Consider the following 72089-nt stretch of genomic DNA (forward strand, 5'->3'; position numbering starts at 1 on the left):
CCATATCGTAAATCAAGGAATGTATGCCTGAAGCAGGATATTTTGTATTTAAGGAGAAGCCAGTTTCTGTGATTTTTAGCAGTCTCCTGAGAACATACACGCTGTTGTACTTCTAGGATACCTGTAATTGGTCTGCAGCCAATAAATTGGTCTTTGACTTCACCCAGAAGACTCTGTGTTTCTGTAGGTCTGAAACAGGAAGAACCCGAAGTCATAGGGTGTGTTCCCCTGCACCGCTGGGCTTAAAATTCCCAGTACTTCATATTAGTGCAGTATGTCGATGACTTCCTTGTTGTTTCTGATGTGGAACAAGGTTGCAAAGGTAGTACTGCTAAATTATTGTTGCATTTAGCTCTTCATGGCCATAAAGTGTCTCTTTCTAAATTTCACTATTTGGGTCACCTACTGCTGAAGGAGGGTAGGAGGTTGATTCCTGAGCGTATTAGTACCATTGTTAAAATACCCATTCCACTAACTGAAAAAGATGTGCGTGCTTTTATAAGTATCACTTCTTAATGTCGCCAGTGGATACCTAATTACTTCCTTTAATAAAACCTTTGCTTGCATTAACAACAAAAGAAGTGTATGAGCCTTTGCCCTGGACACCTGAATGTCAGCAGTCTTTTGAGCAATTGAAAACTGCGCTTTCTTCAGCACCCGTGCTCGGTACACCTAACTATGGCAAGCCGTTTGTGCTGTATGTTCAAGAGATGGCTGGCTCCACGCTTTCTGTCCTAACACAAAGATTTGGGTATAAGCAACAACTGTGTGCTTATTTCTCTGCTATGCTTGATCCAGTTGCGAAAGCCCTCTCGAGTTGTCTAAGAGCGGTTGCTGCTGTGGCTTCTTCAATCAGACAATCGGCTGGAATCATGCTTGATACTGACCTCACAGTCATGGTACCCCATGCTGTGGACACGCTATTGAATAAGACAAAGACATTGCACCTCACCAGTGCATGGCTTACTGGCTATGACATTGTTTGCTAAACACATCATGATCAAAAGATGTGCCACTTTGAATCCAGCCACGTTACTACCTCTCCCTTCTGAGAGTGATAAAGTTGATAAACATTACTGCATCTTCCGAACAGAAGAAGAGACGAAGGGACGGGTAGACTTGACTGATGTTCCCTTATCTGACCCACATGGGGAACTATATGTTGATGGCTCTTGCTTTAAATTACCAGACGGTACCACCACTGCAGCCTACGCTATTACCACACTGCGCACAGTAGTAAAGACATCATGGATCCCTTATCAGTAGGCTCAAGCTGCTGAGTTACCTGCCCGTATTCGAGCTTGTGAATTAAGTGAGGGGCTGGTTGTCAACATCTGTACTGACAGACAATATGCCTATGGGGTCGCACATCATTTTGGCCGACTCTGGGCTGAGAGAGGGTTTCTTACTTACCATGGCACCAGAATCCAGCATGGACACCTCATATCGAGGCTTTTGTCAGCTCTGACACTTCCCAACAAATGGGCAATAGTAAAGTGTAGTGCCCTAAGAAAGGTCACTGATGATGTAGGTAGGGGAAATGCTTTTGCTGATCAGACAGCTAAGGAAGCGGCCGAGACAAAAATAACAAGCATTGGCATAGCTAATAGGTCTCGCCTTTGGGAACTTATAAGTATTTAGTTATGCATCAGGTCCCAAAGACGAGACCTATTGGCTATGCCAATGCTTGTTGTTATATCTGGGCATGTTGAGAGGCTACTGGATGGAAATCCCATACTTTCCCCCTTCTGCCAAGATGAAAACTTCATTAGTGGTCCAAAAGGCAAGTCAGTTGTCTAGTGCCTCCTTTACCAAGCCTTAATTACTGTTATACCAGGAGCAACAAAACTGTGAGTTGTTCATGCTGTGTGCATCGCGTGAACTGAATTACTTCAAGATGCACTCAAAAGAGACGGTCACTGAAAGAAACACAGTAAGGAAAAATATTTCACCGAATTTGGTGAAGTTGAAGCCTGGGTGAATTCTCTGAGTCAGCCCCTGTAGCTAGTATTTGCCCGAGGCCCTTTAAAAGTTTGCAAATGCTCTGCTAACATGCCCACATCTTTTTTTACATTATGCACTCAGCTCTCCCTTATACATCAATGCACCCACGTGTCGTCCCTCCATTCTTCAAGCCATTAGATAGTTGTAGTCACCAACCTACCCATCCACACACAAAAACTCGTAGTTAGTTGGTGAAGAAGCATGTTAAACATATGGGTAAAAAAACCTCTGTCTTATTTGCTTTACCAAGCTTGCATTTTTTTGTTAACTATGACCCCCAGGTGATCTCATCTAAAGACTATTGTGACTTATAAATAGCTGCAGTACAATAAATATTTTAATTTTGCAGTTTATTGCGCGAACTCGCCCAGAAGGTATTGGAGCACCAGTGCCATTCCAGAAGGACACAATCATGTTTTATTGAAGGCGATGGGAGATTGGCCCAGAATCACAGGATGTTGAGACGAAGCAGAGACTTGAACCTGGTTCCCCACCGGCACTTCTTCACCCCTTATTTATTGTTGTTTCTTGTGCACTGAAAGTGAGGGGAGGAGGAGAAGTTGGGTTTGGTGATGCACACCCTTCTTCTTTGTGTACCCAAGAGTAAAACTAACTTCAATCAATTTAGGTAAAATCAGAGCCTATGACGCAGATATTTAACTGTAATGACATCTGTATGGTAACGAAACGTCGTCTCGTTCGCTCACCTCCAGTAAGGTCAGGTAAGGTCTCTTCAGGTTGAGGATGTGCAGGTTACCGATGATTGGCAGCGGCCTCGGTCCGGGAGGAAAGTTGCTGTATTTGTCGGTCTTCTGCTCATTTTATAATTTTTAAAACAACAATCACGCCCAAAACACAGGCAACAAGGGCAGCAACTGGATCTGGAAAATACATGTCCTTTTCAAATGGCAAGGAAGCAGTCCGAAGCTGCGGGAGCTGAAACGAATCGCGCTTAACTGTGGAACCGCGATCTGTATATGAAATGGCTTTTTAAATGCCTGTCTTTCTGCTTCACTGCACAGAAGGCAGAGTGGGTGGGGCATTTGGTAAGGGACGTGGCCACGTTTTTCATTCCAATGTAGACAAACAGCAGGGGGAGAGAGCAGGGGGCCTGCGCGATTCACTTGCGGGTGCGAGCGGCTGGTACCGCGATAATTGATAACATATGGCACCAGCTGCTCGCTCCCGCAAGTGAATTGCCAGACGTGCACGCATTGTCATTGAAGACGATGGAACGCGTGCACGTTTTTGGCCACACAGCTGTGCCGATGACTAAAGGTCTCTCCTATGCAGCGCATGCGTGCTGCATAGGCGAGACCTAAAAAGGATGTTTGTACCAGTTCCAGCTAGGTGGGTTCCTGAGGTTGTCATATTTAAAGACACCCTTGAAAGTGTAAAGGAGATACAAAGTGAAGCTACGATGGAAGAATTAGCGGTGTGGTAGGAAAGTACAGCACAGTTGAATGAGGAGGGACGTTGGATTGATAAATCAGGAAAACAGAGATGGATGTTACCAGATGCATATGTTCTTCCTGTGGTTACTATGTCTCCCAGTCCAGCTCAAATTAGTGCCAAAGGCATTTGTAAATTGTTATACCTAGTATGGCAGAATGATGACATCTCTAAGACAGCTGCACACTTAGTAAAGTACTGCATGGTGTGCATGATGGATTATCCTGGGAAGAGTACCCCTACACCACCAGGTAACTTTGCACCAGCTACCTTCCCTTTTGAAGCCCTTCAAATGGAATACATTGAATTAGAGAGATGCAATAATCTTAAGTATGTTTTGGTGGTTGTATGTACATTCAGTAAATGGGTTGAGGCTTACCCCACTAAAGCTAATACAGCTATTACGAATGCAAAGGTACTCCTGAAGGAGTTTTGCCTTGCCCCGAGTCATCTGGAGTAACAACGGAACTAATTGTAATGCAAAAGTGATTCAATTGATTTGTGAGGGTCTTCATGTGAAGCAGAAATTTCATGCTGCCAATCACTTGCACTCAGAGAGTTTGTTTGATAAGTACAATGGTACTCGCAAACTGAAATTGGCAAAAATGTAGGAGACAACAGGGTTACAGTGGCCAGATGCTTTACCATTAGCACTTTTGTCAATAAGACGACAGCTCATTCTAGAACAGGACTGTCACCGTATGAGGTCGTGTTTGGACGCCCACCAAATGTCTGTGGCGTACCGCGTGCTTGTCGATTCTCTGAAATTGAGTACCAAGTGTTGTTGGATTATCTTGGCCAGTTAACAGAAAGTTTACATTCTATTCACCAACAGGTGTGGGAGTCCTTGCCTTCTACACCAGAGGGACCCAGCCACGACATTCAGCCTGGTGATTTTGTGCGTCTCTGGAACTTTCAGCGAAAGGAAAGTTTGGAGCCACGTTGGAAGGGGCCTGAACAGGTCCTGTTGGTGACACGTACTGCTGTGAAGGTTGCTGGCAGTAAGGACTGGGTGCATGCCACCCATTGTCGGAGGGTTCCTTTAGCAATACCCTATGATCAGTGGGTCAAAGACGGCATAGGGGACTCCGAGTGTGAGCTGGTGCCTCGGTTTGACCCATTCAGACGGATAAGGAAAATGAAGACGTGTTGAATGCGGCTGTTCCTCCAGAAATACGAGCTATCTGAGAACCGTTGTTCACTGATCCTACAGTGGCTGTGGCTACCAGGTACAATTTGTGCCCTCGGCTGAGGGAAACTGCATCTAAGGAGAAAAGAGATTAGAGATGGACTGCGTAAGATAGGCTGTACTGAGTTATAGTACCAACAGAGATTTATTAAGCTTGGTGAAGGATTTTTGCTTACTTTAGTTAGTTGTTTGAACATTAGTTAGAGAAGACCAAAGTATACTGTGGAGGTATACCATCGTGATTGACGTGGGATACAAGCTTAGGACCGAGCAAGCTCCACCGCCGGTGCTCAAGAGCGCCAATGTATTGAAGGAACAATAGGAGCCTGTACCAGTGAGGCTCTGACGGACACTGGGAACTTGTATATTTCCTTCGCATTTTGCCCCCATTTCATCATTAGTTATGCATCCCTTCGGTAGACTGGTTGCTGAGGAAGAGCAGCCAGTGATTCTTGTTGTCCAGCATAATATGATGTGGACTCGTAAACAGAAAATGACATGTGTTGCTCTTGTGGTTTTATTGCTGATAATATTGTGTGGGGTGTCATGGGTTTTGTGAAATGATCAGGATGTGCCGTTACGTGCTAAGGTTAAAGTTATATCCCCACCAAGAAAGAAAAGAACAGCTCGAGCCATGTGTTTCTAGATACACACAAGAGATTCTTTGGAGAAGGGACCACTTGTTACCCCACTGAGGCCGTCACTAGTTTATGGACTGCATACCCATTATCTCTTGATCGTCCACCGCAATTCAGAGAAGTGAAGGGAGTATTTGGTTGTGGCTATCCAGGTCCTTGTTTATATTATAGAAAGCTAATGGGAATGGGTTATCCAGGGAGTGAAAACAATACATATTGCGATAACATTTACATGGAAGAACAGAATGTCACACTGGTGGGTTGGCATTATAAGGAATTGATAGTCACCCGGGAGGCTGGTTATTATACTGCTTGTTGCCCTATCGTGAATAGTACAGACACTTCTTTGTATATCAGTTGTTCTGGAATAGTGCTGTACAAAAATAAAATGCCCCTTGTGAATGACAAAGATCTGAGTACCTTTGGAATAAACACTAGATATGCTGTAGTAGATTATGAAGGACCGATTTATGCAAACCCGGGGTTTTACTTTTTGTCTAAGGGTATCTATTCTAATGTGCATAATGGTACCAACGATGTAGCTCTTTGGATGGTGTTGTCCTTAGGTGTCCCTTGTAAATATGCTAAGCCTAATGTCCGTTGGGTCAAGAGGACCTTGACCAAATAATTGTGTGAGGGAGTGACCGATATAGAGGTCAATAAATATAGTAATGGGATTACTTTTGGATACGTCCTTTCTACCATTTTTACTTTGGGTGGTACCTCTATGGCCAGGGGTTAGAAAGTTAGAGAATATTTCAGGTGCAAGGTACACATTATATCTACCTTGGCTGCTTTACATGATATCACTACTCAGTTGGAGAGTATGAGAATATATTCTGAACAGACTAGATACACAGTGGATTTCATTTTAGCTAACAGTGGTGGTGTATGCGCGGTAGAGGGACACCAGTGTGTAGTCAGGATCAAAAATATGGAAAAAAATATTTCTAAACACATATTAGACATTCTCGAGAACGTCAAGGGAATGGAAAGTGGAAATTGGAGTTGGTCTCCTTTTGGTGGCTGGGGTTGGATTCTTGAAAAGGTGATTTACTTGATTGAGATATTGGTGTTTTGCTGAGTCCTTATTCAGTGCTTCTCTTTCTGTTGCTCTTATTGAACCACCCTTCTCACTCATAAGAGGAAGATATCGATTCATGATACTGTAAGAAACTGGCTTTATATATACTGCACCAAAGTGAGGTAGAGTGTGTATAGAGTCCAAGAGTCCCCAAAGGTAGGCAGAGGTTAAAGTTAGATAGAACCTTACTCTCTAAAGTGGTAGCTTGGTCGAGCAGTAAGGCAGTATCAGAGGATAGTGTTAAGCATTTGATGTACACACTCAGTCAGCAAATGAATTCACACACTCAAGAACTGAACTCTAGGCCAATTGTTGTCATATAAAAATATACACTGTTGTTTTATTTTTCTAGAACCAAGCAAGCCTGGCACAGGTAAGCATATAAATACTTTGCAGTAATATGATACTTTGTTTGTAATACAGTTCAAAAATGCAGTAGAAATTATACTGGTTTTGGTTTACAGATAATGTAGCAGATTGCAACACTTAGCAGGTATAGTACATTGGAATGAATGGACAATAATTTGCAGGTATGTTACTTTTTCGTTACTTTTTCTAACTCAGTGCTGCATGCCTAGATTAAGTACAGGGACATTTCCTGAAAACAGCTGAGAAAATGTGTTTTTGTTATATGTGTGATTTTTAAAGAATATTTTCAGATTTCAAAACTTCACACTTAGAAACATTTTGGAGCAGTACATTGAAATGAATGGGCTTTTACCATAAATTGCAGGTAAGTAACTTTTACGATACTTTTTCTAACTCAGTGTTGTATGCCTAGATTCAGCACTGGGACATTTCCTAAAACTAGTTGAGAAAATGCGTTTTGATTATTATTTTGATTTTTAAGGAATATTTCAAGTTTTCAAAACTCCACACAGTCGTTTTTTCGAAGAAAATTGTCAATGTTATTCTAAGGAAGAAAAACAGGTTATCGGTTTGCAGGTAAGTAAACAACTGTGGGAGTTAAGGTTCTGGGATTAGACTCAGGGGTCCAGGGTCAGTGATGCACTGTGATTGCACCCTCAGTGGCACTAGGGCGGCCGGATGCAGAGTGTTGAGGCCCAATGTTATCCTATGGAGGATAGGGGGCTTTCAGTTGGTGGCTGCTGGCTAGCAGGCCACACAGCTGTGGGAGCAAAGCTCCTAGGGTTTAACTCAGGGCAAGTTGGGGACCAAAGCAGCACCAAAGGTGCACCCTCAGAGGCACTAGGGCGGCCGGGTGCAGGGTGCTGTTTTGAGGTCGGGTGCCCTGTTGTTTCCAATGGAGAACCTCCGGGACAAAGAAACACTGCAGGTTTGGGGGCGAGGATCTTCTGGGTGTGACCATCACTTCGAGGGGTAAGTTGGGATCTCGTGGGTTGGTTAGGCACCGTTGGTTTGGACACACAAGACCGTGGGGCGTCGGGTGCAGGGGTGACTTGGGACGTCAGATTTTCTTACCCGCTCTGGTCGTGGTAGGGGGGGTCCTCTGGATTGAGGCTGCAGGCGTGGTCTGGAGGCTTGAGGCAAGTCAGGGGTTGCTGGATCTCAGGTCAGGATCGCCAGGGGGACCTCCTCTGGTGTTGGTTCACTCGAGCTCAGGCCGGGGTCGGTGGGTGCAGAGTGTGCTGGATTCGCGGTCTCTGGCTGGCACCAGAAGCTGCAGTTTAAACACCTACGGTGTTCTCGGGGGATAGAGTCCTGGAAGTGGAGTCAGGCAGGTCCTCCCGGGTTTGTGAGTTTTCTGGCTGCAGGACATGCCGGGATTTTGCAAAAGCAGGGGAGACAGACCTTTAGGGCTGGGGCCAAGTCAGAGGGCGTCGTCCTCTTGTTAGCTCTGCACGGCCCTTCAGTCCTTCTTCTTATCTTCTTTTCTTGTGGTTTCTAATCTGAGGAAGCAAGGTTCAGTGTGCCCCCTAAATACTAAATTTAGGGGCATTACAGGTAGGTAAAGGGCAGGGACCAATGGGTCCCTTCCCTGGAATGGGCACACCCCCTATTCTGCCACTCTCCTGTGGGAGGGGGCAGGAGCCTGTCCCTGGTTGGTGGGTTCCCCCATCCTCAAGATGGCGGGGACTCAAGGTTGTGCTTCACCTCGCCACCCCCACATGAGGGGTAGAGTTGGCAGAGGTGGGCAGACCTCCCTTCCTCACTTGGTTTTCCCGCCGGTTCCCCCACCCAAAGTGGAGGGTAGAACCAGTGGGGAGCAGTAGCTGAAAGCAGCAAATGGTCTGGAGAGGCTCACAAAGGCAGCATGCCTTTGAAGCTTCTCCTTCGTGAACCCTGCCCATCCTGGGAGAGGAGCGTTGGCACCTCATCCCAGGATGTGCATTGTTTCAGGCCCCCGAGAGCAGCAGGTTCTTGACCCAGGGGTCCAGAAACATGTCTGGTGGTGGCAGCCTACGCAGCCACTCAGTCAGGTCACTAGAAGTTGGACGAATTTCAGGGGGCATCTCTAAGATGCCCTCTGTCGTGCATTTTACATTAAATCCCACACTGGCATCAGTGTGGGTTTAATGTGCTGAAAAGTTTGATACCAAACTTCCCAGTCTTCAGTGTAGCCATCATGGTGCTGTGGAGTTCGTAATGACAAACTCCCAGCACCATATACTCTTAATGGCAACACTGCACTTACAGGGCCCAGGAATGGACTTGGGCACTGTAGGGGTACAGGGCTCATGCACCTGTACACTCACCGCTGGCATAGGGCACCCAGCTAGAGGGGTGACTGATGTATGCCAGGGCAGTGGTTTGTGGGCATGGCACACAGGGATGTGGGCCATGTCGACTCTCTGTTGTGTTCTGCACCAAGACACGCAGCCTGCAAAGGCAGTGTGTGAGTGTCAGGGTATAGGACCTCTAAGGGTGGCAAAATAAGTGCTGCAGCCCTTAGAGGCCTCCTCTGGTCACAGTGCCCTGGGTACCTGTGGTACCATTTAACAGAGGCAGACATGTGGCCAGAGATGCCAATTAGGTTTAGGCTTCTGAAGAACTAGGATTTTAATCCCAGCGGCGCAGGGGACACGCCCTCAGTCTTCGGGTTCACCTGTCCTAGAGTACAGAGACACAGGATTCTTCTGGTGACATCAAAGATCATATTTATTAGCTGCATATTTATTAGCTGCAGCCAGTAACAGAGATCCTAGAAGTACAACACGGTGTATGTTCTCAGGAGACTGCTCAACATAATAGAGCGGAGCGTCGTCTTTTATGCCAAAAACCACATTCCTGGCTAGCATCCATTACTCACAAACTTGACCAATCAGAGGATGATATTTACAGAGGCATCACATAACGACAAACCCACTTTCAGTTATCCAACCCACCGCCAATGACAAGGCATAAATCCAGCATTCTTACTCAAACAGGCCGGACGGGCCCATCATAAAAGACCTCAACCCAAATCAATAATTAGGCCATAAGGCCATAAAAGTAGGGAGCAGAAACAGATGAGGAGAAAGATAGAGGGGTGTTTGCGTGTGCCATAGAATCAATAATGTCCTGCTCTTTGATCTCTATCTGACCAGCTGCTTAACAAGGTACTGGCTCAACAAGTTTAGCCTCGGGCAACAGGGTCAGTTGACTCAGGTCAAACTGAAGTCAACACGAGCTAAAACTAAGGTGTATGCGTCCCTAGAGGCTCGCTTGGCCAGAGTCATCCTGTAGTCGTTAGCCTATGTGAGGGCAACCACAAAATGGCGGTTATAAACAAAATGGAACCCACGGGTGCAGACTAGATCGTTAAATACACAGTGAATCCATCGGTGTAGCATGACGAAAATGCTTACGCGTACCGCACTTGTCAGTCGCGGTTCGCTGATACCAAAATCATCACGATACGACAACCTTCATTAAATGGGTTCAGAATTCACGGAACCACAGACCCTCCTTTTGCCCTTACATAGGCAATAACCTAAACTCACGTCAATCTGAATCCAGGTCTATGTTCATCAGATCATTGAGATGTTGCTGTAGCATCATCCTGGTACTAACACGAGGTAGCAAAAAGGTCACATATTACGGGAGCACACTGTACACAAAGACAGAACAGGAAGAGGGTAGCTAATACCATCCCAATGACCATCAGGATCTTCCATCCCCAAGTGGATAACAATCCCCAGAACCATTCCATAAACGACCAATCTCCTTCGTCCACATGTATGTACTCGGAGATCTTATGTAACTTGGAGATGGCTTGGAAAATTGTTGGAGCGTCATCTGGGATGAAAACACAACAGCTCGATTGGATCAATTTACAGACCCCCCCTCTATCTGCAAGTATGACATCCAACGCAACTCTGTTCTGTCATAAGGCGATCCGACTGGAGCTCAGCAGTCAAGTTACTAAGGGCGCCGGCAGTTTCGACTATGGTGGACTCAACCACTCTCGTCAATTGCCGTATGTTCCTGCTGTTAACCATAGGTCCCCAAAATGGCAGAAAACCCTTCACGGAATCTCCCAATTCTTGTCCTGCGGTATCTTCCTTACTGAAGACGCCTCTAACGACTCTCGTTTTGTGGTAATCTGCCGCAGCTGTAAATGTAGGAGGCAACAAGAACGAGACAAAACATGTGCCCGAGAAATCAGGGGGCAACCATGTACATGCTCTGTCATGGCAAATGAAGTAGGTGCCCATAGCTGCTAAAAACGATGGGGAAGTCTGGGACGCAAAAACATATGTCTCAGTGCAAACACTCTTCCCTAGCTGAGCTCTAGGATTCGTGCCATTTCCTTGCAGACAGTAATGACCCCGATGGGGTACTATCCAGATCGGGGAGGATCTCTTCGCTCGCTGGTTCCCACTCAGACTAACTCCATATCCAGTGACGTTCCATCCAATATACGCTAGTGTCTCATCTCTCGGGATAGCCTCATAAGAGCTCATTCCTCTAATCATGTCGACTATTCCCTTGACCAGAGCACTATTCTTCGGGCTATCTTTCAGAGAACGTAGGGGGTTAACTTCACGGGCATAAATAAACATTGTTCTGTATGCCCACACAGAACCATTGTAGCTAAATGGCAGGACCAGGTAAGGAATACCTTTCCCTGCAGTATGGGGCATAAAGCCACACACGCAACAATTAGTTGTGTTCACTACTAGCTGGTGTTGGTGCAGAAGCTGAACAAAGGAATTATTAGCGAATTCCATTCTCCTAATGGACTCTTGTTCAGGCAGAGGGTGAAAAGAATGTGAAGAAACAGTAGGAGGAGGCATAGGTTGTATAGTGGGCATGAATGTCGCTTGAATAGAGAATGTCACATATCCAATTAAAAACATTATTAAACTCAACAGTATAAACAGACATAATATTAAAAAACGTTTTCTACTCATTATTATACACATTTTGCTCTTGAAGCTCATTCTTTTAGTAGGTCTCTCCATCTCGAAAACTTCCATCCTCTAATCGTGCTGTTCGCGGCGGATGGGTGTTCTGTGCTAAAGAATGCGCCTGTCGGTCTAGGGAATGCCCTGAGACCAACCAGAACCGTCGACCTAACGTCTTCGGCTTGCACTCCAAGGACTTGGCACCGCGGCCCTACAGCTGAACCCGGATGGTGGTTCGAAAAACAAAAATCAAAAAATAGTTTCTCGGAGGGAAGCCAACCAAAAGAATAGCAAAGAAGGGACTCAGTTTTTTATTCGTCCCACGACTCTCGGTCGCAAGTTATAGCGCTCTTTACCAGGCAATGTCTGTTCTCGGAAGAGTAACTCAGGTTCAAAAGTGTTCAAATGATTTGATGGAGGTACAACTTCTTGGAGAAGTTCGTCACTCTCTAGCTCAATGTTTGTTCCAATCAGACGGGCATCGCTAAAAGGCAGAAAACGAGGCACGGTCTCAGTCTCAGAATCAGGAAGTCTTCTTTGGACCCACCGGTCATACGGCAGAGGCAAAGGGACCCTCTTACAATGTACGCCGTGAATCCAGTTCTTTTTACCGTGCACTCGTACCACAGAACGGGTGGACAATAACACCAGATACGGTCCTATCCAGCGGGGCTGCTCGTTCCGGGTTCGCTGAAAGTTCTTCACGAGCACCCACGCGCCAGGTTCAATGGTGTGCCCTGGATCTTCAGAAACCTGTGGCAAAGTATCATGAACCTGTTGATGTAGAACACGCAATTTAGGCGTCAATTCGTACAGGTAGTCAAGCAATACAGGGTGTTCTATCTCACTAAATTTTGTCGGCCGCGGCACTCCCCAAATATTTGCCGGGCGACCGAACACAACCTCATAAGGACTCAGACCCATTCGCGAATGCACAGTCATTCTTGTGGACAGAAGGGCTAACGGCAAAGCATCAGGCCATTGTAGACCAGAGCTCGCTTGAATTTTGGAAAATTTCAATTTTAACGCCCCATTGTAGTACTCAACTAGACCAGCTGACTGGGAATGATTGGCAGCGTGGAACTTCTGCCGGATACCCAACCCATCACACACTCTCTTCATCACTTGACCCACAAATTCACTCCCATTGTCACTCCAGACCACTCTCGGCAAAGCAAACCTAGGGAAAAATTCCTTAATAAGGGCTTTAGCTGTGGACAAGGCAGTGTTGTCCTTCAGAGGGTAGGCTTGAACCCATCTAGAAAAAGAGCAAACAACCACTAGGACATACTTCAGGTTGTTGCACCTCTCCATGTGGATGAAATCTAGCTGCAAAGCCTCAAACGGATACGTGGGGGGAGCAAAATGACCAGCTGGAGTTGGAGTTCCCTTACCAGGATTGTACATCAAACAAACCATACAGTTCTTGACCAAATTCTCTGCACACTTAGGAATGCCAGCATTTTGCCATACCGGGGCCAATGACTTACAAATCCCTTTCACACTAATGTGAGCCATCCCATATGCCATGGTAACCACTGGTAGTACATATGCGTCAGGCAACAACCATCGCTGATGCTCTGACAACTCAACCCAACAACCATTTGAATCCAATTTACCCTTGCTTTCTCTCCATTCATTCAACTCTTTCTCTGTAGCTTCAGCTTGGATGGATTTCACACTCTCAATTGTATCTTCACACATACTCCTATCTGGAATCCATCTCGCTGGACCCGCAACGTACATTCGACTCATCACATCACTCGCAGTCTCTTTTGCGACTTCATCTGCAAACGCATTACCACGACCAACATCGTCCGTGACTTTCTTATGCGCACTGCATTTCACGATCGCAACTTGCAACGGCAAAGTAAGAGATTCAAGAAGCTCATTCACCAATCGACCATGTTGGATCTTGGTCCCATGCGAAGTCAGAAACCCACGTTCTCTCCACAATCGTCCAAAGCTAAAAGCAACACTGAACGCATACTGGCTGTCAGTGTACACAGTCACTCTTTTCCCTTTCGACAACACACACGGTCTTGTCAATGCAATCAATTCTGCCGCTTGTGCGGAGTTGTGTGGGATACAAGCAGCTTCAACAATCGTATGCAAAGTCGTAACCGCATATGCCGCAGTCGTATCACCGTTCGGGAATTTAAAACACGAACCATCAACCCATAATGTACCATCACATTCTGCAAGAGGAGCGTCCCTAAGGTCTATCCTCCCTCTCGTTTCTTCCTCAGTCCTGAGGAAACAATCATGCTGTTCTGTATCATTTGTCTCAGTTGAAATCGGCAACAACGTGGCTGGATTCAACGTGTTTTATCTTTTTATATGTACATGACTTGCTAACAAGGTCAATTCGTAACCTGACAACCGAGCACTAGTTAAGTGCTGTGTCTTGGTACGGTTCAACAAGGTATCCACTGCATGTGGAACCATCACAGTCAGTGTATTGTTCATCACCAGACCAGCGGACTGTCGGATTGAAACAGCCGCTGCCGCTGTAGCTCTCAAACAACTCGGCAACGCTCTAGCTACCGGATCTAAAGTCGACGAAAAATAAGGACATGGACGTTGCCTATCGCCAAACTGTTGGGTCAAAACTGACAATGCACATCCCTCTCTCTCGTGGACATACAATGTGAAATGTTTACTGTAATCGGGGTACCCAACACAGGAGCTGAACACAGAGCGTCACGCAATTCTGAAAAACTCTTCTGACATTCGTCAGTCCAGGGAATAGGAGTCGGGGTATCCTTAACAGTAAGAGCTATCAAAGGTTTTGCAAGCAAGGAAAAATTAGCAATCCACTGTCTACAGTACGATGTAATACCTAGAAATGCACGCACTTCTCTCTGTGTCGTAGGCACACTAATTTTCGCAATCGCTTGGATTCTCTCTGGGGTCAATCTCCTTCCCTCCTTCGATAAGAGGTGACCTAAGTAGGTAACTTCTTGTCGGCAATACTGCAACTTCGACAGAGAAACTTTATGATGGAATTCAGACAAGTGGCGTAACAACGACACAGTAGCCTCTCTACAAGTCTCTTCGTTTTCAGCGGCGACTAAAAGATCATCAACATACTGAATAAGGGCAGCGCCATTGGGTAGAACCAACGAATCAAGTTGCGTCTTTAAAGCTTGACTATAGATCGATGGACTCTCACAATAGCCTTGAGGAGTGCGTTTAAACCTGAAGCTTCGGCCTCCTAAAGAGAAGCCAAAAATATCTCTACTCTCTGCGGCAATCAGGATGCTGAAGAAAGCGTTCTTCAGATCAATCACCGAAAACCACGTGGCTGTAGCCGGAATCAAAGTCAGTAGAGCGGTGATATCAGGCACAACAGGGAATTGTGGAACAACGATCTTATTCACCTCTCGAAGATCGATCACAAACCTATATACAGGAGGCTGAGAAAAATCAGTTCGTTTCAGAACCGGCAAAACCGGACTATTGCACATATTACCTCTTGTTTCCTCAATCACACCTTTCTCAATCAGATCAGAGATGATCGCCAAAAGTGCTTTTTCACCATCACTTGAGATACAATACTGTGGAATGCGTGGTAATCTAGCATTCGCCTTCAATGTCACAACATATGGTGGAATCTCCAAAAGACCCACATCATTAGGACCAGTAGCCCAAAGAGAATCAGGAAGAGAAGACAATTCAGCTGGAAGTCGGTCTTTAGACAAATACATCGGAGAGATCACTCTCTTCCCCAATGTAAGCTGTACTCCTGAAGGAGAACAATAAAGCGTTGCATACAATCTCTTCAACAAGTCCAAGCCCAACAAGTTCTCACCACAACCTGTCATCAGAATGAGGGGTGCTTTGAAGTCACAAGGTCCAACAGAAAGAGACAAAGGACTAGAAATCGGATTGCTAACCGGGGCGCCAGAAAAACCTACTGAAACATTCGTTAAGCCAGACAAAGGTGCGCCAGAGAGTTTGGTGTGCATGATAGAACTTTTCGCAGCACCAGTATCCAACAGAAAAGGTTCAGACACCCCTGATGCAATCACTTCAACATAAGGTCCACTCTGATCCACTGGAACTGAAACAACTCCCTTTCTTTGTCTGTGGCTGTCCTAGCAATCATTACCTTCCATACTCTCTCCTTCAACGTAATAATCGTCCGCATAGTACTGAGCCGTCCTACCAGACGCACCATTCTGTTGATCAAAACAATTCATCGAATTCTGCGGAGGCAAGGAACGCGCAATCTGAGGCACACCACGTCCTCGACCTCGCGGAGCTTGTTGAACACCTCGACCTCTCATAACAGAAACACCATTCGTGCGCTGTATTAATCTCGGGCAATTATTCTTGAAGTGACCTTCTTCTTTGCAATACGCACACTGATTGGGGCCTACAGGGAAACGCGGTTGAGAAGACTCGACCACTTGCGAGCTTCTCTGATAGTGTTGTGGTTGCTGATAATCACGCTAAGTATTGCGGGGCGGGTATGCTTGCTGCAGAAGAACCTTAGTCTTCAATTCCTTAGTCTTTTTGTCCGCTTTCTCTATCTCATCTTTATTTCTATTCTCATAGTACTGGGCAGTAGCCAATATCTGCGCTGATGAAGAAACAGCCCAAGCACTTTCAGAATCCTTCAACCTATTGCACAACTCGAGAAGCAAATTATGCACAAACTTGTCAACGAACAACCTTTGACCACCTTCTGTACCCATGTCTTGACCACTGTGGTCTACAAATGTCTCTTCAAATCTAGTGAAAAAGTCGGACACAGTTTCGTCTTTCTTCTGCTTGCACGCAGACAATTTGTCCCAATTCACACGTGTAGCAGGCATCAAAGTCTTCATATAATCAATAATTCTACCAGGGAGATCAGCAATCGCATTTTCGGGTTTAGCACCACCTATTTGTCTTTCATCTGTAGTTCTAAGATTATTCCATGTATCACCTAATTCCTGCACATGATCCGTATGACGGATCTTACTCCATATAGGCTGTGGAACAACATTCCCAAATAACATATCTATATCAGCCAAATTCATAATACAGGAACTCGCAGTTTGAGATAGCTCCTTATAAAACCCCGCAGTATTTTTACATGGATCAGGCAGAGTCTGCTTTAGAGCTAGTACTTCGGCATGCTTCCATGGAACATGCACCCAAACGCGCTGGACATGTGCCAGAACTGGTGGATTAGCATTCGCAACACCAGGTCTCCAAACGGGAGGAACCTCATGCATCGGATATTGACGTGCCTTTCTCCTAACTGAAGAATCAGGCTCAAATAATGACTTAGAAGGAAAATCGCTCCTAAATGACAACAATGTCGTGACTGCTCTTTCTACATCGAGACTAACTATAGTTCCTTTCGCGAACTCTGACTGCACAGAGAACAACTCAGGCGGAGCCCGCCCTACCTCACTATCTTCCCACTGTTCACGGAGGAAAGAACACATCACATCAAATACATATCTTTGGGTCGGTGCTTCCCATTGATGGAAAACATTCATAACACTCTCCAGATCATAGTGTGAAGGATAGTTAACCCATTTACGTGCCAAGTGATCCAGCACTGTCCGTTCATCAGGACCAGGCAATTGACTACGCAATTGCTTACGCTCTACAACAGGAGACATACCTAATGAACCCATTAGAGGAGAGAAGAAACTAGCAACCGCATCAGTCATTCTTCGTCGGGCAGAAGGAGAAGGTGACAAAAGAACAGAGGACAAAGCGGAATGAGAAGGAACCGAAGTCGGAAGAGTGACAGAAGGGACAGACAACACAGGTATAGAGGTAGTAGAGGAAGGAGGTAGCAAAGACAGCGGCCCTTGAGAAGGCTGCGCCGAAGCAATAGTAGTAGCCAGCAAAGGGAGAGCTGGCTGTTGAGGAACCGCTGGCGGTAAAACAACCGGAGGTTGCGCAACTACAAGTTGCGGAGGTGCGGTAGCACTCTGAGCATAAGGGGGTGGCGAACTTAATAGATGCGACATTAAAGGATCTTTCACAAGATCTTCCTTTTCTTCTTGCTGTTGAGGTGGCAAAACTGGATAACAGTTATCTAGCACTAATTTACGTTGCCTAAGCCTCTGTTCGCTTTCCTGCTCTTCCTCATTATCCCTAAACTGTATCGCAGCCTGCACCATCGACATACCTTGTGCACGTTTATTTCGTTTCGCTAACTTAATTTCCTTTTGTTTAGATTCCTTTCACCAAATGCGGAAGGAGTCGAGCATTGCCGGCCGGGCTTTCTTTTTGAAGAGTCTGATTTCTAAATTATCTAAGATTTCCGTGTCGTAGCTACCATATTGGGGCCACTTTAGGACACCATCTTTCCTAGTGTACCTAATCCATACCTCATTATACGTGATGGGGCCCACGCTGTGTTTCAAATAGAGCTCATAGTTCGGAGTTCCGATCGGAGGCACCGGACACGAGTCCTCCAATCGGGAATCCTTTTTGCAACCATAACAAAATATCTTTCCAAGTCTGCTAAGACCAGGCATCTTCGCTCACTAGTCTAGCTTCAAACTTCAAGGGAATATCAGAAACGATAGCCTCGTGAATACACGAGTCCCTCGGCTTTGGGGCCTGCAGGTACCAAATCAAAGTGATCCCGAAGGATACCAAATCAAAGCGATCCCGAAGGATACCAAATCAAAACGATCCCGAAGGATACCAAAGCAAACTGGGAGACGCTCCACTCATACTTAACTGAAATATCGATGACTTCGCCAGAAGACCCGTCTATCGTCTCGCTTTACAAATCATCAAAGGGCTCCAAGACAGGGCGACAGTCAGGGCAGCAGTCCCTCATAGCCGTCGGAATGCGGGGAACTTCGCAGCAAAGACGTTCGGACCACAACGACATACAGGGGTCGATGAAGTGGTAGGCCTCCCTCCGGAATTTCCACACAAAGCTCCTCACGATCTTCAGGCTTGGACTGGTACCGCTGAAGTCGCCCCACGTTGGGCGCTAACTGAAGAACTAGGATTTTAATCCCCGCGGCGCAGGGGACACGCCCTCAGTCTTCGGGTTCACCTGTCTTAGAGTACAGAGACACAGGATTCTTCTGGTGACATCAAATATCATATTTATTAGCTGCAGCCAGTAAGTACGACACGGTGTATGTTCTCAGGAGACTGCTCAACATAATAGAGCGGAGCGTCGTCTTTTATGCCAAAAACCACATTCCTGGCTAGCATCCACTACTCACAAACTTGACCAATCAGAGGATGATATTTACAGAGGCATCACATAACGACAAACCCACTTTCAGTTATCAACCCGTCGCCAATGACAAGGCATAAATCCAGCATTCTTGCTCGAACAGGCCGGACGGGCCCATCATAAAAGACCTCATCCCAAATCAATAATTAGGCCAGAAGGCCATAAAAGTAAGGAGCAGAAACAGATGAGGAGAAAGATAGAGGGGTGTGTGCGTGTGCCATAGAATCAATAATGTCCTGCTCTTTGATCTCTATCTGACCAGCTGCTTAACAAGGTACTGGCTCAACAAGTTTAGCCTCGGGCAACAGGGTCAGTTGACTCAGGTCAAACTGAAGTCAACACAAACTCAAACTGAGGTGTATGCGTCCCTAGAGGCTCACTTGGCCACAGTCATCCTGTAGTCGTTAGCCTATGTGAGGGCAACCACTAAATGGCGGTTATAAACAAAATGGAACCCACGGGTGCAGACTAGATCGTTAAATACACAGTGAATCCATCGGTGTAGCATGACGAAAATGCTTACGCGTACCGCTCTTGTCAGTCGCGGTTCGCTGATACCAAAATCATCACGATACGACAACCTTCATTAAATGGGTTCAGAATTCACGGAACCACACTTCAATGCAGGTTTAGGGAAGGAACACAGGCCCTGGGTACCTGATTGGCAGGAGCCCAGGGCACACTCAGTCAAAGTACATCAGCAATTCAGCAAAAAGTGGGGGCATACCACGCAAGAAAGAGGGCACTTTCTCACAGATACCAATGCTGCAATTATGGTGCAGAAAGAGATAAATGACCTAATGCAGATAGATGAGGGCATTTTCGATACTTCTTCCCTCCTTACAGTCTCCCTTCCCGATATTGAGAATATGGAATGTTTATAAGGAGTTATTCTCATGGTCTTTTTTTTGTTTTTCTGATTTTATATTTTTCTTGTTGCCATTAGAAAATGTTTTAGCTTATGCTAAAAGGAGAGTCTGTTATAATAGAAATGTTTCTGCTTGGCATTACCCTATGTAAGTTAGCATTCACGGCACCATTTTCTTCTTAGACGCCATTTTGAATCCTGATCGAAACTAATCCTTAGCTATTTCTGAGAAAAGGCCTCTGCTGGGTTTCATTTCTCCAAGATTTGGTTTTGTTCGCAAAAGAATGGACTGTTCTTATTAGTGCATACATTTCTCACTAGATAAAGGCCTTCTCCCACTTGTGTGGTGACAGGCCCGACTGGAACAACCGTGGACATTGCAACTTTGTGTGAGATATGAGCACTGAGATTGTTGCTTTCCTTGTATTCCATTGCTTAGCAGCACCTGCCGGGAAAATTCCACTAAGGGCGTGTTTTAGCGCAGTTACGAAATGTACATAATGTATCTTTATGCTTGTCAATTTCAGTCCCTCTGCCGCACTCCTAGCGACTGGGCTGTCTGGGCTCTGCTCTGAGTGTACTTTGAATAAAAAGCCATTGGTTTGTATTTTCTACTGTCTGACCGACTCTTCATTTGGTGTGGAAGGCTGAGAGGTGGTCATTAGTGACCCGGGTGACCCAAAACTGGCCACTTCCTTCATGTGTCTCTGTCCATACTTGTTTTTTGCGACTGTCGGATTGTTTTGTCAGGTGTACATCTTAGGAGTATCGTTGTAATTTTCTATAGTTATTAGGGGTTATTTGTGGGTATTTTTTTGTTTGCCTGGAGTCAACATTGTATTTGGGGATGTTGGGTAGGGTATGGAAGGCAGGCTGTTGGAGGGGGAATTGGGGGCCTACCTCTAGCTTGTAAAATTATACCTGCCCAAGATGGTAGAGGCTGGGGGACATATCCTACAGGGATACAATGTGAAAATCTGGAAAGTGAGGTGGGGGCACATCCAGGAGAAGACGCTCAACATATTTGGCGTGGACAGGACTGTCCAGCATTGAAAGCACCGGTGGCAGGACTGTGTGGGCCGTGAGGGGAACCTAATGGATCACCTTGGACTCATCGTCGGCAGGCAATGTGGTAAGTACATGACCAACTTTGTATCACATCAGACGATGAATGCACAGGATACTAATTAGGTTGAGCACAACATATATGCACCCCTCATGGAAATTGCCATATGGCAAAAATACATGCCTGTCATGATATACTGTGCCACCCCTACATGATTTGATATTGGAATACTTCACATGATCAACTGGCTGTCAATCTCAGTGAGATATTCAATGTGGGTCACCAACATGTAAAAGTTCGTGATACACCTGTGCGTAGTGGAAAAACAGATCTGACCTACAAACGTCATGTCTATTGAGGTTTGAGAGCAAATTCGTAAATCATGAAGCTCTGGGACACGTTGTAGTATGTTAAGTCATTCAGACAGTGGCAGGGATGCCCATTAGGCCACCAGGGTGAAATTGACATGTGTTGTGGGTAAGACAGGCTCAGCAGGTTGCAACATGTATTTAACGTGGCACCAAACCTGACTATTACATTGAATGAAATTGTATCATGAAGCCATCAATGATGTATGTGAGTCTTGCAAAATGTGACATTAATTGTACTTTCTATACATTTTCTGCAGCTGGAAGACCCTTGATGACACAAGGAAATGTGGATGCATTCATAGACCCACACGCCACAGTTGAGTGTGTCGCCCCTACCTTTGGATTATATGTGTTGACATATTCAAGTAATGCCACAATTCATAGACCCACACGCCACAGGCGAGTGTGTCGCCCCCTACCTTTGGATTATATGTGTTGACATATTCAAGTAATGCCACAGGCCCTGTATGTTGTTGTACACAGTCTGGATGTGCATCACATAAACCTCACCTCTGGTGTGATGATGCTGCATCAAGTCAAGAGTTATGCATCATGTGATGCTGGAGGACAGCATTGCCCACCCGGACTTGATGTTGCAACGCCTCAAACATACAAACTTATTGAAATAAACTAGAATGTACTGCAATCACCATATTTTGTTTGCCCCCATGGGATCAACTGTGTTATGACAATAAAATGATTTGACGTAAGCTGTCTCTGTGTGTACTCACAACACATTCAATTAGATATGTCATTTAGGTACAATGGACGGACACAATAAAAATGGTGCCTCACTCGTGTGGGAGGCACAAGTACCCGCGACAGACAAGGGTCCAAAACGTAGTGCGCCTCAACAGGCAAGGGTCCCTCCCTGAAATCCCCCGGGTGTTTAGTTTTCAGAAATGTGTGGGTTTGGTAGGTTTCCCTAGGTGGCCGCCGAGCACCGGGCCAAAAACCCAAGTGACCCCCCTTGCAAAACCAGGTCGTTTTGAGATAGGCAATTTTCATGTCGCCTCACTACGTTGGGGGCCCTTGCCTGTCGCGGGTACTTGGGCCTCCCACACGAGTGAGGCACCGTTTTTATTGGGAGACCCGGGGGAACGCTAGGTGGTAGGAAATTTGTGTCAGCCCGGTGATGCCACAACTTTCCCACTCAAAAATGTGTGAAAAAGGTGATTTTTTCAGCTAAATTTGAGGTTTGCAGGGCATTCTGGGTAAGGAAACGTTGGGGGATCCACGCAAGTCATACCTCCCTGGAATCCCCCAGGTGCCTAGTTTTCAGAAATGTGTGGGTTTGGTAGGTTTCCCTAGGTGGCCGCCGAGCACCGGGCCAAAAACCCAAGTGACCCCCCTTGCAAAACCAGGTCGTTTTGAGATAGGCAAATTTCATGTCGCCTCACTACGTTGTGGGCCCTTGCCTGTCGCGGGTACTTGGGCCTTCCACACGAGTGAGGCACCGTTTTTATCGGGAGACCCGGGGCAACGCTGGGTGGTAGGAAATTTGTGTCAGCCCAATGATGCCACAACTTTCCCACACAAAAATGAGTGAAAAAGGTGATTTTTCAGCTAAATTTGAGGTTTGAAGGGCATTCTGGGTAAGGAAACGTTGGGGGATCCAAGCAAGCCATACCTCCCTGAAATCCCCCAGGTGTCTAGTTTTCAGAAATGTGTGGGTTTGGTAGGTTTCCCTAGGTGGCCGCCGAGCACCGGGCCAAAAACCCAAGTGACCCCCCTTGCAAAACCAGGTCGTTTTGAGATAGGCAATTTTCTTGTCGCCTCACTACGTTGTGGGCCCTTGCCTGTCGCGGGTACTTGGGCCTCCCACATGAGTGAGGCACCGTTTTTATCGGGAGACCCGGGGGAACGCTGGGTGGTAGGAAATTTGTGTCAGCCCACTGATGCCACAACTTCCCCACACAAAAATGTGTGAAAAAAGTGATTTTTTCAGCTAAATTTGAGGATTGCAGGGCATTCTGGGTAATGAAATGTTGGGGGATCCACGCAAGCCATACCTCCTTGGAATCCCCGAGGTGCCTAGTTTTCAGAAATGTGTGGGTTTGGTAGGTTTCCCTAGGTGGCCGCCGAGCACCGGGCCAAAAACCCAAGTGACCCCCCTTGCAAAACCAAGTCGTTTTGAGATAGGCAATTTTCATGTCGCCTCACTGCGTTGTGGGCCCTTGCCTGTCGCGGGTACTTGGGCCTCCCACACGAGTGAGGCACTGTTTTTATCGGGAGACCTGGGGGAACGCTGGGTGGTAGGAAATTTGTGTCAGCCCGGTGATGCCACAACTTTCCCACACAAAAAATTGTGAAAAAGGTGATTTTTACAGCTAAATTTGAGGTTTGTAGGGCATTCTGGGTAAGGAAACGTTGGAGAATCCACGGAAGCCATACCTCCCTGGAATCCCCCGGGTGTCTAGTTTTCAGAAATGTGTGGGTTTGGTAGGTTTCCCTAAATAGCCGCCAAGCCCGGTGCCAAAAACTCATGGGACCTCCTTTGCAAAACCAGGTTGTTTTGTGATAGGTAATTTTGATGTCTCCTCAATTGGTTTTGGGCCCTTGCCTGACGCGCGCACTAGTTCTACCCACGCAAGTGAGGTACCATTTTTCTCGGAAGACTTTGGGGAACGCGGGGTGGGTGGAATTTTGTGGACCCACGCAGATTCCAGAACTTTGCACTACAGAAATGTGAGGAAAATGTGTTATTTTGGACACATTTTTAGGTTTGCAATGGATTCTGGGTAACTGAACCTGGTGAGAGCCAGTCAAGTCACCCCATCCTGGATTCCCCTCGGTGTCTAGATTTAAAAAATTTACAGGTTTGCTAGGTTTGCCTACGTGCCAACTGCGCTAGGGCCCAAAATCCACAGGTATGCACATTGCTAAAAAAAAGCCGGAGCCCAGTGGGCTTTCTGCCGCACTGGGGGGGAAATGGGGAAGGGGGTTTCATCCCGATATGCCCCAAAGGGGCAGAAAGACTGTGGCAATTTTTTGTGGGGGTGGGGGCATTGGTATGACCATTTTGGGCAGCCCCCACCCCCACGCATAAAAAAAGCCTGCATACTCGCTGGTGCCTAGTGGGCTTTCTGCCGCCCCAGGGGGCAGATCAGGGGGAAGATCAGGGGCCGCTGCCGCCAACTACATTCCCAGGGGGGCGGAAAGACTGGTGTTTCTCTGGGGGTGCGGTGGCGGTATTGTCATGCCCATTTTGGGGAGCCCCTACCCCTACACTAATAAACCAAAAAAATCCATGGTTTCTAGTGGGCTTTCTGCGCCCCCCAGGGGGGGCCAGATTGTGGGATACAGCTCCCATCTGCCTCCTGGGGGGCAGAAAGACTGTCATTTTTGTGGGGGGGAGGGTGGGGGCATTTGCGTGCCCGTTTCAGGCAGCCCACACCCTAAAAACAATTGCGCAAAAGAAATACCTGGTGGATAGTGGGCTTTCTGCCCCTCGGGGGGGGCAGATTGGGGACTACTGCCCCATCTGCCCCCCAGGGGGGGGGCAGAAAGGCTGTAATGGTGGCGGGGGTGGGGGCATTGGCGTGCCCATTTCGGGCAGCCTCCGCCCTCAATAAAATCCATCACCCTAAAGAAAAGAGCGCTAAAAAATCCCTGGCGTCAAGTGGGCTTTCCGCCCCCCCCCGAAGGGGCAGATTAGGGGCCAATGCCCCATCTGCCCCCCAGGGAGGGGTAGAAAGGCTGTAATGATGGCGGGTGGGTGGGGGCATTGGCGTGCCCGTTTCGGGCAGCCCCCACCCTAAAAAACAAAAATAAACACTAATCCCTGGTATTTAGTGGGCTTTCTGCCCCCCCAAAGGGGCAGATTAGGGGCCAATGCCCCATCTGCCCCCCGGGGGGGCAGAAAGGCTGTAGTAATTGGGGGGTGGGGTGGGGGCATGGGTCTGCCCGTTTTGGGCAGCCCCCACCTCTATTTATTTTTTATTCCCTGGTGTCTAGTGGGCTTTTTGCCCCCCCCGGAGGGCAGATTGGGGGCCGATGCCCCATCTACCCCCCAGGGGGAGCAGGAAGGCTGTAATGGTGGCGGGGGGATGGGGGCATTGGCGCGCCCGTTGCGGGCAGCCCCCACCCTAAAAAAAACCTAAAAACTAATCCCTGGTATTTAGTGGGCCCTTCTGCCCCCCCGAAGGGGCAGATTAGGGGACAATGTCCCATCTGCCCCCGGGGGGCAGAAAGGCTGTAGTAATTGGGGGGTGGGGTGGGGGCATGGGTCTGCCTGTTTTGGGCAGCCCCCCACCTCTATTTATTTTTATTTATTTTATTCCCTGGTGTCTAGTGGGCTTTTTGCCCCCCCCCCGGGGGGCAGATTGTGGGCCAATGCCCCATCTGCCCCCCAGGGGGGGCAGAAAGGCTGTAATGGTGGTGGATGGGTGGGGCATTGGCGTGCCCGTTGCGGGCAGCCTGCACCCTAAAAAAACCCTAAAAACTAATCCCTGGTATTTAGTGGGCTTTCTGCCCCCCTGAAGGGGCAGATTAGGGGCCAATGGCCCATCTGCCCCCGGGGGGCAGAAAGACTGTAGTAATTGAAGGGATGGGGCATGGGCCTGCCCGTTTTGGGCAGCCCCCACCCCTATTTTTTTTTTTTATTCCCTGGTGTCTAGTGGGCTTTTTACCCCCCCGGGGGTGCAGATGGGAGCTAATGCCCCCATCTGCCCCCCAGGGGGGCAAAAAGACTAAATGGTGACAACGTCAGTTGGGGGGAGCAAAGGCCCATGCCCAAGGGGCCGCTCCCCCCTCCCTGGTGTCTAGTGGGTGGATCCCTGCTTGGGGATCGCCCTCCTGTGGCGATCCCCAAGCAGGGATCCACTGGGGAGATTCTCCCCTTTCCAACGATACCTCTCCCGTCTTTCTACGTGCTCAGGCGGCTGAGATAGCCCCCTGAGCACGTAGAAAGTGAAACTGAAATGAGCCTCTTGGCTCATTTCAGTTTCACTTTTCCTGTAATGACGTTGGCGCGACGTGCTCGACGATCGTCATTGCAGTGAAAGGGGGGGGGGCCTCGGGAGCTGGGGAAGCTCTTCCTCAGCTCATACCATAAAGGGAGATACACCAGTGTCTATCACATACTTGAGTGGTAAGGTTCGCTCAACAATAGACTTCACAATTATTAATCAAGTCAAGTCAAGTCAAGCTTTATTGCGGTTAAATTTACCATAAAAGCACATAAAAATACATAACAGTGCAACAAATCAAGCAATCCATTTCATGCATATAATCTCGAGTTTTTAGTTGATTGTTAGACATTATTTTTTAAAATGTAAATAATTTCCAGAGTTCTAAAATTAATAAAACAATGATCATTCTAAAAATGATAAAATATTATCTATTCTCTTGATAATCATTAACTTGGTACTAATGTACAGCAGCATTATTTATCAGGTTCCTTCGAGTTATCCACATAGAATGCAGATATTTAGCTACTGCAGAGACAATCACTGCGTCAGTATCTGTTTTTAATATCCTAAAAAAAGCCAAATATTGCTTTATACCCAAGTTTTTACACAGCTGAATTATCCATTTCTTCCTAATGTGAGCATAGGCTGGACAGAAAAGGGTAACATGTACAGGAGTTTCTTCCTCTATGCGGCAACCTGGGCAGGGGCGTACCGGACCCCCTTTCCACCTATCAATTTTATGGAAGAGAGGCAAAGTGCCATATCTAAATTGTAAGTACAGCTTCTTTGCTAAGGTAGGTTGTATTATGTCAATCTCGGGCTCGAAACTATAAAAGGGCTTAACGTCCAGGAAAATATCGGTTAAGCTTGAAGTTTTTACAGAGCTAAAGAGATTCCTTAGGTTAATTTCTTTGACAGCACTTGTCATAGTTTTCTTGGAAATGGCTGGGCAGGAAACCTCAGGATTAAGCCAGCGTTCCTCAAACCCAGTCGATACAAGTGACTGTTTTACGAATACTAACCAACGAATCCTACCAGATCCTAATGCCCCCATCTGCCCCCCAGGGGGGCAAAAAGACTAAATGGTGCCAACGTCAGTTGGGGGGAGCAAAGGCCCTTGCCCAAGGGGCCGCTCCCCCCTCCCTGGTGTCTAGTGGGTGGGTCCCTGTTTGGGGATCGCCCTCCTGTGGCGATCCCCAAGCAGGGATCCACTGGGGAGGGGTACCATTGGAAAGGGGAGATTCTCCCCTTTTTCAACGATACCTCTCCCGTCTTTCTACGTGCTCAGGCGGCTGAGATAGCCCTCTGAGAACATAGAAAGTGAAACTGAAATGAGCCTCTTGGCTCATTTCAGTTCACTTTTACTGTAATGACGTCGGCGCGACGTGCGCGCCGATCATCATTGCAGTGAAAGGGGGGGGGCCTCGGGAGCTGGGGAAGCTCTTCCCCAGCTCATACCATAAAGGGAGATACACCAGTGTCTATCACATACTTGAGTGGTAAGGTTCGCTCAACAATAGACTTCACAATTATTAGTAACAAGTTACTCCCCTGCATAGACTCATTTGAAATCGCCGAACGTATAGAAAGTGATCACTTCCCCCAACTAACAACAATGAATATCTCTCTTACTCAGGCCCAAAACATAAACTCCCTCGTTCAACATTTTGAAAAATTTAATTTAAGGAAATTAAAATGGCGAGGTAGCGACTTGAAAAACATTCAGGAGACAGCAAGGGAATATGTGATTAAACTGGGGCCACAGACAGACAACGAACGCGTTAACAACTGGGAACAGCTGGCCCAGGTCCTCACCCGAAAGTTTCCAGCCTTGCCGGGTAATCGAAGAAGGATAAACACCAGGAGGGAACCATGGTTCAACACGGACATACGAGACCAAAAGAGAAGGGTTGCAAGAGAGGTAGGATTACAAACGCAGGCAATAAGAATGGGAAGAAACCCAAATAGACGTAGACTAAAGGAAATAAGGAACAACTATAGGAAGATGTTGACGAATGCTAAATCTGCATACAAGGAATCCATCTGGTACAAACTATTGTGTGCAAGTAAACCGTCAAACAGCACGGATTTCTGGGGCATTATAAACAACCTGAATAAAGGAGCAAGACTGCAACAGGAAGCAGGAATTGGAGAGGAAATGTGGGTTCAACATGTACGAAATTTGTACAGCAGTACAGAATTAAGCAGCACTGTAGGTTCCTGTGGGCTAACGTTGGTAGTGAAAAAATCAAAAACAAATCTGAGTCTGGATAAGGTGGAAAACAATGAAATCGAACAAGAGAAAAGAGGTAATGAAGAATATTCTCTGACCACTTGTAAACAACTACGAGGCATAATACAAAAACTCAAGACAGAGGGATCAGCAGGACCAAATGGGCTTCCCAATGTGCTTTTTAAGAACGACCCAGATTTCTGGTCGGAGAATCTAACGCCTCTCTTTACCCAGATATATGCACAGTCCGATGTCCCTGATTCATGGAAAGGGAATATAATCCACCCAATATTTAAACAGGTAGATCATCGCAAGCCTTTGAATTACAGGTTGATATCCTTAATTGATGTAGAGGCAAAGCTTTATGCTTCTTGCCTCCTTGTACAGCTGCGAGACTGGATGGACGACAAGAACATAATTCCCAAGTTCCAAACAGGCTTTAGGCAAGGGATGGGCACAATAACAAACCTGGCAATCTTGACACTGTTAACAGAAAATGCTTTAAAAAAGAGAACAAGGCTGTATGCATGTTTTGTCCACATAAAATCGGCTTTTGATCGAGTGAGTAGAGAGCGTCTTTGGTTAAAATTAAAGGCATGGGGTCTGCCGAGCCAACTTTTAAACGCAATAATTGCCTTGTATAATGACACCTGGGCAAGAGGGAAATTAGGCGATGGTTGCAGTACAACTCCGAGTATTGACACGCACCAAGGCTTGAAGCAAGGTTGCGTGTTAGCACCAAGCCTATTTAACTTGTTTCTCTCGGATATCAGCAAAAACATGGAAGCAGCCAACTGTCACCCGCCGAAAATAGCCAATATTCTGATCACCGTGTTACAATACGCGGACGACATGATTGTACTAAATCAAACTCCAATAGGTCTACAAAGAGCGATAAATAACCTAGTATCCTACTTGGACCAGGAAAACTTGGAAATAAACAAAGCAAAAACAAAAGTCGTTCGCCTAGTGGATCCTAAAAAAACCAAATTCAAATGGTCGGTGAAAGGGGCAACGGTCGAAGAGCAAGGGTCATATAAATATCTTGGTATAACAATAGGGCAGGGCATAACACATAAGGCGCATAAACTGGCTATAAAAGCCAAAGCGCAATCACTAATTTTTGCAAACAGACTGCTAAAAACAAAATTGGATTGCCCGAATTATAACCACCTTTTAAAAGTGATGGCGGCACAAATCTTGCCTACCTTGTCATACGGGTAAGTCACCTGGTGTGGCAAGGAGGCTGTACTATTAAATAATCTCCAGACGAAGATTTATAAGGCCGTTTTCAACCTGCCAAATTCTGCCTCTCCGTCGCAAGTTCGGCTTGAGTTTGGCCTTCAAAACCAGAAATTTCGGAGCATGAGCGGCTTCGTAAAACTATGCCAAAAATTCCGTTCTGCAGCACCAGATATTATGGATAACTTATGCTGGGAAGAAATGAAGTACCAGGTGGACCACGAAATAACGAGTACATGGGGAAGTTATTTGAAAACATGTTTGGCCGACCTGGGAATACAAACAGCATGGGAAACTAGGGCAGACAAAGCAAGTATTAGTAAAGCGGTCAACGATGCAGCAAAAAGAAAATCTTTTTTGGAAGACAAAGATAAAATTTCCAAACGTCGGCACGGGTGGACTGTCATCACTTCTTATAAACTATTAAAACCACAAGCATATTTATTCTCTCATTTCAGCGGGCACGTAAAAAAGAACTACACAGACTTTCGGAATGGGCCAACATGACTCAAAAGATCTACAGCCATCCTGGAAATATATTAAACAAACTGCGCAGTGTCGACTGTGTGGATACACCAAGGAATCCTTAACCCAACTATTATGTGTGTGTCCAGCAGTTATGTTCCTGAGGAAACGGTATTTAAAACCAATTTTTTAACAAACTGAATATCCGCACGTGCAGGCAAGCCGTGATACGCTGGTTGGATGGTTCCTCCACAATTTTGGCCTGCCGGGGAGTAAAATACCTGGTTGAGGTAAGAAAACTATTACGACAAGCGATCAGGAGGAAACAGAGAAGAATGACCGTCCAGTCTTGAGCCCCAAGGCGCCAAGTGTGTATACGGATTGAATGTAAAAAAAGATTAAGAGTTTATTTAGTAAGTAGGATCACAGAAGCTGGATTAGATTTAAAATGTTACTACTGTATTTATAACAAGTATGTGTTGGTTGAACACACGCTTTTAAACTATATAACCAATGAGATATTATAAACGTTGATTTTAATGTCTGGTTTTTAAATTGCGATTGTAATGACATTAATTGTATTACCTTTTTGGAAATATTGTAAAGATTTTAATTAATCATACAATAAAATTTTTGGATTGGATTGGATTGGATATGTGATGTATTGTGTATGATCTGATCCAAAACTCAAAATGATCATGGCTCCTTGACATGGTGTATTGTGTGCAGGTCAGCTTGTGAACATGTTGCATGTCCATTGCTACATCAAGTTAAATATGTTTCCTTTGCATGGAATAATTTTTCATGTGAATATAGTACATTTTGAGCTACTGAATTATGAGCCCATCAATACAAACTTTGTAAATCACTCCAGCCATTGTAAGTACATCCCAGAGTGTACACACTTCAGAAGATACATTTGAGTAATGATGTTGATGTGTATGAACAGACCTGGAACACGTTGACACCCAGCACTGATGTGCATGTTGGCAATTGTCATGTCAAATAGCAGTTCCAGTTGACATTGACCGTTAGTTGTCCAAAGAGCAGGTCAAATAACCACAATGACAACATTCGTATATGTCACAAAGGGCTGATTCACATGATGAAGCATCAACAAGTTTGTCCTAAAAATTCTTCCATGTAACACAGATTGTCGGTACATAAATCTGTCCCATGAGATAATTTTGTATTTGATGAGGGATCCTGTGAATCATTTCCACGCTGATGCAAGTAAGCAGGCCTCTGTAGCTAATGCAAAGTGTGGTGTCTCAACTTTGTACTGGACAGACTATCTCAGACTCAGTGCCGAAGCAGGGGTGAGAAAATCAACGTAGGACAATGTCGACTCATGCATCAGACATCCTTTCACACTGCAATTAGGTGTTGAGGGTTTGACATTGTTACACTGCTAAGCCCATTTATCATCACACAGAACCATTCCCACAGGGACACCTTCAATATCGTAGAGTGTCTGAATTTTTGACTGTGTGTAAAATATGTTTATAATATGCTCTTTACTGTGACATGCTCAACAGTTGATGGATCAAGTGCATGATGGTGATCCTTGCATAACATTGACTAACATGTGCTTAAATCAGACAACATAGCACTGTTGGGCGAAGGTGCATTCCTAAGCACTAGCAAAAATGTGTTCACACTGCCACTGTTTGTAAAGCAGTGCAGCTAAATGTGTGGTTGACATGCAGTAGCTTTGCTGTCCCATTGGGTCACTGCACAGAAATGTGCAGAGATGGCTAATACTGCTACACCATGATTCACGCAACATTGCCCTCTTTCCTTGCATGTATGTCAAAGTATATGCATTGTTCCACAGATTGACAAGTAAATGAGTACATGATCTAATCTAGTTGTGTAGCTGTGATGACACCTCCAAGGGGTCCCTAATATGATGAATTTCCATTTCCTCTAGTTTACTACATGAGTAACACTGTTGTGACCAGTCATCTGACATGATTGAAGACTGTGCAGCCTACTGTCATTGTGCAGTTGGAATGGCAGGGTCTGCTATGGGCCTGTTATACTTCATACTTACTGTACTCCCCGTTGGACTCAATCATTGTTCATTTGCACAACCAAATTGCAAACAGCAGCTCTACAACTGTTGTCTGTGCCTGCTTTGTCCAAGCACAGGAATTACCCTGATGTCATGAATATCTTATTCTGATTCCAGCTATGATGTGTTTATGATTTGTCAGGTTATGTGTGTTGTTGCATGTTGTTATTGATGATATTCATAGAATATATGGCTTATTAGTTATTGGTGTGGCAATTATGCCTAATGCCATCATGTTCTTGGAGTCAGGAAACATGACATGTATTTTTTTTTCAGACAACATGTCACCGGAGGAGCAGCGGGTGTTCCTCCAGTGGAAGGAACGTTACCTTCACATTAGGCGTGTGGCAAAGGGATTTAATGCAATGGCAAAGAGGTACTGTGAGGAGAGGGCTTCTGGCAGGTGGAAGTTCATACCAGACAGCACAAAGAAAGGCGGACAATGACACGCGAGCCTGCCTGCCTCCACAGCACACCAGAGCCAGTCCCAGCTAATACCTGGCCCATCAGGATTACATTGTAGAACACATAAGAAAAGGTCTGCTGTACCAAGACCATCAAGAGCTGCTCAACTTGTGGCACCCACATCTTCGACACAAATCCTAGCCCCCTCACAGAGTGCACAACCGGGGACATCCTCAAGAGTTGCAGGACACAAAGAGAGGTCTGTCCTCACAAAGAGTGAGAGGAGGCTGATGTTTAATTTGAACGTTCGGGCGGCCCGACTTGAACAGGACAATGATGATGATATTAAGGGCAACCTCATGGACATTAAGGGGGCCCCAGGGCTCCCCTATTGAAGTGCTATGGATGTTTTGTTTCCCACTCTGTATAGTCCCACATTTCCCCTCACCAGTTACCATCCTTTTCATAGAATAAGTAGTTAGTTAGTGTTAAGTGTTAAGTGTAGTTTTAGTGTAGGGCTAGTATAGTGTAAGGTGTAGTTAGTTTTCACTTTTTGGCTAATCTCTTTTTAGTGCTTATGATTAAGTTTCCATTTACTTAGGGAAGGGGGTTGATGTGTTTTTGGACTTGTAAATAAAAAATAAAAAATAAAACAAATATATATTTTTTTAGTATGTATGTTTAGTTAGTTGATATTTAGGTTAAGGTGTCTTTGTGCTGTTCCTGGATGTGCCGTAAGGGGGGAGGTGGGTTGATGTAGGTGTATAGTCTTAGGTAAGCTAGTTAGTTTAGTGTAGTTTTATATTAGTACAAGTTAGGTTAGTGTAGTTTAGGGCTAGTCAGTATCATTAGTTTAGTTTGTTTAGATATTTTCTTGTAAGAATAAATTGCCAATGGTTGATAGTTTGTGCTTCCATTGTTTTTTGCTGTGTGTACATATCCTGTTGAATTGGTAGTGGATTATGACAGATGCATCCCCCACACAATCAATTTGAATGTCTACAAATGTAATTACACCATCTTCAAGGGACAGGCTACCATCAATCTTCATTTGAAATGTGTTTGAACCAAACCGATTGATGTTTTGGGCAACAACGTTCAGTTAGGAAAAGAGCTTTGGGGTGGTCTAAGAAATATTTACCCATATGTGACTATTTGGCAAGTACAGGTTTAATGCAAAACACAAGAGGGTCCCTGGATACTAGCATAAAAGGAGAGGAAAGCAGGGTACAAAGAACAACAACATGAAACCTCTCCTTAACTTATAACTATTAAGCGTGTGGTACCTCGACCATCAAGAAATACATTGTCCCACAAGACAAAGATTCGTGTTTTTCTTACTTATTATTTATTTTTTATGTTTTTATTTATCAAAAATATTTTTATATATTCATTTTTTCATGTGTGGTACATCAACTGATTAGATATAAGAGCCCTAAGAATAAATACACAAATAAATTCAAAACATGCACTCAAGCATCATCAAACACACAACTCCTATCATACCATACACTTTCATGCTCTCAAACATAACTAGACAATTCAGTACATATTAAAAATACACGACTTGAATACATAAGCTGAAAACAGAAGGAAAGCGCTGACGCATGTTTCGGAGTGGGGAATGAAGCCCCAGATTCCTTTGTCAGGGCGCAGTTGATCAATTATACATTAGAAGAAGTGATGTCATTCACAAATTTCGAATGCGTTTCTTATATTTGGTGTACAACGGGCTCTATGTAGTGCTAGTTTGAGCTTAGTTTCATCAATGGATAGTTAGCATAACAACCTACAAGATGAAGCGGAATAAGAGCTATAGTCTCTCAAAGAGATAACAAATGTTGGGCCAAATCTCTTACATACGTTTATCCCCGTAAATGGACCATGCATCAAATGTTAGTTTAGGAGATTCCCCAGCTGACCGTACATCCAGCACCAATAGATAGGGCACGGTACGTCGGTGCAATATCAGATACTCTAAAGGACACCGAGCCTGTGACTTTCGTAAAATGGAGGCGTTATCCCGTCCGTAAACCTAGAGGTGTTCACCAGCAATATGGTACTTTTCCCGTTTTTTTATCATTGCACACGTATATATATCAAAGGTGGAGTCAGCCCAGGTTTCAGTAAGAAAAGCAAGTGCGGGTCTTTGTGTTACCATAAATAGATGGAAATATACCCACAGACCCACTCATAGAATCACACAGACAGTCACACACCCACTTAGAGATCCACACAAGTACTTTTTCAGCATCTCACATAATCATACAGGCTCTCACTCACCATTAACAGCCCCACACAGACACTCACACACCCACTGACAGACCCACTCTGACACTCTCACACCTGTTCAAAGACCTACTTTCACACCCACTCACAGACCCACTCAAACACTTTCACACCTACTCACAGACCCAATAAGACACTTGCACACCCACTCACAGACCCATTCAGACACTCATACACCCATTCACATATCCATGTAGGCACTCACACAGCCACTTACAGATCCACTCATACACTCAAGGACTCACACAGATAGTCACACACCCACTTAGAGATCCACACAAGTACTTTTTCAACATATCACACACACACAGGCTCTCACTCACCATTAACAGCCCCACACAGACACTCACACAGACCCACACAGACACTCACACACCCACTGACGGCCCCACTCTGACACTCTCACACCCATTCAAAGACCTACTCAGACACTCTCACACCCACTCACAGACCTACTGAAACACTCTCACACCTACTCACAGACCAACTCATGCACTTGCACACCCACTCACAATCCCACTGATACACTCACACATCCACTCACAGACCCAATAAGATACTCTCACACCCACTCACAGACCCACTCAGACACTCATACACCCATTCACATACCCATGTAGGCACTCACACAGCCACTTACAGATCCACTCATACACTCACAGACTCACACAGATAGTCACACACCTCCTTAGAGATTGACACAGGCTCTCACACAGCTACTCAAATACTGGCATATGCATTCACCCACCCACTGTCAGACCCACACACCCCCTCAGACACTTACACACCCACTCACAGACCCACTCAGACAATCACACACCCATTCACAGACCCACTCAGACACTCACATACCCACTCATATACCTACTCAGGCACTCACATACCCAGTCACACACCAATACAGGTACTCCCATACCCACTCACACATCCACTCACATACTCACATGCCCACTAAAAGCCCCACTCAAACACCTACTCACAGAACAACACTGACACTCACACACCCAATGACAGACCTACACAGGCACTTGCAAACCCACTCATAAGTCCACTCATATACTCATGCATTCCACCCACTGACAGATCCCCTCAGACACTCAAGGGCCAACTTAGAAACACACACCCATTCACAAACCCACTCAAACACTCACACATCCACTCACAAACCCATTCAGACACTCACACAATCACTCACATTTCCACTCACACACTCACATGCCCACTGAAAGCCCCACTGAGACATCTACTCACAGAAAATTACTGACACTCACACATCCACTCACAGACCAGTCAGACACTCTCACACCCACTCACAGACCCACACAGACACTCACACTCCTACTAACAGACCCATTCAGACTCTTAGATACCTATTCACAGACCCACTCACACATGCCTTCACCTATCTTCTCAAACACTCTCACAACCAGTCATAGAGCCACTCAGACACTCACAGACCCACTCACATACACATGCTTGCACTCACAAAGCCATTCACAGATCCAATCATACACTCACAGATCTACTCACAGACTCACACAGACAGTCATACAAACAGTCACACACCCACTTAGAAATCTACACAGACACTCACACAGCCACTCACATACACATACATGCACCTATATGCGCACATACAGACTCACACAGACACTTCCAAACCGACTCACAGACCCACTCAGACTCTCAAACACCAACATACAGACCCACTCAGGAACTCTCACACCCACTAACAGACCCACTCAGACAGTCGAACACCCATTCACAGACCCAGTCAGACACTCTCACAACCAATCACAGACTCACTGAGCCACTCACAGACCCACTCAGACATTCTCACACCCACTCACAGGTCCCTTCAGATAGTCACACAATCACTCAAAGATCTACTCACACACCCACTCATAGCACCAATAGACACTCACACAACCATTTGTATACCTAGAGACACTCACACACCCACTCACAGACCCAGTCAGGCACTCTCACACCCACTCACAGACTCATTCAGACACGTACACAGCCACTCACAGACCCACTCAGACACTCTCATACCCGCTCACAGACTCACTCATACACTCAGACACCCACACACAGACCCACTCAGACACTCACACACCCATTCACATACCAATGTAGGCATTAATATAGCAAGGAACAGTGGTTCCTGTGGACAATATGTTTGATATCTGGTAATGGTTAGCTCAATGGCAATGTTTCTGGGTGAGGAGATGTCGAAGCGAGAAAAGACAGAAGTCAATGCAGAGAGGAGGTTGGTCATAGGGTCTGTCCTAAGGCCAAGCCCTGTGCTGAAGCCACCACAAGAGGTCAACCCCTGCTGTGCACAGGGGTTGGCTGCAGGCCTGGCCTAAGTCCACTCCCTGTGCACAACTCTCTGTAAGTGGCCAACCCCTTCTGTATTTAGCCTTCTGCATATAGCCTTTGGCTTTGCACAGTGGGAGTTGGCTGTAGGGACTGCACACAGCCATCTGAAAGCGGACATCCACCATTATGCATGGCAGAACGTGGTGAACCGTGGGGAAATGCCACAGGGGCTGTCATTCCTGCACCTAATTCTGTGCAAACAGCCAACCCCCACTGCAAATGGACAGCAGGGTTTGGTCGCAGAGCCTTTTGCCAGGTCCTGAGGCCCAATCTGCTCCTCCTCCCTGCAGTGTACACCCATGTGTAGTGGGGTTGGCAGCAGGGCTGGGCCAGGCCACACACTCAATCTGCTGCAGTTGGCCAATCCCTATTTCTCACAGACTTCAGCCTTGCCCAGTGGGCTTGACTTTACAGCAAGCCCTATGCAAATCCTTCTATATGTGGGAATTGGTCACAGGGCCTGACATTCAGCCACGACCTGCGCCCAATCCACTGCGGCCAACCATCATTGAACTTTTGTGAAGGATGTGCACAATGTGGGTTGCCCTCAGGGCCTCGCCGTCTGCCAGGCCCTAAGCCCAACCAGCCCCACGCAGCTGACCTCTATTGTGTATGACCATGCACATCAGTTTTGATGGCAGGCAGCCAACCTTGTTGTGAATGGAACATTGTCTGAAAAACACCAACACTTCATCAGCTTACCTCTGACCAGGTCTGGTGCCATTGCAACTGTGCCCTAAAATATACCATGCGACAAATGTTTTTCTTTTCCACATACTGAAAACCTGCATCCACCTCATCTGCAGGCAAGAGGCCACCCTATTGAATGCTCTCATACAACACCTAAAAACATGGCTTCCTTCCTGTCACCAGACTTATTTTCAACAAGCTTTGTACATGTACTTAAACACGTTTGAAGATGTAACTTTTATCTCGTGTTTTTACGTCTCGCCTAATCAGCTGCACACAAGCGCTTCTTAGGAGTGACCTCTTGGAATCGGTCTGCACTTTTTGGAAAACTCGTGCATGTACTGCACTGTTTCCAATGAGCGCTCGTGTATGTACGGCATATACCTTGCGGGAGCGAACAGCGGCGCCATCTGTTTGCAATTATCGCGCCCGTGCTTTGGAAACAGATGGCGCCGCTGCTCTCTCCCGCAAGGTAAAGAGCTGTACATGGACTGAGCCGGCACCCTCTTACACTTTCATTTACTCTTGCGTTAAGTTTCTCAAAGCTGCTGTGAGCCCTTAAGAAAACAGACTTAGAAGAGTTTTGGTTTAGGGCGTGTATTCCATTTAGCATTTTATGTGGACATTAACGGAGTACAAGTGACGTGACCATGTTTAAGTGCTTTATTATACCTTCAGAGGGTACAGTTCCTGCATGCGTGCCTTTCTGTGTGAGTTTTGTGCCACTGGTCCGCAAGGTGCGGCGGGGATCCATTTTCACAGACCACTGTTTAATTAATACATTTTTTTGTCCTCGGAATGGAGGTTCCCTCGCACTTGTTTTTTTCTTCTCTGCTCATGTGTTGGAATGTGGTGTTTTTGTGCTTTTGGAGTGAAACTCGCTTGACGCTCAGCTGAAAAGGGTAGCGTGTTATGAGTCTGTGAACAAACTTTGTTGGATGCCGCCCACCTTTCAACTACACGCTCGCTTTTATGTTCACCATTGCGGGTTTTATTATTTTAATTTGGAGGCCGCGCGCCTTTTAACTACAAGACTGCTTGTTGCAGCTCTTTTTCGCACTCTTCCCTTCGCTTCCCCCTTATGAAGGCGAATCTCATCAGGAGCAGATCTTTGTTTGAGGTCAGTATATTAACATTCTGTATATATAACAAGGCAGTAATGGATCATCTCTTTCAACTAGCTTTCCTCTTCATTTATGTGCTCGTTCCTGCACACGGTGATGATGAAATGCGCCTTCAGGCTGCTGCATATGGTACTGTGGCAAAAAGGAATAAACTTGATTGGTGTTTTCCATCACTGAATATAAGCTAAAGTCCCCACATTCTTCCATTTCTTGTGTGTTGAATCGCATCAAAGCCTATGTGTTATTTCTTGTGTTTTTTCACAGAGGTGTGGACTTCATGTACGGAATTGAATCGCGCAGTTTAAAGTTTTGACAGATGAATTAGAATTTAGGTCTGCTGGATTCACCGTAGATTACATAAATGCTCTCACCCACGTTTCAATTAGGTGAGGTGTTAATATTCCGCTGCCCAAAACAATGGAGTAGTGTATGTCCCCACGAACGATGCATAGTGTCATTGATGTCAAATGTGTAGGATTCTAGGAGCTATGTCCTGAATATCTATTAATGTAATGTACTTTAAAACGATTTTTTTCTTCATCATGTGCAAATTGTGGGTAACCTTCTTATGTGTGTCATGTTGAGATGTCGCTGTCTTCCTACAAAGGCGTGCCTGTGCGTTTAGTGTGCGGCAACGTAAGAACTGATTACGCCAAATTAGTCTCCCCTAATTATTCTACTAAGGTACAACTGATGGTCTTTAATTTGCCTGCTAAAAGTGGTAGAGGGAGTAAAACAAGTCATGGTTATTCTTTCAAATTTAGTCATACTCTAAAACCACAGACTCCGAATTCCAATTTTGTGTATTTATTATTATAAGGCCAAAAATAATTGAATATAAACACACCTCAGTATCAGAATATATAGATACATGAAAACCAATACAGAGCCAAGCTTACGAATATAGTTCATGCAGCACAAAAGGCATAATATGATAAACTCCAAAATCAATACACAGCCAAGAATAGAGGCTGAGTCGAGTTCTCTTTTCATTTGGGAGGAAAACAAAAAAAAGAAAAATTATCTTTCCCTACTCTGCTCTAATCGAGGGTCCTACCTATTTCTCTTATGTCATTTCCCAAAGGTGTCAGCATGTGTTGACTTCCGAAGAAGTACTCACGTCAAATGGGTTTCCTAGCTTAAGGCTATGGAGCTCGCTCTAAGATGCTCCTTCTCCTCCGAGAATCAGCAGAAGTCTCTATACTCTGTCCCTGCGCATCATATCAAAAACACACAAAGTTCAGCCCCCAATGAATCATGTGGTGAACTTCTCTATTGTATCATTTCAGTAACTTTCCAGTAGCTTTAATTAATTCTTCTTCATCTTTCAGTGGTCTTGGTTCCAAGACAGGCCAGGCACGAAAGGAGTCCCCCCTTCTTGCCTTCCAGTCTTCTTAACCCCTTCGACGCTCATGACGGAACGGTTCCGTCATGAGCGTCGGTTGCGCTGTGCTCATGACGGAACCGTTCCGTCATGACCACGCCCGCGCAAGCAACGGTCAGCACCGCGGGGGAATCCGCCCCGCATGGAAGGGGTTAAAAGGCATTCCGGGTATCTCCTTAAATCTAAGAATAACAAGGCTGAATTCCTTCACTTGCAGTAGGTTGAGAACACGCTACTTTCGAGTGCAAAAGAGATTCATTTAATTAATGTTTTTGAGCGGCCAAAGAGATTCGAAACTATCAACAATTTTACAAATTGGGCCGACGATTCAGGCAACTTAAACTAAACATGGTTACATTGCACGAATATAATTTCGTCCTGCACATTACATATACAGGAATTATAAATGTTTCTAATACATGTAAAATCCTACTTGAATGTGCACCCTACATTTTAAATGTGAAGATAACGTTGATTAAATGCATCTTAATGGTCGTAAAACACTGCAAACGATGAAAATACATGTGAGTGCGTTTAAAGCATGAGTATAGTGCACCCATATAATTTAGAGTGCTGTAAGCGCTCTATCAGAACTGGAGGTAAAGCAAAATGAATGGAGGCATCGAGTTTTGGCTATTTATAATCTTGTAGACAGTCGACTTGCCGTTCGTACACTAGCAATGCCCTTGGTTCAACAGCATCTTAATGAATACGCATCAGCCCAACTTCTTTCTTTGGTTTTTGTATTGTCTTGTAGGAAGGGATAACTTTTCTCGCACATGCAGGCTTTTTTGGGGAGGTGAGTTCTTTCAGTCGTTTAACAGATTGCATTTTTTGTGTCTTTTTTTAGGTCTGTTGTTAGCCAGGGCCTTTTAATTTTACCTCTTTTCTTTGTATAAAATACCTACTTATAGTACCTATTTGTGTGCTGCATGGCTAACCACTAATATGGTCCCAAAGGCGAGACCTATTGGCTATGCCAATGCTTGTTTTTACTGTAATCAGGTTTAAGTATTGTGCAGATGTATGCTGGTCTTTGGGCATCTATGACAGTAGTGGTGAAATGGGTCGAGGTAACTGGGTGGGGCAATCATATTTTGCATTAACTGAAAACGATTCACCTGTGTTTTTGGGAGAAGAGTTTCCAATACTGGTCCTGTGTTTGGGAGGATTGTAACAATAGTTTCAGTTGTAACGAGAGACCAAATGAAAAATGCGCTCCACGCTACACCTTGTGCTGCCAATTACAAATGTGCTGGGAAGTACCAGTCAGTCAGGAGCACGTTGTCGATTCTTTGTGTCCTAGAGAGATGACTCCTCAAAAACATTTAAAGACGATGCTACATCACCGTTGTTGTGGTGACTGGGGGCTGGGTTGGGGTATTTGCAAGGACAAGAGGGTGTATCGTAGATAAATTTGTGACATGTACAAAATCTTAGTGACAACCCCAGTTTTTCAGTAGGTATCAATAATGCTTGATTGAGGCATAAGTACAGAAATAGAAGGTGCCGGAAGTGTTATAATTTCCATCGAAGACATTTTTAACCACATGCAATTCTTTTCAAAGTCGCTCCGGAGTTGATTTCACCATACGACTAGGCTAATGAAACGAAGCCCACGAAGGTCACAGAATAACGGGCAAAAAGATTTATCTGACAATGTACTATTTTAAAAAACATGTCACACTGATTCAACCCCAATGTTCTTCCTGCCAGAACGCGGGAGTGGGATTAGCAAGCAGAAGGGCATTTGCATAAATAGAGTTGTGCTCAATTTTCATATAAATCTGGCCCGCCACAGCAGCCATTCTAATATGTGTTGATAACAGCTGATAGAAAACACATTCCCACATAATAAAACTGAAGGTCAGTGTGATAGGAATCCAATCATTGTTAAGCTAACTGCTCGAATTCTGCCACGAAGCTGTAATGCAGAATTATGTACCTACTTATAATGGGATCATAAAGCTGTTTTCTGGTTGATGAATTGCTCTGTGAGCTTGTGCTAGGCCGTGGAGCGCTGGATGTTAAACATCTCTGACGATTAAATCATTCATTTAATTCTAATACACGCGTACATTCTATTTCTATTGAATTTTCATATTAACTGGAAACTGAAAATGATGATCCTCATTTTCAGTAAATAACTCAAAACATGCCTCTTCTGTACATTCCTGACCAAGAAACTTTGATCACCCACCTTTAGCCTGTCTGGTATGTTGAGCCCCTCTACGAAAATGTATATATATATATCTGCTATGAAGACTAGAAGGTAAATGGTATTTACTTATCTTTGTTGCCCCTTTTCTTTATGTTTTCAGAATGTGTATCATTTTGTATGTAATCAACTTGTATATATTCATACTTGAAGCCCCTCTGTAAAGCTCTACACACAAGGAGAAACAACCTTTACAACGCAGTCATTACAACGCAACATCCTTTACATCGCATGCCATTACAACGCAGCCATTACATCGCATGTCACTACAACGCATGTCATTACAACGCATGTCACTACAATACATACCATTACAACTCATACCATTACAAGGCATAGTTTTTACCCTTACACTATCCAACACTTACCCTACTGTTGCACTCACTGGAGTGGCAATAGTAATTTAACCCCTACACTATCCAAAAATTCCCCTACTGTTGCACTCACTGGAGTGGGAATAGTAATTTTTACCCCTACACTATCCAACATTTACCTTAAATGCAATGTAATGGTATGCGTTGTAATGGTATGCGTTGTAATGGTATAATGCAATGTAATGGAATGCGTTGTAAATGTAGTTTCTAAAAATGCATTGTGATGGCATGCGATGTAAAATCATGCATTGTAATGGAGGTTGTGATGTAAAAACTGTGTTGTAAAGGCATGCATTGTAAATGTTTGTGTTATAATGTCATACATTACACACAAGACATCTGCCAATTCTATGACAGATTCTACGTTGTCATATTAGCTTCTCATTCTCTTCATTGATTTGCTCATATGTGTGTCACAGACGCCTTATAGATTTTACACTTGACCGATTCCACACATAGATGATGGCATACGACAGATACTTCAATACTGAGCAAGTACCGCCCCATTTCTGTACTTCCTCTTCCCTCTAAGATTCCAGAAAAGGAAGTAGATTTCCAGCTTTCTGCTTACATACAAAGAAACAATGCATGGTCGTGTTTCTCTTTCACTGGAGCAGTGAGGACCTGGTGACGTCAGTTCATTGAACCCGGAAGCAGAACGAGAAAGGAGCAAGGAGTGGGAAGGGGCGGGAAACAGAGGTGGCAGTGTCTGTGTCGAGCTGCATTGTCCGTGCCATATGTGCCGGGCCGTTTCCGTGCCATGGACCAAAACCAATTCCAACCCAACCAAGGTTCAGTGCCGCTACCCGTCCGAGGGACTGGGGGCTGGAACGTCTGGAATGGAGCGGCGGGAACGGCGGAGTGCTATGTGGAGCACAGAGTCCTCGCAGCCACCTCCACCTGCCTGCCCACCTACCTTCTGCTGCAGCTCCCCGCATCAACATTTGGGGAGCCCACATTCCCCTGGCCGGTCTGGAGGAGTGGGGGGTCTGGCAGCAACAACCCCCAGACAAGCCCCTGAGGGCCGAAGACAGGACCGAGGCTGGGTGGGTGGGGAATGGGAGGTGGAGCCAGGTTCTAGGAGAGAGGCGCTACGAGCAATGCAAAAATCGAAACCCACCACAATCAGCTCATCACCAGAGCACAGAAACCTGAGCATGGTGAGCAGAGCAATCTCCCTCTGCAGCACCAACTCACTCTATCCACCTACAGCTTTTCTTTACTACCAGCCCCCATCCTCAGTTTCAATGTTAGTACCTGCACCAGGCAGGTTCTGTGAAGCACTGCACGGGGGTAAACACTGCAAGCTACTCCCCAGCCCCTCTAGTCTCCAGACCTCAGTTTTTAGCACAACTGGGGCGGCGAGGGTAACTGTTCAGATGTGGTTGGTGACTCACGGAAGGGGCTAGCATCAGGTTGGTGCGGCGTGTGCTCACCACAACAAAATATTTAGGGAACAACGGAACAACAACAAGAGCTTCAAGCAAGTAAAGTAAAGTTCTAAAAGCAAATCAACGATATCAAGGACCCATTAAAAAGGGCAATAAGGGCACAAGAACGGATACAAAAAAAGGCACAAAAGGACATCAAAGGATCCCATAGAGTGCAAAACACAGTCAGGCCCAGAGGTAGTGTGGGTCACCCCAACCACCGCAGGACACAGGCCTCAAACAACTTGCGCCACTTTACCTTTCTAAGGGGTCGATTACATTGGCGGGCGGATCGCCACTGCCTGTATTTGCATGGCGATCCGCCTGCCAATTCCCACCTCCTGCCTACCATTTCCCCCCACCACATTACAATGGTGGGGGAATCCCATCGAACGGAAGGACCATCCGCCGGTTTTCTGCCGGTCAACTCGTCGACTGGGCGGAAAAAGGGCATGATATGGTGGCGGTGTCTGCAAGACACCGCCATCCATATCATGATGCAGGCTGGAATATGCCTTCCATGGCGGCGTTGCCGCCATCGAAAGGCATGCGGTCTTCTGTATTTGGGGCCTGTTGGGGGCCCCTGGGGTGTTGGGGGGTGCACTTGGGGAGTACCCATGGTACCCACCTACATTTGCATGCACAAGGTGGCAGGCACCGCGCGGTGGCTGTAACGTTGTGCATTCAAATGCATAACATGCATTTTGTACCTTGCAGCGGGTGCTGCTTGCAGCACCGCCCGCCGCAATGTAAAAAATGCGGGATGTGCCCGCCCTAATGCCACTGGCGGGTCTGCCGCACCTTCGGTGGTCGGTCCAGTTTCCCGGTACGGTGCCCGTCATCGTAATCGGCCCCTTAGTATCAACGCAAACAGATGCCTCTGAAACCATGAATAAGACTAAACTTGTGCCACAGTAGTCCTTTTTATTAACTCTGGGCTACATTCATTTTGTCAACTCTTTTTTTACATTTAGAATAGAGGTTCCTTTCACATGTCACATTCCAACATACACCTCTGTATTTTTTGTGTGAAACAGAGACTCATTACAAAACAAATCAAAAAACCATTCACATAAATACTATTTGAATTACATACATTTATATTACTAATGACCACAAACAATTTTTCATATGAAGACAACATCAACCTTAATTCTGATGCTTCTATCAAAGGAATGCGCTTCCTAACACAACTTAAAAGTCCAACAAATTTACGTTCTTTTTTTTTTTTTAAAGCTTCATTCGATTGCTACATAAGACAATCATAAAAGCACATAGGAAAAGACACAACAATTCATATCAAACGATATAAAAGAGACACAACAGTTCATTATTTGCAGTATTAAAAATATTATCTCATTATAAACATAATACATAATACATTATAAAAGTTAAAACGTTATTAAATAGACAAGAGTTTCCTATGGCTCAAAACTTCCTTCAAGTAGGTTACTGTTCTAAAAACTCTGCCCGTTCTACATCCGTTCTATATCCATCCAATCTACACGATAAAGATGTACGCTGTGGCAGAACATGAAGCAATGGTGTCTGTGATGGCTCACAAGAAGAAGAAGAGGAGGGCAGACCACCTGGAACAGACAGCTGTATCGGGCCAGATACTAAATCTAACACCAACTACACCAACATTAGATCTCGAGATTAATCTAATGCCACATACAGTTACAACTAGCCTTCGAGGTCCTAGCGGCATCCTCTCAACAAAAAATCACCTCCAAATTCACCTTTCTCAAAAATTATAGGGTCAGCTATCTTCTCTAGCAACGTGAGTATAAAGGGCCTGCCCATCCAGCTGAGCCTCATAATAGCCTTATGCAAAGGAGGCTTAAGTCAAGTCTTTCCTCAGCTGGAAAAACATCTCCAGGAATAGCAGAAACAAGCAAATCTCGCGGGTCACCAGAGCTGCTTAGGGAGCCATCACAAAAGGAAGGGGCTTTAGACCCTCTTGCCACCATGGATAGGGTGGGGTTTCAGATGGCCCTTTTCGGCACCGAAAAATGGGGTAAAGCAGGACCAGCACAAGAAGTCAAAGAAAATGCTGATACACCAGCAAGCATTGCAGCCCCAATACAAAGGACTGTAGGAAAACTACAGCAGCCTCTGTTCAATTCATCACTGGACAGGGAAGATCTGTCCCACCTGATCTCCCAGATAGAGGCAGAGGAGAGGAATTGGGCTGCTCCTGGAGACAAAGCACACTCAGCATTACAAGGGACTGACCAGAGGGAACAGCATCCCCTGTGGGCGCTCTGAAAAAGTTAGAATGCTAAAATCCACAGGCGAATGGATGAAACCAACTGGCTCCCCCAAAAGAAGACTCGCAAAATCTCTCAAAAGACCTATCCTACCTCCGGTCAAAGGAATGGGAGATTTGCTGTCTTCTTATTGAAGGGAAGCTCCAAAAACTTCAAGCCCCACAACAACAACTTAAAAAGAGGAAGACAAAGGACAACAAGACTCAACCTGGGCCACACCTCTCTCCATTCTACAGAGGTCGGTAGACGCAATGTCCTTTCAAGCTAATAAAATGGACATACAGATCAGCCTCTTAAACACTTTGAATCTGTATGTAGTTAGGATCAACGAAAAGATCATAAACCTAAATAATCTGATAAAATGGGCCCAGGATGACACTGATAACCTCTGTCAAACTTACAACTGTTCTCCAGTCCTAAACTAACCTCACTTCCAGAGGTGAAGATTAAGCTAGTGGGTGAGCTGAAAGAATTAACCAATGCAAAGCCTCAACGTTTCCGAGTTAGGGTCTTGGAAGCAGAGGGGGAAACTGAAAAAAACTCCCTGCTGGTCATATAGACGAGACAAAAGCCAAAAGGACAGTTGAAGATGGACACCTGCAAAATTTGTCTAAAACAGACAGCAATCCTTATACAAATATTAATGCCAGCCTCCACCGCAGTCACCAACTCTGGGAAAAATCCCCCAACCCCATAGCTGCTCCGGACAGGGCACACCAACTAAACAAAGGAAAGCCTGCATGCAAACGAACAAAAGGAAGGAAGGATAGGAATAAAAACCTAATTAGGAACCACAATTTAGCACCCTACCACCTCTCCCAAACCAGGAAAATCTCAGTCCACACCACCCTCCCCTTAAGAAACAAATACAGCTCAGCAACCAGACAGAGGAGCCCATAGGAATTGGCCAAACCTTCTGGACTCACTACCATGAATCAATAACAATACAGAATAAATAAAAGAAAATATTCCCACAGATGCAGTTGACAAATAGGGACCCGGTTGCAAATCGTGCAAAACAGGTAAACCAGGCAAAAACTATGAAGCACGATAGGGCCATGGATGTCCAGTGCACCCTGGGGGGTGGGGAGGTGTCAGCCCCTGGCTGAATCCCTTGGCACCAAACTGGAACAGGTCCATCAAGCACAGAAAACATATGTGCATGGAGAAATTTGACCTAACAAGCATCATGAAAAAGGCCACTGGCTCGGCCACAGTGAGCGAAAAAGATTTCACCAAGTTGCTCCCCAACCCCCATGAAGGGGGCCTATTTGCACTTCTCAGTAACCAGCCCAGCATAACAAGGGGGACAACTGCCACCTTCCTTGGCCTTGGGGGAGCAGCTTGAGGCTCTTGTTGTTGTTCCTTTGCTCCATCAACCCACTCCCACATCTGAAATCAACCAAACTTCCCCTGCCCCTTCAATCTGGGACAGCGAGGCTCCTGCTAGAGTACAAGATGGCTGCTTGGATGCAATGTAGCTACAAACCATAAATGCTTGCACATTATTCCATCCTGAATACAAGTCCAAAGGTGCATTTGAAATGTAAAACCTGGCAACATCTTGAAACTAATCCAAGCTACTGGTTCATTGGGAGAAGTTACATCGCATGAGATTGTATCTATCAAATTAATCGCACCTGAGCAAGGCAAAGAAAACAAAACAACCAAGGTAACCTGGCACACTTTGGAGCTAGCTGCTAAAATATTGGGACACACTGGAAACTTCAAAAAGTGCGTGATCACAATCTCCTCTTTAAAGAAACCTGGACACCCACACATCCTCAAATGTCTGAGGAATGCGGACAGACCGATAACTCAGCCCAGACTAACTGACGTGGCCTTCAGACGCACACTGGGAAAGTCCTTGGCACCCCCAATCGAGTGACTGAAGGGTGATTATAACAAATCAATCACAGGTCCTGAAGGAGCAGAGAACTGGGAATGGCTTCCAGGGACCCACAACTCAGTTGCGACGGTGACAAATCAGTCCCCAAAATGGACTCTCTGAACGGCCCCTTAAGGTATGCTCCCGGAACATCAACGGGTTGGCCAACAAAATAGGCGATCAGGTAGTCATATCTTATCTACACTCCTTTGAAATTGTCATACTGCAAGAGACCTGGTTGCAGATGGCACACCAACTAGAGTGCTGTACGAACCACTATATCCCCTCAAATGTTTCAATAAAAGCATGGCCTTAACAGTGGAGGCCTTGCCAATTATGTATGTATCACCAGCGCCATCCACTCCTCAGAAGAAGACAGTGACACTACAGGGCTGCAAGTAGTGGGCATATCACTCAAGATAACTAATGGCCAGACAAAGTGAATAATCTTGATAAATGTCAACATCCAAACCCAAGCTCAAGGATAGCTCTCCCAAAGAAATTAATTAGTATGATTCTAAACCTCAGATCAGAGAATGCCAGTATAGGCATCATAATTACAGGGTACTTCAATAAGTGGTTAATGTTGGAAAAACCCTCAAATGAGATAATACAGGCACAAGATGGTGACAGGGCAACACCAACTCAAGATCGCCCCGGGTGGCACTAAGAGGATAAGAAAGGACGGGCACTCCAAGGAAACCTAGAACACCTTGGTTTGAGAGCCTTAAATGGACGATTTTCCCCGAAAAGCCACCAGGTCTTTCATATCTGGAGGACGGTGGGCGCACACTGTCTCACATCCCAGCAGTCAGTTTGCCCCGATGCATCATAGTAAATGCAGTGCATGACAGCACTTAATTTGGGTTCAGGCTTTAGTTTCATATCTAACACACACCGGGAATTCTCTAATTGACTATACACTAGTCAGTCTTCCCATGCTGAACAATATCACTTCATTCGGCTTTGGTGAAAAGATGGTCAGTGACCATCGACCCCAATAGCTCACCCTCAATATCAGATTGGTTAAGTTTGACGCTGCAGTTGATTTAGTCCTAGAAAGTTACACAATCAACCTTAAAAGTGTTAAGTACACCATTAATTCCCTTCCAGGCCTGGCTATTGAAGCCAAACTTCTACTAGCAAACACTTGTAATATAGGGGAAAATCTAGTCTCGAGCTGGTCAACATTCACCAAAAGACTTGCAGGCCAGCATGCAGGAAAGTCAATAAATCTTAAAACTCATAGGTAGCACTCTACACAAAGAGGAGGAACCAATCGCCTAATAAGGATCGTCAAAAAAGGAATAACCAGCTGTGGAGAAGCCTCAAAAGGTCACCAATGGATCAAAAAATAATATGTTACCTAAGGGAAGAGAGAAGACGTTTGAAGGTGGCGCAAAGAGAACATCAAAGGGAGATATGGAATTTATTCTGAATAAAACTAATTCATGACAACAGGTCAAATAATTCTGCAAATTTCTGGCGCACGATAAACGGACTGGGCGGCATTCTCCCTAAAGTGGCTTTCTCCAACATCTCAGAGCCAGCATGGTACCACTTATTTCATGATCATTTTAATAAACAATCACAACCTGAACAACCCCCCCACAGAAGAGAAGAACTGCTGGCCAACAACCCCAAGGAACATCTTACAATGAGCTGCGACCAGGCAATACCTGGGTGCCTAATTAGTACTGCTCTAGTTCAAAACAAATTGCCAAAGGCCCTAGAGAGGGGGCATAAGGACCAGGCGGTATACCACCAGGAAGGCCCAGCACTCTGGGCCACCAAGCTAGTCCCACTCTTCTCAACCATCCTGGAGAAGAACTGCATACCATCCTTATGGCATGGCTCGATTCTAGCTCCCATCTTCAATTGACAACAAAGCAAAATACTTTGCCATCTGCCGCTAGACTCGTTACAAACATGGGCAATGACAAACTAAATCATACCCCTAAAACAAACTGGTTTCATGAAGCACACAGGGACAACTCTGACCCCCTCATACTCTCCCTGCTAATCGATCAGGTAGAACTCAACAACAACCCTGTCTGCATGGGGTTCATCCAATCTGCTTTCGATAGGGTCGACAGGGGAGATCTGAGGCAGAAATATGCTCAACCCACTATCCCAGACACCCTGCTGAGGGCCCTGCAGTTGTTTCATCACAACACTTGGGTCAGAATTCAAATCGAAGATGGACCACACCTGTCACGGCCTATAACCACTACATAAGGCCAAAAGCAAGGCTGCAATCTAGCACCCACCCTATTTAACCTGTTTTATCTGATCTGACCCTGGCCCTGAATACCATCAATTTTAATTCACCTAAATTGGAGGGATTTTACCCTTCAAACTTATTATATGCAGACAACCTGATGAAAAGATTGGCCTGCAATGCCTTCTGGACGCCACTGCCATAGTTTCAACTAGGAATGGCCTGCTGATCAACAAAAAGAATTCCAAGATCCTTGTGATTTGTAGTGCCACACACAAAAGCTGGCATGCTCTCTGAAGCAAGAAAAACTAGGTGCAACTGGATCCCACAAATACTTAGGAGTCCAGTTCAATGACAATGGTAGATAAAGGAGCCACATTAATGAAATATATAAGAGAAAAGCACCGCATTAGTGTTCACCCACAGATCATTGTACACCAAGCTCAAAGGATCCTCACTTATACCCATCCTTCAGGTGGCCCAGGCAAAGATCCTCCCGACTCTAGCAGATGGGAGTGAGGCACTCAAAGGGCAGGAGAGTGAGATACTTGACAGAACATACATGAAGATCTACAGAACAATCTTCTAGCTTTCCTCCTCCAACACACCAACTCATATTAGACTGGAATTCGGCATACGCAGGCAGGCCCTAGAAAATAAAGCGGCCTTTGCAATAAACTGCCACAAGCTTATGGCCACAAAGGAAGGCACTTTGGCCATCACCTCTTGATTGAAGTGGACACAAAATATAGGTAAGTGGGAAATTTCTACTTGTCACAGGCCTTGATCAAGCTTGGCCTATCAACGACTTGGGACCTACCTATTAGCCACTAGGAATTCAAAAGGGTGGCGAAAATCAGCACAAAATGGCTCTCACTAGTAGAAGACAAGGCCTGTCTTTCAGCACGTAAACACAATTGGATGACATTGTGTACTTATCAGTACCTGAAACCACAGTGCTACTTACCCAAACCTTACAAAGAATGGAAAAAAAAACAGTTGATGAAGCTAGGGATCGGGTTAATCCCTATCACAACCCATTATCCATAGTGGAAAAGGGGTGAGTAACAAACAACCTGCCGGACCTGCAAACAGCAAAAGGAAGACATAATACATGCATTGTGCCTGTGCCCCTCCCTCCTAGAGGTCAGAAGGACTTTGTTACACAGGGGAGGGACCGCCAAGGGCACACGATCATGCAGGAAAGCAGTCCTAGGTTGCTTTGACCCATTTAATATCACAGTGAACTGCACTCTGATCAAATATATTACCTGTTACTTGAAAAAGGTTGAAGCCTTGGATCACACAGGAGAAGGCCAAAGGGGTGACAAAATTCCAAATGCACCTAGGACTGGACTCCCCAAACCTCATCCCATCTGAATTTTCTTTTTGCAAGTAGCCATCATCTGGTCAGGGAGGCCAGGTGCCTAGATAGAGCACCAACATGTTTTGTGGTAACAAAGGCTGAACTCTCTAGAGTGTTCTTACATACTGTGCCCTGTTCCTGAAGTCCTACATTTTTTAATTTAAGAATTGTAAAGTTTTAAAGCACAAAGTTTTTTAGGACAAGGCCATCCTAAGCCACAGCCTTTTGAAATTACAGCACTACTCAAGAAGGTGCATTTCTATGCAATGGTGCTAATAAATTATTCCACTTGTATAACTTTCTGGCTGTTTTTTGTCCCCTACACAGTCCTTAAACAGCTGTACTTACCATGCCGGATGATATTCATAGAGTGCTGGACAGAGGAGGGACCATTGTATTTGAAACTGTGGCTCATTCAGTTCACCATCAAACACTCCACTCTGTTATTTTATGATGGGCTCTCCTTGGCAGGGTCAAAATCTTGAAAACGGGGTACACTCTGGAAACTAGAACCCTGTTCCCCTGTCTGCAAATATTAGCCCATATTGAAGGAAGGCTCATAATAAAATTGAGAGGGTACCCCCTTAGCCAGTTTTATTTTAACTTTTTTTGTACATTTTGGATCTCCTTTGAGTTTTTAAAAAAACACAGCACTCCACTCTGAGCGTTGGTCTGCGCCAGGCTGTGTCAGCAGCCCTATGATGTAGCATGCCACTGTCTAGTTGTCGAAAGCTATTTCACTTCCCTCGTGTTGTATGTGATGGTATCACATTCCCTGTGTGTGTGTTTAGAGATTTGAATGGGAGGACAAGAGAAGATTTGAACCTCTCGCCCCTTCCGTATTGTGTGTATAAAATAAACCTTTTGCCAAATGTAACATTCATTTTAATACATATAGTCACCCCTAAGGCAGGCCCTAAAGGTTCATAGTTGTGCGCAAAACTCTGTATGCCAAGCACAATAGCCTGGAGACCAAGCTGCAAGGCTTGGAGGATGCATCTCTGCTGGATAACAATTCTCTTCTAGGGGTCTTGGAGACACGAGTGACCCATGCAGATGCCCCATGCTGATTGGGCCTTTTCCCTTTTAAAGAGTTTGTGGCTCAGTCATATGAGGAGCAGGGTAGGGATAGAGGCTGTTGGCCTGGTTTGTTTTTTTGGAGCAGTGTTCGGCAGTCACTCATGCGCTCCGTGCCACTGATTATATGTGAATGAATGCCCAATCAGGCACCCATCGTCTATTGTTTGTCCTGGCCATCAAGCCATTGGCCAGTGCTGCCCGACTGCAGGGACAGGGTAAGGGCAAACATCTCCATGATGGGGAGTGTAACTTCTCCCTATACAAGGATGACATGCTCCTCTTCTTGTGAGATGCCTGTACTAGGATATCCTGGGGGTGGGGCTTGGTGCTCCGGTGTCTGGGAGAAGTGACAGGATTATGCACCAGTTTGGAGAAGTTGTGTGTTTTCCTGGTTGGATAGTGCACCACGGTTCCACTACAGGTGGTCCAGGATAGTGGTATACCTCGGGTGCTTCAGTCGTTCCGATATCTAGGGATTTGAATTTTTCACAATGACTCAGACAGCCTGGCAGGCAACCTGGGAGGGGAGTTTAGATCATTAAAGGGAAACATAGCATTCTGGCACACTGAAACTCCCCTTGATGGTGCGAGAAGAGCTCACAAAAATGATTGTTTTACTCAGGCTACTTTTTTTTTATCTCCCTGTTAGACCTGAAGCCTTAGGGTGGTCTTCCCCCAAACGTTTTGCCTGCTTACCTCCTCTTTTTGTTGATTATTTGTGTTCGCTTTAGGAATCTGAGCACTTTACCACTGCTGACCAGTGCTAAAGTCCATATGCTTCTCCCCTAAACCATGGTAATATTGGTTTATACACAACTTGCATATTCAATGTATTTGTAAGTCCATAGTAGAGTGCACTACCTCTGCCCAAAGCCTATAAATGAAATGCTACTAGCGGGCCTGCAGCACGGATTGTGCCACCCACAGAAGTAGCCCTTTAGACATGTCTCAGGCCTGCCACTGCAGAGATGGTGTGTGCAGTTTTACTGCCATCTCGACTGGTCCTTAAAACCCTTTGCTAATCCTTAAACTCACCTATTATTACAAATACGTGACCCCTAAGGTAGACCCTAGTTATCCCACAGGGCAGGGTGCTGTGTAAGTCGAAGGTAGGACTTTTAAGTATTGCATGTCTTGGTAGTGAAAAACACCTACATTCATTTTTCAATACAGTGAGGCCTACTCCTCTCATAGGTTAACTTTGGGAAATCATTATTACACTGTTAAACTGTAATTCCGGATTGGGAAGGAATTGCTCTGCCTTGTTTCATGACTCGATAGTTCAGCTGGCACGAAGACGCAGAAACTCACGATGCAGTCTGCCCATGCAGGAGACTTTGGAATCATCAAAAAAGTTGGTTAATAGAGGTGTTTAAACCATCATTCGTTAATTTGCAGTCAAACTAATCCAAATTTAAAGTTAATGACAAGAGCTTCACTTCAACTATTGAGTAATTCAAAACACCAAAAAGGAAAATGGGATATGAATGTGCACGTGGAAAAATAATATCAACCAGTTCATGATCCGCAGGAGAACCCATAGTTGCTGGGTTCGAAACGTGTCGACAGCTTCAGAATTAGGGAGTTGGTCGAAAGAATTCAGGGCAATAAGGGAACCTGTTGAAAACTGAAAAAAAAAATCAGGTCACCATTGCAAAAGGCCAATTAAATGCAGTTTTTACAACCCCTAATCATTGTATATGAGTATAGAGAAAAGTGAAAAAGGCTTACTCCTATAACATTATAATTGAGAACTGGGACATTATAACTCTGCCATCAATCATGAGATGTTGTTCTTGAAGAAATATTGCATGTTTTTTGCTTATTATGTTGCCATTTCTCTTGTTTGTTGTAAAGGTTATGTGTTATACAAGCCTGTTTAATACATTGGTGTTCTAAAAAACAGTTTGAGCTAAACAAATGGTGTAAGGTTCCAATGTTTATGACATGTTATGTTAAGAAATGTTAGTTGAAGAGAGTTAATTTTTTCCGGGGCAACATGGTGCCTGGAAGCTAAACGGCCGCGGACGAGCTCCCCTTGATGTGTGCTGTCAGAATTCTCATGGGACCCGGCGAGTGTTTAGGAGTTAAAAACTGGTTTCTTAAGATGCAAGGACCCCCCTAATCATTTTTTTTTTTCCCCGTTTTTCTACTTTTTCAGTAATTTTTTTTTTTTCCCTGAAAAGGGAAATACTCAAGTTTGTCCTCTCTACCGTGTTGATTTGGGCGTACCTGCCCTTGAAGCTGCAAATGGTTTTTGGCCCGTGGAGCGGTGTCCCGCCGTCGGAGCTCTAACCGCTGCAGGCTGTTGGTGCAGCGCGGGAGTGGAAACGGCGGATCCCCTGCCTCCAGTTCCGGGTCCTTCATGGCAGAGTCAGCACCTGTGAGTATGCCGGGGTTGAGGATAGCAAGCAGACAGGATTGAGAGTGGCCGGGAGCCGGGGGAAGGTAGGAGACTGTCTTTTTCACAATACGGATTACATCCTGAAGCGCAACCTGAGGGTGACCGAAGAGCCCCATTGGAGCTGGAGCTCACCAGGACTCCCAGAGCTTGTGGGAGTTGTTTTTCGCAGCGTCGTTTGTATGGAAAATAAGGAGAGCAGTTTCCCGTTCAGATCCCCTTGCAGCATGCAACAGAGCCTCAAACCAACAGTGTGTTGATATACTCTCGGTAATAGGACTGCAAAATTTGACACAGGCATTGACACTATTACACTCATATCACCTCCAGTTGCGGAGGTAAGGGCCATAGTTAGGCAGCGCAAGGGGAAAGTCACGACAGAGAACACCTCACCGGGGGGTGGAAGAGGGAAGGGAAGGGCCAAGAAAGTTTTATCCTCCAAAGTTAGAGTAACCCCCTCCCTGAAGACCTCCTACAAAGTAATATCTACTCCCCCAGATAAGGGACTAAACAAAAAAACTAGCATGGCTTCTTTGAGTGCACAGACCACCTTCCTGCAGATTCCACTATCTCAAGAAAACAACTCTTCCCGTCTGCATCTGGAGCAACGAATGCAACAAGTTCACCGGTGGAGCGACCGATAACCATCCATCCCGCTGTTGACATATCCAATAGGTATCTGGTCTTAGAAACTCAAGGTAACCAAGATAATAGGCTAGAACCTTCTCAAGGTTTGGCGACGGCTGATGTAGCGTTGGCTTCATTTTCAGTCCCTAATCTTCTTGGCCCCCCGGTTTTACCGGATATACCGGATTTATCTAAAAAGGTTTCACACATTACTATGGAGGCTGGATCACTAGCGGATATCTTGATGACTCTAAGGGACGATATAGGGAGAAGATTCACTATTTCTGAAACCAACCAAGCCGGAATCCAGTCCTAATGTGAAGCATTAGCTCAAAAAGTTGAAGAAGTGTCACAAAGAACTGATGTTCTGGAACTTGAAATTTCAAAAATAAAGGAAACCTTGCATTGCTCCTCAGTGGAAATGGACAAATTAGCCCATCAAAATAGGGAGTTGAAAGACGACATAGAGAGTCTTGAGAACCATGCTCGAAAAAACAACCTAAAAATACTAAATGTCCCTGAAGATCTGGAGGGGGGGGATATCAAAAATGTTGTGATTTCTCTTTTAAAGGACACAATTTTAAAGGAATCTCTGGAATTTGATATAGCCCAGGATATTCAGCGAGCTCATCGAGACTCATATAAGAGGAATTCTGCAAAATCTAAGCCAAGGAAAATTTTAGTAAATTATTTTACAAACTCCCTAAAGGAGAAAATGTATCCCTGGCTCTGAGAGCAGGCTTGGTTAATGTAACTCTTTTTCTAGCCCATTTTCCTTTTCTATTAGGTCTGGTATAGCACATACCACTGCAACAAAACAGTGGGAGTTGGGCAAAAGAATGACAGTCTTGACCTCATTGGGGGCTAAGGTACAACTAAGATTCCCGGCATCCCTTCTAATTATGTGGAACAAACATATGTATAATATGCGACAGATCGAGGAGGTAGATACCCTCATAGATAAAATCAGGAGCGGGAGTGAGGTATAGCTTGGGGTGGGAGGGCCGATGGGTTCTATCTTAATTTAGTAAACACTACAATGGTTATCTTGCAGAGTTTCCTAGAGGGGTTAGGTTTATGGTTTGTATAATTTTATTTTGGATAGTATCAAGGGGATCCCTCCCATAGGGCTTATGCCCGGAGGATTAGGGGGGGGTTCCAGGGTAGTAAGGGGGGTACACAGGGGCAGGGATGGGTGCTGGGTGGGAGGGGGAGCACGGTTGGGGTAGCATTGGGAGAAAATCAAAAAAATATCCTCAATCTCAGATTTGTGTTAGAAATTAAGCCTTCCTTAGAACATTTGAATATTGTCTTCGTAATGGGCAGGCTTTGCAGCCTTAATGAGTAGTAAAATTAAATGTATCTCATGGAATACCAACGGGCTCAGATGTTCACATAGGCAAAGATTGGTTTTGAAATATCTTGAACAATCTTCTGCCCAGATTTGCCTCCTCCAGGAGACGCATTTGAGCAATTTGGAGTGTAAGATCATCTTTGGCAAATATCGTTGGATTGAGCTCTTTTTCTCCTCAGAAAAAGTCAAACGTAACAGGGGAGTGGCAATTATAATCAGGTCAGGGGCAAAAGGTAATATTAAATCAGTCTCCTCGAACCAGTCTGGGAGATGGATTATAGCACAGATCGAAATAGGGGGGACTGAATTAACATTAGTGTTGTTCAATGGCCCAAATGTCGACGATCCATCATTTATTTATAACATGCAGGTTAAACTAACAGAAAGTACAACCCCAATAATTATCGGAGGAGATTTCAATGTCCTTCTTAACCCTTTACGGGACAGGTCTAATCACAGCTATTATGTGGGTGCCCCACGCATTCGCCGAGCAATGATCAATATGATACACGATCTTGGGCTGGCAGATGTTTGGAGGGCCAAGAAGGGTGACAAAATAAAAATACGGTCACTCTTCACGGATCGACTATATCTTAACTGGCAGGCTGGGTTTAGAGAACGTTGGTGATATTTTTATTCTACCTAGTATTCTCTCTGACCATGCCCCCATATCTTTTTGTTATGCAGGTGATCGACAAAGTTCCAGATCTAGGTGGACTCTGAAGAGGGCAATGCTTTCTGATCCTGACAAAATAAGTGCACTTAAAGCGTCCACTACAGATTACTTTGCCCTTAATATTGGTTCGACCTCCCTAGACTTTGTCTGGGACGCTTTTAAATCAAATCTACGTGGGCAGATTCATAGTTTGATTTGCTCAAAAAGTAGGGGAGAGTCTCTAGAATTTCAGAAGTTAGAAAAAGAGATAGGGAAGTTGGAGGATGAGAGGCTGAGTACCCCTCAGTTATCTACTGAAAAATTGGCACAAGTCAACAAAGATCTTGATTGCCTCCGGCAGGAAAATAGGGGAAAACTTGAATTAAAAATAAAAGCCCAGTGGTCTACCCATAATATGCAGCACTATGAATATGGCGAAAAGGCGGGGACCCTTCTGGCTTGGAAGGCATGGGCAGATCGAGCCAAGAACAATATAAATGAATTAACCATTGATGAGAGCGGAGCAACCTCATGTAAACAGGAAGATATGAAAAGATGTCTCCTCTCTCTGTTCTCGGACCTTTATAGGGAAGAGATTACCCCCAGTTTACAGAACATCCAAAACTGGCTGAGACTCAAAGAACTGTCAGTTCTAACTGAGGGCAGTCGAGTCTCTTTGGAATGGATGCCCACATTACAGTGTGTGAAGTAAGAACGCATATTAAAAAGATCAAGAATGGAGGAGGAGCCTAGCACGCAACCAAGATGGCCGCGTAGGTGCGAGGCTCCCGAGGACCTCCGCAACCTCCTACATTTATCCCGTATTCATCCTGCCTCGGTTGAGGGGACTGTGTTGGTGAGCCTGAGCTGAGGTGGTACCCGTTTCCGGTTCTCAAATCGGACCTCGGGTGCCGGAGTGAGCACCGATTGAAGTTTGCGGCCTTCTCCTCGCCGGACCCCGGATTTGCGCTGGGGGGTGACCTGGTGGCAAAGTGAACAACAACGGCGGGCTGGGCCTGGCAAGTCGCGTACCCCGCACTTTTGCTTTCACTTTTGCACCCCCTCGCCTTCTCTGCGAGTGAGATCGCGGAGCTCTTTGTGTTGGTGTGGCCTCGCTGGGGGACCCTGCCTGCCTGCCGGCTGTGACCCACCCCGCCGATCTGGGGTGGACTCCTCCGGAGCTCGTGGCCCCGATTCCCTGCCCTCTACGGCGTCGCTGGTGCGAGTGTGAGAACTGTGGCGATGGCCACGAAACAAGATGGAGATCGATCAAAGACCAAGTCGACCCGGCGTGGCGCCGTACATCAGGCCAACATCATGGACCGCTATACCCTCCAGAGGGGATCTCCTGGCGGACCACACAAGTCCTCTGAGGGCCCTTCTGATGCCCCGGACTTGCCCACGGATCTGACTCTGCAAGACGTCATGGGCGCCATTGCCGAGATGAAGGCCTCGGTGGGCCAGCGGTTCGATACCTTGGCACATAAGATCGACGCGGTCCTCGTGGATGTTGGCCTGGTGAGGGCTGATCTCTCCAAGACCAACGACCGGGTTGATTCTTTGGCCCAAACCGCTTCGGGCCTCACGACTGAGGTGGCGGCCCTACAAACGGAGGTGCGCCGACTTCGTCAGGCGAGTGCACTTATGGATCGGCGCCTTGAGGATTCCGAGAGTCGGGCCCGGAGGAACAACATCCGCATCATCGGGGTACCCGAGGGACGGGAGGAAGCGGCGGCGGATCTATTTGTGGAAGACCTGATCGCTACCCATCTCCAGCCTCGGGGACTGAGTAAATTTTTTGCCGTGGAGAGGGCCCACAGAGTTCCCGGGGGAAGGCCGAAGGTCGGAGCCCCTCCGCGACCTCTCATTGCCCGGATTTTTAACTTTCGGGACAGGGACGCGATCTTGCAAGCCTCCAGACTGCAAGGGCCGATCAAGCTGGAAAATATGGAGGTGAACTTTTACCCTGATTTTACCCAAGCGGTCCAAAAGCAGAGACTGAGCTTCCTTGGCGTCAAGCGCCGACTTCGGGACATGAACCTAAAATATGCCATGCTCTTCCCGGCCAAGCTGCGAGTGGAGGTGGATGGCCGCACGCACTTTTTTGATCGTCCCGAAGCGGCCGGGGACTGGCTGGATACTCTGTCTGGGGATCGTGATCGAGATGGCGGGGGGGGGGCGGCGGGAGGAGACGGCCCACTGGATCGGGACTGAGGGGTTGATATTGGTCCTCACTCTGGACGACTATGATGCCACTTTCGACCAAGCTTCTGTCTTTGTTCTTTCCTCTCCCATGGAGGTTGGGTGGGGTCTGGAAGGGGTACTCTTTCCTCCTCTAGGGGGTCTAGCTCGTTTCATTATATAGGGGCGACAGGCACACTGCAAGTTGGGGGGGCTGTCCGGGCTCATGCAGGGGTGCAGGGAGGGGGGAGTTTTGTTGGGGCGGGTGGGTTGGGGTGGGGTGTTGTTCGTTTACACCACAAGGCAAATGTATCATTGTGTTATCTCTAAAGTGCTCTCTGGGGGACGAGTGATGGCTTCTGTTTATGATGGGGGGTAGGGGACTGAGTTTGTTGTCCTGGAATGTTAATGGACTGGGGGACAGGATAAAACGAGGTGTGGTCCTGCAGTTCTTGAAGCGAATTTCGCCCGATATAGTTTTTCTGCAGGAGACACACCTCATTGGCAACTCCTTTCGTGCTATGAATCGACGGGGCTACCGCCTTGTGGCCCATTCGGGCTTCACGTCTGGTTCAAGGGGTGTGGGCATTATGGTTAAGGACTCGCTCCCGTTGGAGATTGATGAGGTGCTCCATGACGACAGGGGACGTTACACGGTTTTGGTGGGCAGAATGGAGGGCAGAGTGGTCGTTTTTGTGTCAGTATATGTCCCGCCGGGGCTGCAGACGTCCACCTTTGTGGACCTGGGGCGCCTCCTCCTTGACCTTCCGGAGGGGATTCTAGTGATGGGGGGGGATTTTAATGCTGTGGTTTCCGGAACGGTGGACCGTCACCCCCCTAGGGATCTCCCCCGGGCCCAGGCGTGGTTGCCTGGCCTCTTGGATACCTTGGGGCTGGTGGATTGTTGGCGTTTGAAACATCCCACGCAGCTACAGTACACCTTCCATTCCGGGGCTCATGGTAGTCTCTCACGGCTAGATTATGTCCTGGTTCTGGCGGCTCATGTTGGGAGGGTGGGAGAGGTGAGCCATTTGGCACGGGGTTTCTCGGACCACTCCCCGCTCTTGTTGCGCTTTGATATTCTTCCGAGGGGAGAGGGTAGGGTGGCCCCGATTAATCCCTGGTACCTGCGTGACCCCACCATTCGCGCGGAGCTGGTTAAATCCCTTAAGCGCTACTTTGACGAGAATGTGGGGTCTGTGTCATCGGCGGTCACACTGTGGGAGGCGTTCAAAACGGTACTCCGGGGAGAGGCCCTGTCCCTTATTTCCCACTCCCGGAGGCGCGAGCAGGAGGAGGTGACCCGTGTTGAAGCTGAGATAACCGAGTTGGAGGGTGATCTAGAATATGGGGTGACGGATGATAAATTACATGTTCTCCGACTCAAGCAAGCGGCCTATAAGGCCCTCGTCACGGAGGCGGCCAGGGGCCTCAGTAGAGAGCAACAGGGGAGACTGTATGATGTGGGTGATAAGGCTGGTAAATTGATTGCGTGGCTGGACAAAAAGGAGAGAGTGAGTCGAGTTGTCCCTTTGATTGAGAAACAGAATGGTGTGTGTGTCACTGAACCGGAAGAAATTGTTTCTTGCTTTGCAGACTATTTCCGTGGGGTGTATTCCCCGGTGTCCTCCCGCTCTGAAGAGGATTCCCATGCCCTGCTCAGAGATATCGCGCTGCCTTCCCTTTCGGAGGAGGACAGAGTGTCGTTGGATGCCGCTCCAACTTCTGAAGAAATTGCCCTCGCCATACGCTCGGTCGCTTCCGGCAAAGGCCATGGGTCCTAATGGTCTTCCCATCGAGTTGTATAAACTGCGACCGGATACGCTGGCACCACATCTCCGTGCTATGTTCCTTGCGGCCCACTCGACGGGTTCCCTCCCGCTAGACCAGCGTCTGGCTACAATTGTGGTTATCCACAAGGAGGGGAGGCCGCGGGACCAAGTCACATCCTATCGGCCCATTTCGTTATTGAATGCGGAGCCCAAAATTCTTGCCAAAGTGTTGGCCAATCGGCTGGTAGGCGTAGTGTGTGACTTGATTCACCAGGATCAGTCCGGCTTCATCCCCCATCGCAACACAGCGCTTAACCTGCGGCGTTTGCATGGGGTGCTCGCACGTGTCCCGTATATACGGGAGCCGGCCATCTTGGCGTCCTTGGACGCCACTATGGCGTTTGACACACTGGAATGGCCATATATTTGGGCGACGCTCGCGAAATTTGGGTTCGGCCCTGGGTTTATCAGTTGGGTTAAATTGTTGTACTCTGGCCCGCTGGCACAGGTGGTCGTGAACGGTAGAGTATCGGCTCCGTTCGAGCTGGGCAGAGGCACGCGGCAGGGCTGCCCGTTATCGCCGCTCCTTTTCGCACTCGCCTTGGAGCCCCTGGCAGAGTGGCTGCGGTGGCATCCTTCTATCCGTGGTCTCCGCTGGACCCCCGAGTATGAGGACCGCGTATCCCTATACGCTGATGACATTCTCCTGTACCTGGCTTCCCCACGTAAATCACTGATAGTACTGGTTGATGTACTGCATTCATTTGGCCATAACTCCGGCCTTGTCATCAACTGGGCTAAATTGTGCGTGTATGTTCTCTCCGGGGAGGCTCCTATCCTTCCGCGGGGCTGTCCTATCCAGATCGCCCCGCGGGGATTTAGGTACCTGGGTGTCTTCATTACCCTGGATGCGGAGGCCCGATATAGTCAGAACTTGCTTCCCCCCCTCCAACGCCTGAAGGAGGATGTCGCACGTTGGAGGCGCTTGCCGCTCTCGCCGCTCGGCCGGGCGGCATTGTTTAAGATGAAGTCGCTGCCGCGTTTCCTGTACGCTCTGCAGAACACAATGGACGTCGTCCCGGCGCGCTACTTCCGCGAAGTGGAGAGTTTGCAACGCCGCCTGTTCTGGGAAGGGAGACCGCGTATCGCCCTGGCGAAGCTGACGCTCCCGTGGTATGACGGGGGGATTACCCTCCCGGATATCAAACTGTATTATTGGGCCTCCCAGCTGGCTGCGATTAATCACGGCCTGTACAGGCCCGCTCTAAACCCGGCCTTTGAAATGGATAAGATGTTACTGCCGGGTGGTGATTATAACCGAGCGCTTTACTCCAGCTCGCTCGACGCACGTCTGACGGGCGCCACGCGTGTCATGGTACGAGTGTGGCACGCGGCTAATGTAGCGATGGGGTGGAAAGATCGTTTGACCCAGGCGTCGCCACTATACGCATCTGAGCAGTTGGGCACCCTGTGGACTTCGAAGGGCTTCGAGAGGTGGGACATGATAGGCATCAGCAGGGTGGGTGATCTCTGGACTAGGGGGGGATTCAAAACGTTTGAGATGCTGCAGACGGAATTCCAGTTGCAGGACAGGGAGTACTTTCGGTATATACAGATCCGTCATGCGCTATGCTCCGTCTTCCCGGATGTTGCCTCCATCCCGGAGTATTCCCCTCTGGAGGACAGAGTGCTAGATGGACATGTACCGGAAAGCACGATTTCACTAATCTATAAAAAACGTATTAATGACCGCGCGGGATTGCTAACTAGCCTTCGTGAGGCATGGGTTGCCGATGGATTGGAGCTGGACGACGAGGACTGGGTCTCTGCGGTGGCCTCCCCGAAAGAGGTGGCCATACCGGCCCGCCTTCGCTTCGTCCAGCTCAAGATACTCCATAGGGTCTACGTCACGGGGCCAAGGCTATTGCGTATGGGCTATGCTGTGGACGGGCTGTGTAAGCGTGGGTGTGGTTCTTTGGGGAGCTTTCTTCATATTTTGTGGGACTGCCCGGAGGTGGAGCGATTCTGGCGTGGTGTGCATGAGGTCCTGCGGGTGGTTACGCGTGTGTCGCTGCTGCCTGAAGCGAAGAGATGCCTTCTGAATGTGTGGGAACCAACCGACTACTCGGCGCCACAGACGTGGTGGGTGACTCTGAGATATATGGTGGCCAAACGCGACATTGCCCAACTGTGGGGTTCCCAGAGGTCGCCGACCGTCTCGGCCTGGAAGGACAACATGGACTGGTGCATGTTTCGGGAAAAGGTGGTGTATGTTGCGAGAGGTAAGCCTGGGACATGGGTGAAAGTATGGGGCCCCTGGAACGCCTACCGCGGGGGAATCTGTACCCCGCCGTTATTGCCCGATCCGTCTCCGGCCCCGTCCCCTTAGCCGGTTTATCGCCCCGGTACCGGGCACTGAGTCCACCTAGTCCCTGTCCTGACCTTTTCCCCCCCTTGATACTCCTATGGATTGATAGGGTCCCCCTTCTAGGGGAGCACATGTTGCTGTTTCCGATTGTGGGTTGCCTTGTGGACTTGTTTCCTGTTGTTATTTATATCAAAAAGAAACCGTTATGTGGGGTCCGGATGGTGTGGCTATCAACGCTGCTAACTCCTGTGCATTTCCCTTTGCCGCAGCATGCGCGCTGTTGTTTGTACCATATGCTCCTTCTGTTTGCTAGCGGCCGGCCTGAAGGTTGTAGGCCCATCTTTGTATATTTTTTTAATTTTGTAATAAACGGTTTCAAAAAAAAAAAAAAAAAAAAAGATCAAGAATAACAAGGCTGCTGGGACTGATGCCCTCCCAGGCGAGGTTTATAAAATCCTTCAGGATGAATTGGCTTCAAGGTTATGTGAACTATTTATGTTTATCGCTCAGAAGGCATGTTCGCGTAGAATTTTTACCGTTTCGCGGAGATTTGCGTAACGCGATTACGCAAATTCCGCCCACCCCTAATGTGGACGACTTGCTGCTGTATAATGATAATCCAGCTGAGGTGCTCCCAAGAGTGGAAGCCCTGCTGGAGGAATTTGGTACATATTGAGGTTACCTTGCAAACTCATCCAAGACAGAGGTAATGTGTTGAAACGTCGACAATTGGGCAGGTAAAATAAGTAAGGAATTTAGATATCTAGGAATAACTATAGTTAATAACTTAGATGACATCCCTAAAATCAATCTAAAGAAGGTGTCTAAAGAGATAGATCGCCTTTTTGCGAGATGGGTAAACTTGCCACTTACAATATACGGCAGGGTTAATTTGGTAAAAATGGTCATCTTACAAACATTGATTTACCTATTTAGTACCATCCCCCTTGATTTCCCATGTAGAGATATAAGTACAATCCAAAGTAAAATAGGTAGTTTTATTTGGTCCAATAAAACTGCAAGGCTCTCATGGAAGAAATTAAGGCTTAAGCTCCTGAAAGGGGGCCTTGCACTCCCTGATATACTTTGGTATTCTTTTGCTTTTCAGTTTAAAAACATTCGGACACTACTTGGCATGGTGGGGGGATCTAATTGGGGGAAGATATTAAATGTAATGGTTATCTTTGAGGAAGGTGGAGAGGGTTTTTTATATAAGTTTGGCGCGCCGAGGTTCTTTAAAAAGGTCCACCTGAAAGTTATAAAAGCAGCTTTGAATCTGTGGTACAGGGTCCTTAAAAAAATGGGGGATTGGCTATTACTCTGATTTCGCTCCCATTTGGGATTTGTCTGGGTTACCTGTTTGTTTAGAGGATAGCCTTGCACTCCCCATCAAGAAAGCTGGCATCCTGATCTGGGTCGATCTTATATCCATTGATGGAATTCACCCTTGGGAGGTATTAAGGTCAAAAATAGGAAATTCTTTTATCAAGATTTAAATATTTACAACTGGCCTCCTGGTGTACAGCAGAGAATGACTCCATTGGCGGAAATTGGGAAATTGAGCTTCAATGTCAGAACACAATTTGGTATAAGAAGCTGCAGGATGCCGATGATATAGCTCTTTCCCCACAGCATGTAGCTTGGAATATGTCAGCTCTGGAGACTATTGCTGTAGATTTGTATGAACCCTCTCTTCAGATATTATATAAGTCTGTTAAACCAGCCTCGCTAAAAAAGAACCATTTCTATGTAATCAACAGGTTATATTATAACCCCATGAAAATAGCTAAATTTGTCCCCCTCTCCTCTCCAAAATGCCCAAGATGCGACTTTTCCCCGGCCGACGACATACATATATTTTTTTAATGTGGCATTCTAAAGGGGGTTTGGAAGAATGTGGAATGTGCTCTTGGTGCTATTTTTAAGGTCAAGTTCAACTTGAATTTATCTATAGTAATATTTGGACTTGATAATAATTTGATGACTTTACTGTCAGTAATACAAAAAGGCCTCCTTTTGAATTTGATCCTTATTGCCCGGAGGGAGATTTGTAAGTTATGGAAGGATCCTCGACCTCCGCTTTATGAGAACTGGCTGAGGGCCTCACTGGGTATGGCTTGCTTGGACTTGGGACATTTGAACGATAATGGGTATAACACCTGGTCACAGCTCTTAGCATGGGGCAAAGAAATGAGGCTGATCTAATGCCCCTTAGTCCAATGATGACACCAAGTTTCATATGAAAAAGCTGGCCTGGTTAGGCCTACAACCAATGCAATAGCAGAAACGCGGGGTGCTTAAGATCGAGGGATGGTTTCTTGCTTATACTTGCAGACGCTATGTGGTGAGATGAGGACAAAAAAAAAAAAGTGTAGGTTGCTTTTTGAAAAATATACAAAATAAATGTATGTCCATGCTAATTGAGTTCCGTGCCGACTATGACAAATTAAATTAGTCTATAACTAGTGTCAGCAAAGGTTTATTTTGTGTGTATGTTTGAATTAATATTAATGAGGCAGGACACCACCTATGAATTATTCTGAATGAATACAAATGTAGGGGTTGAATCCTGAGAGGAACAGTAGATCTCTATTCCCTGACTGTCTTGTGAAAAATGACTAAACTGCAGCCCTTGTCCCTACAAAGGAGAGGGGATGCAATTTAAAAAACAAATGGCATTATGTGACTGGACATTGGGAGGAGCATGTAGAGGTCTCTGTAATTGCTGTCTGCACAACTATGTCCTCAGCTGTCATCCTCAAAGGGGAATTCATGCTCATGGTCAGGCTCCGATTTCATAATAAATGTCCCCCAGCCCCTCCGCCCCCCAACCCTTATGTGATATGTGGTATTCTGCCACAAGTTTCCAGTCGCAATAAGGATTTGCAATCACTAGTCCATTTCATACCACCTTTACCTTTGAGTTTGGAATGAATCGTAATGCAGAAATTGTGAGTCGCAAATCGATTTGAGACCAGCAGTTTTCCTTTTGTATATTTCTAATAGGTTTTTTTTTACTCTAAAACATACTTTTTGGAGCCCTGAGAGCTTTGTGTTTGCAAAACAGCTTTGTGCACTAAGTCTCAGATAACATTTAAAAGTAAAGCTTTTTATTCAAAACTGTTTTTGACCAGGAGCTGTATGTATTAGGTCTTGATAATTATTACTTATTTAATCACATTAACCATAAATTCACTTCAATTAAGACATCTAACATTTTGAGAACATTTCAGGGGTACAACATCAGGCTTAGTGGAAAAATATAGTAATTCACTCAAAAGTAATCAGAAAGGTAGCAATGAGCGTGTACAGAACAAGCATTTGCAATGCAATAGGTCTTGCATTTGCAAGAGTTAGAGCTATTGGCCTTGTAAATGACAATGTCTTTAATCAATAAGTTTTGGTTTGGAGTGGAATGGATCTATGTACTGTGGTGTGGAATTTTGTGAGGTGAACTGGAATTGTAAGTTGAGGAATTGTGTTGGGTAGAATTGTGTGTTGTGTAGTGTATATGTGTAGTGGAATTATGCGGCATGGTGTATAGACAGGGGTGGGAGCTGCTAAGGATAGATAGAAAGAAAAAAGAGAGGTGTGGGTAGTGTGTGCACGAAGTGGTGAATGAAGTCCAGACAAAGGAGCAGAAAGTGTAAGAGAGAAAGAAGGGGGGAGCAGGCCATAGACGCATCAAGAGGGAGTGCCAGTGTAATCAGAAAACACCCCAAAAAGAGGAAGAGAGCGTGGGTTCAAGGGACATAAATGTTGAAAAGACAGGGTAAATAAACTGTGCTTGAAGACCTGAAGTAGGCCACATTTGAGAGGCAGGAAGAGTGTGTGAGAGAGTTATAAAGAGGTGTGAGAGAGAGGATGAGAGAGAGGGAGCAAGAGAGTTGAATGGAGAGGTATCCGGGGGTGGACTCGAGAGGTCGAACAGTGCACAGTATGAGGAGGTATTGAAAGGCAACATATGTAAACAGGCAGTATAGAGAGGAGACAGGGAGTGTGAGGTAGAAATGGGAGGGGGCAGTGGAATCGCGAGATGAGAGTGGGTAGTGGGAGACTGGGAGAGTGGGGGAAGTCAGTTAATATATTTTGCTTCTCCTGAATTTATTACAGAATTACGGTAACACAACTGCTCAGCAAGTTATGAGAGCAGCAGCACAAGTGCAGCATGTGTTGCATTTGACGCCTTACTAAATCTTTAAGGTCATTCTGTGATAAAAGATTATATAAACAAGGGAAAACAAGGAGATAGCATTCAGAAAATGAGGGAGAAGGAAGGAGAAAGCAGCAACAAATTAGGGAAAAGCAGGGAGAGAGCTGTCAGAAAACACGGCAAAAGAAAGGCGGAAGGAGTGAAAAATGAGGGTAAAGCAAGGAGAAAGCAATCAGAAAATGGAGAAGAAGCAAGGGTAAGACAGGAGCGATGCAGCAGCACAGGAAGAGCTGGGTCTGGCCTAGCTTCTACCAGATTCTGTAAAGCAGTAGTCTCAAGAAAATGCAGGTAGCAAACATGCCTAACCATAAATACGCTCTGCCCAGCTAGTAGACACTCTGTAGCCTCTTTAAAACAGTCTCTACAGAGGCTGGGGAAGTGAGACAGGCAAAACAGACTAAGCAGGCATGCTTAAAGAAGACAGGAGATGAGGCAGTGACTAGGTTTCAGGTAGACACTGAACAGACAACAAAAAACGTCAGCTGGAGGACAACACAGACTTACACCCATTAACGACTGACATACAATTAAGCACTAGCATAACAAACACCTCACAGTCCCAAACAGCTCAGGCTACAGTAAAGACTGCCAGAAAGCACATAACCATGCCTTATCAGAGGGTGCACACCTCGGTATAGGCCACACATAAAATTTAAGCATGCACGTGAAAAGCGCCAGCTGAGAGACACCTGTCTCTTCACCAGCAGAGTCAAGACAGGCAATTAGCACACAGCAGCATTTGCACAGAAAACAAGCATGCACCTCGGTCAAATGACACTTGCAACTTCAGAAATCAGCGGGCACCCCTCATTTCGCTGAGTTCCATGTAGTTCCAGCACATCCAGCAGCAGTGCCAGGCCGAAGACACACATCTCAGTCCCACCACAAGTAGGCAGAAACTAGATCCTAATACCAAATCTGCATGCGCTTACCCAGTAGAGGCATGCGTCTGCACACACGGTGCTCCGAGCCCCTCCTAACCAGCACAAGGATGTACTTCATTCAAAGCCGATTAGCACAGCATAATGGTGAAAGAGGGGGGCAGAGGACCGGAGTTGGGCAAAGTTAGACTGAGTTATGACACAGAAGAATACAACAAGAGGATCGTAAGCGTTGGTACATATGAACTTATCCCTGTTACAAACTTATAAGGGTGAAATAATTTACTCTCCACGATAAAGAAACATAAAGGCTTAATGCGTATTTTTTATTTAAATTAAAAAAACAGACCGCATTCAAAGAAACACTTTTAAATGTTTATGCAAGATTACCCAGAATGTTACACTACTGAAAAAAAAATGTGCTAGTCAAAGTCAACATGAGCAGCTGCTGCACTCACAAAAGAATCATCCCCGCGCTGCGCAGCTGCAGTTGATCACTAGGCTGTAAAGTGAAGGGGCTGCATGGAAAGCGGGTGGAGTGCAGAAGCCAGGATTTAAAGGTGCAGGCACTCGCAAGAGGGAACGTCATTCCAACCCTGTGAGTTGTAAGAAGCATCAATGACGAAGGTCGGAAACCCCGGTTCTGACCGTATCAGGCAGGCTCACTCCAGATGCTGATGCCATGCTTGTGAAAACAAGACAGCCCGACAACAACGCTTAAAGAAGGACATGGGGGCTGTATTGGTGTCTATGACAGCAGAATTTTCCCAATGTCTCCATTTACCCTAATGTCACACCCACTAGTGTTGTTTTTCACCTCTTGATTTTACAATTGCCTGACTGAATAATGCTACTGCCAAGACGCACCATGTCCGTCTGTTATAGCCGACAGTACACAAGAAAAACTGCAGATTTGGAAAGTTAAAGGAAAGTAATTAAAACAAGAAGGTAGCATCTCTGTCGCCATTCTGAACCTGAAAACGAGCAAAACCGAACAAAGAAATAGTGCGCCGACAAACAAATACATTAAGAAGAGAGTGAACGTACACCTAAAAGGGATGGATCCATGAGAGGATACCAAGCAACAAAAGGAGGGACAAATACAACTGAGTGACCAGTAAAAGAACATGCATTTACAAGAGGCACTACAAAGAACCAATTGAAACCAACTGCAGCAGTGGGCGTGCACTTAGCCCACAGAGTAGGTACAGCATGTCTCGAAGAGACAGTCATTCACACCCTATGCAAAACCTAAAAAAGTGCATTGAACTCACACTGAGCCAGTTATCTTCGATCCAGTCTTTGAACAACAGCTTTGCGGTCATTCCGCCATCATATTTATGCATCATTTACATCCCACCCAAAATGGGTGTATGGTAAGGTCATATATTTAATGTACTTTGTTTCTACAAAACTAGACGATTTCTACTGAGAACAAGAGGACTAAGGCCACCGTAGTATTTCTGTCATGAAAATGCTTAGTAATAGTATCTGCTATGATCTTTTATGATCACTACCAACCATGGCAATAGTTGAAGAAACAAACTGAGAGATAACAGAGTCTTGAATCCTATTGTGCCTTCCTAACTGATGGGCAATCAAAGTTTTAAGGCTGGAACAATCATGTATAGCTGGGATTTATTTTTACTAGTGCTCGCCCATCGTCTCAACATTGCTACACAGCTCATATCACCTCATTTAGTCATGTCCACCCCCATCTTCACGTATGGAAATGTATAGATTTAGTTCTTATATTTTGCAAATAAATAGTTTGAATTGCAGGATTGGAGCCATCACACCTTTACACTCGTTTCTTCCCTAGGCTCTTACAAAATACACCAGCACTGCCGGCCAAACAAGGTGAGCGAGAACTGCCTATTGCACAGGCATTGGGGTTGCTGTTCATGTTTGGTTACTGTCGAATTAAAATTCAAAGCATATGTCGAATTATGTAGACATGCTAAAATGAATAGAAGCAAAATAAAGGACAATGAAGGCGTATTTCATGTAAATGTTTTAAGTAAGAATAGATTTGGGTTTGTCAATTCCTTGGCTGTCATGAGGGAATGAAGCAAACATCACAGGTGGTGCAGATGTTGTCGGTGACTTTAAAAACTTTGAATGAGTTACTGCAATGACGCAATAGTCTTGTGAAATAGCCTATTAACTTGGCTGCTGTCCAGCCAGAGAATCCGATCGTTTTAGGAACAGCCAGTAAGTTAAGAAATATCAAATCAAATTAATTAAGTAAGAGAGACTCCACATCTGCCAGGCAGGGAGGATGCCGATCTGAGTGAGTTCAGCCCCTAGGCGATCAAACTTCAGAAAGATGCTCAATTATGGGGAATAGGAATCCTGGCAATGGTGCTGAGAGACT

The sequence above is a fragment of the Triturus cristatus genome, chromosome 4_1 (genome assembly GCF_964204655.1).
Source record: "Triturus cristatus chromosome 4_1, aTriCri1.1, whole genome shotgun sequence".
NCBI classification, from domain to species: domain Eukaryota; kingdom Metazoa; phylum Chordata; class Amphibia; order Caudata; family Salamandridae; genus Triturus; species Triturus cristatus.